The sequence below is a fragment of the Kogia breviceps genome, chromosome 5 (assembly GCF_026419965.1).
Source record: "Kogia breviceps isolate mKogBre1 chromosome 5, mKogBre1 haplotype 1, whole genome shotgun sequence".
Classification (NCBI taxonomy): domain Eukaryota; kingdom Metazoa; phylum Chordata; class Mammalia; order Artiodactyla; family Physeteridae; genus Kogia; species Kogia breviceps.
The window spans coordinates 146,791,110-146,861,528 of NC_081314.1; the positions used below are offsets into that span (position 1 = coordinate 146,791,110).

At 51.7% G+C, this 70,419-nt stretch overlaps 2 protein-coding genes across 6 annotated transcripts; one reads left to right on the forward strand and one right to left on the reverse strand.

Moving 5' to 3' along the window:
* Positions 1–4,650: 4,650 nt before the first annotated feature.
* Positions 4,651–28,634, reverse strand: WDR4 (WD repeat domain 4). 4 transcript variants are annotated; one of them, XM_059064801.2, is made up of 11 exons: positions 28,474–28,634; positions 26,778–26,843; positions 25,626–25,769; positions 18,924–19,080; positions 18,225–18,337; positions 15,521–15,581; positions 9,777–9,875; positions 8,266–8,330; positions 7,320–7,503; positions 6,584–6,653; positions 4,651–5,689 (listed from the first exon to the last, which is right to left on the reverse strand). In XM_059064801.2, the coding sequence occupies exons 1-11, from the start codon at positions 28,560–28,562 to the stop codon at positions 5,493–5,495; spliced, it is 1,245 nt and encodes a 414-aa protein (XP_058920784.1). In that variant the 5' UTR covers positions 28,563–28,634; the 3' UTR covers positions 4,651–5,492. The 4 variants fall into 4 exon arrangements, with proteins under 4 accessions (XP_058920784.1, XP_066891288.1, XP_066891286.1 ...); XM_067035187.1 differs by having other exon boundaries at positions 25,678–25,769; positions 28,474–28,629; XM_067035185.1 differs by lacking the exon at positions 6,584–6,653.
* An 8,667-nt stretch (positions 28,635–37,301) lies between these two features.
* NDUFV3 (NADH:ubiquinone oxidoreductase subunit V3) lies at positions 37,302–48,060 on the forward strand. Of its 2 annotated transcripts, XM_059064786.2 has the most exons (4): positions 37,302–37,477; positions 38,704–38,824; positions 44,443–45,537; positions 47,820–48,060. In XM_059064786.2, exons 1-4 carry the CDS (start codon positions 37,430–37,432, stop codon positions 47,981–47,983), a joined length of 1,428 nt encoding a protein of 475 aa, XP_058920769.1. In that variant the 5' UTR covers positions 37,302–37,429; the 3' UTR covers positions 47,984–48,060. The 2 variants fall into 2 exon arrangements, with proteins under 2 accessions (XP_058920769.1, XP_058920770.1); XM_059064787.2 differs by lacking the exon at positions 44,443–45,537 and having other exon boundaries at positions 37,325–37,477.
* Positions 48,061–70,419: the final 22,359 nt, after the last annotated feature.

Consider the following 70,419-nt stretch of genomic DNA (forward strand, 5'->3'; position numbering starts at 1 on the left):
CCAACCTGCAAAAGAAAAGGCAGAGGGTCCAGCTGCAGGGGCACGAAGCCGGGCACGGGCTTTGTGCACAGACACTGAGGCCACCGGCACAGAGGAAAACAGACACTGGGGAGACCAGGGCGGCCCCGAGACAGAGCGGGAACATCTCCAAAGAAATGAAAATGAAAGAACTACATCCAGTGAAAATATCCTTCTACAACGAAGGCCACCACAGCAATTCAACGGAGGACAGACAGCCTTTCCAGCAAGTGGTGCCAGGGCGGGCAGACGTCCACAGTCAAAGAACAGAACCTCACATCTTACATACAAATTAACTCATGATGGATCGTGGACTTAAATGTAAAACACGAAACTATGAAGCATCTAGAAATATCACAGGAGGAAATCCCGAGGGTCCAGGGCTAGGAAAAGGATTCTTGACACCAAAAGCACCATCCGTCAAAGGAAAAAACCAATCAACTGGAGCCCATCAATATTACCTGTGTTTGCTTTGCAAAAGACCCCGTGTTCAAAGGATGAAAAAAGGAATTGCACCCTGGGAGAAGACGGCTGCAAACCATATCTGGCAAAGAACTTGAATAAAGAACTCTCAACACTCACTTAAGATAAAACAGTGACGACACCCAACGCTGGTGAGCACGCAGAGAAAGTGGGTCAACGTGCAACAGCCACGGGAATGCAAACTGACACCCCCACTCTGGCAAACGGTACGGAGCTTTCTTACAAAGCCGCACGTGTGCTCCACACAACCCGAATTACTTAGAGCGACCCCCAGACGTTTTCCCCACCAAAGCCAAGGTTGTGGCTGGACCAGCCTGTCTGGTTCTTACGGTTGCAGGACACGCTTCAGCAAAAGCCACCAGGGAACTTTGAGAAATGAGGTTTATTACTCAGTCCTAGAGGGCACAGCATGCCCGAGGGCCACACAGCGAGGCCGAGGAGAGAGTGACCGTGCCTGGGGCGCCGCCTCCACTGGGGCCGACGCTGGGGTGCCTAGGGTTTCAAGGGCTCACTGTTGATTGGCTACTTTGAGGCTTAAGCGTGGGAATTAGGTTGTGGGAAGGGCAAAGCAAGGTCATTCGTGCGGTCAGTTTATCTAGGCTACCAGGGCTTTCTGAAAGAGGAACCTTATGCACAGTACACACCATACTTCTGACAACTAAGATTAAAAACAGAATGTAAAATAGCTCATGAATAACTTTTACATAGATTATACGTTGAAACACTATTTTGGCTGTATTCGGTTAAACAGACTATTCTCAAAATTTTATCTGCTTTTTCAAAGTGACTAGTGAACACTTTAAATTACACACGTGGCTCCTCTGAATTCCCACTGAAACCCAAAATTTGGAGGATAAGAAGACACTGTCTACAAAAAACAAACAAAAAAATACTTTAAATATAAATACATAGGTTAGAAGGGATGAAAAAAGAAATTCCATGCTAACACTAACTTTTTACTTGGAGTGGCTGCATATTCACAGGATAACCTACACTTCAGAACGAAGAACAGGACTAGGGACAGAGGGATATTTCAGAAGGATAGGGCATCATTCATTCATCAAGATGACACGCTGCTCCCACGTGTGTACACACCTAATATCAGAATCAAAAACCACTAGGACAATGGAGAAAACTAATTCCACAATTAGACGTTTAAGTACTGCTTTCAGTACATGAGAGAGGTACACGGAAATGAGGAGGATGGCTGTGTTCCTGAAGTCGGTAACAGCCAACAGCATCACCGACGTGACCTGACGGACATTCACAGAACGTTCCTCCAGCCAGCAAGGACGGGACGTGCTCTCTTCAAGGGCCCGTGACACCCCCACCGTATCGTGGAGCATAAAACAAGGCTCCGTAAATCTAAAAACAAAGGAATCAAAGTACATCGAGACCACAGTGGAATTAAAACCAGAAACCAATTTTTAAAATTTGAAGAAAAAAACATCCAACGTTTGGGAATTTAACCACACTTCCAAACAGCCCATGCGGCAAAGAAATCACAGTGGAAATCCGAAAGAAAAATGCACGTCAACACGTACAGAATTCAAGTAACAGTGCTGCAGGGGAAAAAAGCCACGACATTCTCTCTACGTTTAGACTAGAAAGCTCTCTCAAGACAGTCAGTCGCTAGCTGTTGGCAGGAGGCCTCAGTTCCCTGCCACGGTAACCCATCCGCAGGCCTGAATGTCCCCATGACCGTGTGCCGGCGTCCCCCGAGCGGTGATGCACGCTTTGTTAGGGCGACTTTGCTGAGAACAGGGTCAAGGTTAAGTCTCGACACCAAGTGGGCTGCTTCGCTGGCCCGTAACTCCAAGTCTGGCCCTTTGCAAAATCAGACCTCAAAGGCTGAGCAAGAGAATGTACCGGGCCTTACGTTTTCCGTTCACGGCAGGGGTTAAAACAGGCCAGCAAGGGCGCTCCCGACAGAAATGCGGACGCGTGTTCCAGGACAGCGGCCAGAACGCTCCCCGCGGCCAGAACGTGCGAGAACTACTCAGATGCCCCAGTGACGGTGGGGTGAGCGCGCTGTGGCGTTTTCACACGAGGGAGCAGTGAGGGTGAACCCCACGGGCGCACGCAGCAGCACGAGAGACGGCAAAGCGGCGTGGTGGGTCGGCCTGGCCTAGGGGTGCGGTGGGGGGTGGGCGGAGACGGCCAGGGAGGAACCTGGGGACCCCTCTGCTGTCGCTAGGTGTCCTGGCTCTGGCTGGGGCTGTTACACACGTGTCTGCAGTTGGTGATGTTTGTGCACTCCACGCACACTTACCAGCCGTACACTAGGATGAAAATGAAGGAACAAAACCACTTAGGATTCAGAACTGTGGTAACCAGGTTTTTAAAAAATCAGTAAATGAGCTGGAACAAAGCCCAAGGAACCTCCCCAAACGCAAGACGTACAGACACTGAGAAAGGATGGAAAATAGGAGATAAGTAAAGGGGTAAGAAAGCCAAACTCCTCAGTCCCCGTAGCTCGACAGACAAACCAACAGAAACTGCTTTTCTCATCAGATGACGACGGACCAGTCTTCTCAAGGCGAAGCCACGGAGGGAAGCGGGGCTGCTGCGGCCGTGGGTGAAGAGGCAAGAGACGAAAACCCCGGAAATCCAACAGGTGGCTCCCCACGGGTCTGGGTTCCGCCAACCGTAGAAGCAACTTCGGGACAACCGGGGGCACGTGAGCACAGGCGGTTCCTAAGTCAGGGTCCCAGCGAGAATTCGGCCCACACTCACCGGAGATTTGCTAAGGTCCTTTGATGGAGAGACTAATTCCAGAGACGCGGACGGGGGGATGGGGTTTCGGGACCAAGAAGAAGCCACGTCTGCCCCTGGGGCTGGGTGGAGCCAGGGCCCCCGGGAGGCTACACTCCCAGAGGGATGCAGCCCACGGGCATGGGCACTGCAGCAGAAGAGAAGGCCGCTGCCTCCCTCCCCCTCCCCCACCCCCTCCCCCGCCCGACACCTGCCGGGCTCCTAGCGGCTGAAGCCCCGGGAACAGAGGCATGGACCACCCAAGCGGGGAGGGGGTGTGTGGGAGAAGGAACAGACCAGATCACAGTCACAGTCAGCCCGTCAGTACAGTCTGGCACGTGCGTGCGTAGCTGCGATGAGAATGCAAGTAACTTTAAAGCAGTCCCCGGAAAGGCGGGGGATTTTCGTGGCCCCCCTCACCCGTGCTCTGCTCTCCCGGATAGGCTGCCTGGCACTACCGCTATCGTTAAGTCTGAGGCTCCCAATCAGGTGCAAGAGGCCGGCCTCGCACGCCCCTCAGCGCCGCCCCTGCTGCCCGGAGCTGGGACACCGGGGTTCCGGAGGCTCCCCTACCTGCCCTCAGGGACCACGTGGAACGCAATGAAATTAACCAGTTCATTTAAAACACTGCACAGACTTGAGAGGGATCGCAATAGGGACTGACAAGGCTCTCTGTAGAGCCAGAAAACCAAGGCTGTAGACCGTGCGGGCCGTCTGGTCTCCGAGGCAACCATCCCACTCTGCCGCTGCAGCCCCAGAGCCGACGCCGACCACCCCCAATCGAGCAGGCGTGGGCGTGTCCCAGTAAAATTTTATTTATGGACACTCACGTATCTCGAAGTATTTTGCTTTTGACTTTTTTCAACCCTTTAAAAATGTAAAAACTACGCTTAGCTCACAGACCACAGAGAGCTGGTCAACGGACAGCACGTGGCCTGCGAGCCCGTTTGCTGACCCCTATCTTAGACCAAGACACCAACAAGAACAAACCTGAATTGCTCCTAAAACCAAGAATTCAGAGCAGACCACTAACGAGAGCCCTTCCCGTGCCCAATGCAGTGAGTGCTCACGAGGTCAGGCTCCCATTCCAGGACCAGGACCCCATTCCGTCCCAGGCACACCCCCTCTGCTCTCTTTGCCCGAGACAGCCCCCAATCTGGGGAGGTCCTGATGTCCCTCGTGGGCAGTTACCCTGGGCGGTTCACAAACAGCATTGTTTTCAGATCAATGTTTAAAGAAAAATAAGGCACTCAGGAAAAGTTTGAAGCCTTCCAGCTTCTGATCATACACAAAATGACTGTGTCCAAGTACCCTGTGAAACCCCCCACACCAAAGAAATGTTTTTCTTCTAATCAAAAAGCAAATGTTTCCGTCAGAAACAGCACACTCATCAAAAATGGTTCTGCTCAATATATTTTGAGATTAGCTCCACGTGTTGCTGCTAAAATTTCTAGAAGCTGCAAAAAAAACTCATCTTTATTGATCAGTAATTAGAATTCAGCCGACCCTCCCGCTCTGCAGCACGTGCACAAAGTTCAAACCGAAATCAAACGTACACAACGTCACCCGTCACTTCCCTGCGGAGTAGCGTGCAGCCGGGCTTCTCTGTGCTCACGCGTCGCGGACAAGCTCCCGTCTCCACCAGGGCCGGCGACGAGCTCTCCGCACCCCAAGGGGCCTGAGCACCGGAGCCAGCGCTGTCCAGGGAACCGAGGACTAACTCGCCTCGGGTTTACGGCCCCTCAGCGCGCAGCCGCCCGCCGGACAGGGGAGGGTAGTGGACCATCCAGAAGGGCGAGGGGACTGGAGAAAAGCGCAGGTGTGCACCGCGCTCCTGGAGAGACGTCGTCCGCTTCCAGGCTCCCCTAGAGGAAGCCGCGTGGGTGAACAGGAAAGGACAGCAACACGACTGCAGGGTGACGTGCCCTCCCCAGTGTGAAGGGAAGGGGCTTGGAGGCACTTACTGCTCAGGCATAGTGGCCAACGCGCTGCCTGGCCTCCCTCCAGCCAGAGGGCTCTGCTCAGCAACAGAATGTTCTAGAGCCCAGGATCCCGTCCAGCTACGCGGCACGGCCCCAGGTGTCACTGAGTCGGGATGGACCTCGCCGCCCCCCAGCCCAAGTCGGCAACGAGGTCCCCCCCCTTTGCCTTCGCCAGGCGCTGCAGGCAGGAGGGGCGAGCACAGCGTCCCGCCGCCCCGAGGCTGCGAGCACCCCCGCGGAGCCTCCCGAGCTGAGCTAGGACGAGCAGCTCTGCGGTGCGCGCCCCGCCTTCATCTTCTTGGCCTGCCCGCTGGACCCGCGCGACGGACCCCTGCGTCGCTTCTTCTCCAGCTGCTGCTGCAGCCGTTCCTCCTTCTTCTTCAGGTAAGTGGCCATGTTGTCGCAGGTGGCCTTGTAGAGGCTGCTGAAGCCACCGTCCGTGCCAGCAGAGCCTGTGCGGAACAAGAACGGGTGCCAGCGTGCCACAGGAGCGCGGGGGCTCTGCTTCTAGCGGGGGATGTGGTGGGCCGGAGGGACCCTCCTGCGACAGTGGCCACCCGGCTCTCCATGGACCTGTGGCGCCTCCGCAGGCGTGGCCCCAAGGACGCCCACCTCCTCCTGGTGGCCACACCTGGCTGGACCGAGGACTCGCTTCTAACAGGGCATGCAAAGCCCGGGGGTCCCCGGAAGGCCAGGTGCAGAGGCTGTGGCCACGTCCTGTCGGCACCGTGCCCCCTGCTCCTCTGCGCTGGGGACTGGGGTGTCCTCCAGCCAACAGCCAGCGGGGACCTGAAATCTGCCAACCACCGAGTGGCCCGGACGCAGACCCCGCAGGACCCACAGGAACAGTGGGACGTGCGGGCCGCTCTAGCGTCTATACACACTGAAGCTGCGTTTGTGTCCCCAGGGCTCAGAGGACCCAGACCTCCATCCGGACGGTGGTTTTTCTTCCCAAGAAGTCTTCTGAGCGAACATTTCTTTATTCGAGTGAAGGCGCCCGAGTTCCAGGGCTGAGTTAAAAGCACCCCCAGACACAGCCAGAAGCTGCGTCCCGAGAGCCTGCCTTCCGCCAGCGCGAACAGAGGGGCTCTCAGCACCTGAATCCCCTCTAAGGGAACCAAGGGCGCGCGGCCCACCGTGGCCCCGCACCCAACCAGGCCCCGGCTCACAGCAGCTCTGCTGTCCGGACGCGGACGCGCACGCGGACACACACACCGCGCCCACCACAGGCCCTGCACCCTCACCCACACAACGGCTCCCTGCTGCGTTCTACGCCCTGGAACCTGCCTCCGCCCGCGCCCACGGCTGGACATGACCCTGCAGAGCAGGCCAGGGCGGGTCCTCACCTTCCAACATGGCCCAGTTCTCACGAAGGTGAGCACAGACCCTCTTCGACACGGCACTTTCGGGAACAGACTGAGAAGACGAACGGAAAACCTTTGTCGGAAAGAGGCCGGCGGACAGTGGTGACCCCTGTACTCACAGGAGGCGGAGAGGCCGCTCTCCCCGGTTCACCAGGCACGGCAGAGACCGCGGCTCGCCACGCGGGACTCCGTGCAAGGGGTCTGGAACCTGGCAGGCACCGGCTGGCAGCATCGCACTGCTAGTTTTCAGATAAAGACACCTGAGCGAGCTGTCGGGCAGCTCTGAGCACTCGTCAAGGCCGTGCACGTTTGCAAAGGGCTCTGCAGGTGTCACCTGCTTCTCCCCATGGCACCTTAGGCACAGGACAGGCGGGAGGTGACATCCCTGCTTTACGCACAGGCTCACCCAGGCCACCTGCAAGGAGGGGCCCCCTCACCGTCCAGCGGGACCGCTGCCCCAGCGCAAGGCTGTGCTGAGGCTGCCGATGTTAAGGATACACACCCAGGGCTCACCAACTGTGGGCTTTTCTCCTAAAAAGATGTGTCAGCAGAGCAATCACAGGAAATACGTGCCAACGACAGCAATTCACCCCCGAGACAGCCGGCCAGGCCCCCGGTTCCCTGCACCCACGCCGGGAGCCCTGTGGCCGCCGTCCGCCGAGGACACCGCCGCCGGCACAGGAGTGGCCGACGGAAACAGCGGAACCGCCCATCTCACCTGCCACTGGCCGCCCGCAGGCCTGCAGAGCACGAGGGGGGCCTCCCGGCAGTCCTGCAGGACCCACAGCCCCTGGGCCTCCTCGAAGGCGGCGTCCCACACTCTGTGCTGGAAGGTCAGCTGCTGCTGGTAGACCAGCTGCCGCCGGGGGGCATCCAGCCGGAAGAGGCAGACCGCGGGCAGCCTTGCCAGGGAGAGAGGGGACAATCACAACAGCACCCCAGGGGCGCTCAGCACCGGGCCAGCCCCGCCAACACCTCAGCCGCAACCTCGGACGCCCTGAGCCCGGAGCCCCCAGCCAAGCCACTCCCGCTTCCCCGACCCCGGGAACCATGCGCTAACGAATGCTCCAGAGCCGGAGTCCGGGGGCAGCTTAGTAGGCAGCAAAGAAGAAGCCGTGCAGATGAGACAGCCGCCCTGCCCGCCGAGCAGCGGACAGGACCCCGGGCCGCGCCCAGCCCTCCCCAGCAGGCTTTTTACCCTCTAACCCTGCAGCCTCACTTCCAACACAAGCTCAGCCGCCGGCCCCAGACCTGCCGTCAGGACAAGTGACAATGTGGCAGAGCCCCAAACACCCTCCCCGGCATGCAGACAAGGCTCGGGAGGGACAGCTGAGTGGCCCGTGCTCCCCACACCCACCCCGTCGGCACCGCCGGCCCCCGACGGGTCTCTCGTGCCGAACTGGGACTGACTGAGGTGGACTCTACCACGGCCGACCCCTCGCTGGGACTCTATCTGCACAAAAGACCAGCCGGGGGCCACTGCTACCTTTACCCTAGCGGATTGAGATGCAGCGCATAGAAAGGAAGCCACCCGGCCCGCAGCAGCAGGGCTCGTAAAGTGAAGTTCACTGCAGGGAGATGCCAAGCCGACGTCACCGTCCAAGCCTCCCGACCCAGGAGACACAGCCCGCCGCTCCCTCCCATACGGGTCCGCGTGGGCTTACCCGTCACACAAGAGCGCCACGCAGCCCTCCTGGCGCCAGTAAGTGATCCTGGATGCAGCAAACCTCTGAAAGGAAAAGCAGCGGCTTCAGAGGTGTCAGCCTGTCAGGACCCGACGCCGGGCCGCTCTGTTCAAACTGCGAGCTTCGCCGCAGGACAGACGGTCCCCACGTGCGGTCCATGACAGGCAAAGAGAAGACACTGCAGGACTCTCTGGACACCAGTGAGGGCACAGTTCACAGGGAACTCCGACACACGGGGCAGACGGCAGAGGCCGCTGTGTGGCTCTGGCCCTCCCTCCGGAGCTGTGCCACATCTCCAAGGCCAACGGAATTGATCAAAAAGGAGGGAGGACGGAGCACACGGGGAGGAGAGAAAGGCGAGCTCGTGAGCGTCCCCACGTCCCGGCGGAGGAAGCAGCCCGGGGTGGGAGCCAGCAGAGCAGGAGGGGGCACGCAGGCCTGCGCACAGCTCTCGGGGGCCGCCCTGGCTCCTGCAGGGCGCTGCCTGCGCGGACCCCCTCTATGCTCCTCCTCGCCATCCGGGGCGCCGGGCGGGAGGAGGGCGTGGACAGGAAGAAGGCAGAACAAGCAGGCCTCTCTTTGCCGCATCAGCTCCAACAGGGGCACCGTGGCTGCAGAAAGCCAAGGCAGGGCACGCACGGGGGCGGCCAGAGCGGCTGGAGGCCACTGACCCAGAGGGCCCTGCAGCCACTGGGCCGGGTGGCGGCGGCCCTGGGGTCCTGGGGCTCTGACCCACGTCAGGCCTCCCTGCCCACGTGCTACAGAGAGGTCTCGGGGTGTTCGAGAGAACCGAGAAGCCAAGGACGAGGCAGGAGAGCCCTTCAGTTCAGGCCCAGGTCTCGTTCGACACGCGGCAAAGCCCCGTGCCACGGGCTGCCACCCTGGTCATCATGACCCCAGCCCCCAGGCCACCTCTGCAGGCCCGGGAGATGCGTGAGCAGACCCTCCCTCCCCACCAGGCCCACCTGGGCCTCTGGAGGCTGCCAGAACCGTCCACGTGTGACCAGCTGGACCCCAGCCAAACGGGGCACCCGCCCGGGAGCATCACGGCAAAGAACCCCGAGGGCCTGCGAGGCAGCCCACACCTTCTCCCCTGCAGATGCCCTGACAGCTGAAGGCCCAGCTGACCCGACCTGGGGATGCACCGGCCAGTGCGCCATCCTGGGGGAATGAGGTTGACCCACGATGGACAGAGGCAGGGAATCCTGGGCACGCTCAGCTCCCCGCCAGGCATCGCTATTTTTTCCATTTCCAAGCAGGATTAGAGGCCTTTCTGTAAATCAGTGGCTTGAATGTAAACATGGTAAGATATAAAGTTCTTCCCATTTACACGACTAGATGCCTTCAGAATTTGAAATTCAGGATTCCTCTCAAGCTGGAAGAAGTTTGCACTGACAGGAAAAAAAACTTTCCCAACGTAAAACGAATTTTTTCCACAAGATCCATGACTGGAGAGACGCCCTATAAACCAGAGACAAACGTGAGGTTACCTTGTCACTCCAGGGTTCCGTTGGCTCCTGCAGGCTGGGTAGGTGACAACAATGCAACTCGCGGCCGCTTCTGTACTGCCAGAGCCTCAGGGTGCGGTCCTGCACACACCAAGGATGGGTCAGCACCCAGTGAGGCATCCAGGCTTCACCGGGTAGTGGGAATATCTCAGCGATGGCCACTGCGCCTCTCTCCCAACTAAAGGCTCTTTGCTTAGTAACAACTGTGCAAAGAGTCACACTAACCAGTAAGTAAACATGGGTGACCACACACAGCCAAATGGGCAAGGACACAAGACACCCTGTCACGTGTCAGAGGTCAAAGACAACACCTGCTACGCTCGGGCTGGGAGTGAACACACACGCATGCACGCACGTACACACACGGACCCATCAACGAGCGTGCATTCGCACAAGGAGAAACACATGGGGTTAATGAGCATGTGACAACTGTCCACACATCACTGTTTAAGAATGGGTGAGGGCTTCCCTGGTGGCGCAGTGGTTGAGAGTCCGCCTGCTGATGCAGGGGACACAGGTTCGTGCCCTGGTCTGGGAAGATCCCACGTGCCGCGGAGCGGCTGGGCCCGTGAGCCACGGCCGCTGAGCCTGCGTGTCTGGAGCCTGTGCTCCACAACGGGAGAGGCAGCAACAGTGAGAGGCCCGCGTACCGTAAAAAAAAAAAAAAAAAAATTAAAAAAAAAAGAATGGGTGAAAAGAGGACATCCGTTTGTTACCCATGAGAGTGTCAACTGGCATGGCCTTGATGTGTGCTCCAAAAATAACATAAATGCAAAAAAAAGGAGGGTTTATCAGGAACAAGACAAGGATGCCCACTTTGGTCACTTTTATTCAACACAGTAATGGCAGTCCTAGCCACAGCAATCAAGCAAGAAAAAGAAAAGGAATCCAAATGGAAAAGAAGTAAAACTGTTACTGTTTGCAGATGGTGTGATTTTATATATAGAAAAGACTCCACCAACAGACTACTAGAAATAATAAATGAATAAAGTTGCAGGATACACAATCAATGTAGAAAAATCTGTTGTACTTCTACACACTAACAACAGACTAAAAGAAAGAAAAATTAAGAAAGCAACCCCACTTACAATTTATTTAGGAATAAATTTAACCAAGGAGATGAAAGACCTGTACTCAGAAAAGTATAAGACATTGTAGAAAGAAACTGAAAACACAAACGGAAAGATATTCCTGCTCATGGATTAGAAGAATTAACATTGTTAAAATGTACATTATTCACTAAAACAATTGAAGACTCAGTCCAATCACTATCAAAATCCCAACAACATGTTTCAAACTTAAGACAAAAAAATCCTAAAATTTATATGAAACCACAAAACACCCTGAATAGCCAAAGCAATCCTGAGAAAGAATAACAAAGCTAGAGTGTATCACGCTCCCTGATTTCAAACTATACTACAAAACTACAATAATCAAAATGGCCTGGCATTGGCGAAAAAACACACACACACAGATCAATGGAACTGAATTGAGAGCCCAGAAATAAACCCATGCCCATATGGACAATTTACAACAAAGGAGTAAAGAACATACAACAAAGAAAGGACAGTCTCTTCAATAAATGGTGTGGGGTAAACTGAACAGCCGTATGCAAAAAAATAAAACTGGACCACAATCTCAAACCATACACAAAAATGAACTTAAAATGGATTAAAGATTTACACGTAAGACCTGAAACCATAAGACCCCTAGAAGAAAACACAGGCGGTACGCTCTTTGACGCTGGTCTTAGCAATATCTTTCTGAATATATCTCCTCAGGCAAAGGAAATAAAAGCAAAAATAAACAAATGGAACTATTTCGATCTAAAAAGCTTCTACACAGCAAGAGAAATGATCAACAAAAGGACAACCAACTGACTGGGAGAAGACACTTTCCAAATCATATACCTGACAGGTGGTTAACAACCAAAACAGATAAGGAACTCCTACAACTCGACAACAAAAAACCTTACAAAAAAATGGGCAGAGACTATGAACAGACATTTTTCTAAAGACATACAGATGGCCACCAGGCACATGAAAAGCTGCTCAACATCACTCGTCACCAGGGAAATGCAAATCAAAACCACAATGAGATGTCACCTCACATCTGCCAGAATGGCTACTACCAAAAAGGCAACAAATGACAAAGGTTGGCGAGGACGCGGAGAAAAGGGAGCCCCCGTGCACTGCTGGTGGGGATGTAAGCTGGTGCAGCCACTGTGGAAAACAGCATGGAGGTTCCTCAAAAAATTAAAAATAGAGCTACCATATGATCCAGCAATCCCACCCCTGAGAAGAAAACAAAAAACACTAATTTGAAAAGATATACGCACCCTTCTGTTCACTGCCATGTTGTTTGCAATAGCCAAGATCTGGAAGCCACCGAAGTGCCCATCAACAGAAAAATGTGGTACACATACGTGCACACACACAATACATTACTGAGCCATAAAAAAGAATGAAATCTCGCCATTTGCAGCAATATGGATGGACCTGGAGGGTATTACGCTCAGTGAAATAAGTCGGATGGAGAAAGACGAACACCGTATGATTTCACTCACATGTGGAATATAAAAAGTAAACACACAAAACAAAAACAAACATGCAGATACAAAGAACAGAGTGGTGGTTACCAGAGGGGAAGGGGTGGGGGGAGGGCAAGATGAGCGAAGGGGGTCAACTGTGCCGCACCGTGACGCACGGAGACTAAGCTTTTGGTGGTGAGCACACACTGTAATGTATGAACAAGTCAAAATGCAACGGTGTCCACATGCAACTTACACGTTATAGACCAATGTTACCTCGGTAATACAAAAAAGAGAGCGCTGTATTAAGAACCGTTTGTTACAACACTCATTAAGACGGCAGGAAATAGAGCCACACGCCTAAGGAGAAGGAGCGGACAGTGAAACGCAGCAGGGTCCACGCCAGCATCCGCCTCAGGAAAACCCCTCCTGTGAGTGGGATCCCTTTACCAAAACCAGACACGCACAGGCTACATCCACCTGCTGAGCGAACACAAAGTCCGATGAGAGGAACCTCTGTGTGATTTAAATGACCAAGAGAGAAAGAGGAAAATTAACTTCCCCCGAATGGTTAAGGCAGGAATCTCCGGGTGCCGGGATGTGAGTATGACTGTCTTGCCGTGAACATGGCTGATAAACAGGGAGACGAACGCACGTCTACAGGTGTCCCCACTCGCCCCTAGTCCCCCCAGGCAACAAGGGGTGTTTTAGAGCAGAGCCCTCCAGGACAAAGCCAATCACGGGTAGATGCAGACAGGACCCAGCTGCCGGGGACAGACGATGGGAACAAGAGGCCTTGGTCTCGGGGATGCTGGGACACAGGTAGAGAAGAGACACGGGGCCCGTCCCCACAAAGGGTGAGGACAGGAAACCCAACCCCCCGCCATGAGAAAAGGAGGACTGACCGACGCGGGAGGGCTCCCGCAAGGCTGCAGCCGGTGCCCGAGTCTGACACCCAGGCTCGCAAACCCAGCCCCGATGCCGTGAGCGGACAGGCGGACGACCAGACGTCGAGGAAAACCTCCAGCTGGAAAGGTGGGCGACACACGGGGAGGAAAGGAAACACACACAGGAAAATCCCTAAAGATAAACACACGTCACACCACCTCAAGGAGATCCAAAGTCTGCATTCAGGACGCAAGAATGGGGGCTATGAAGAAAGAACATTCCAAGGACGAGAAAGAGCCTTGAAAAGGAGAAATCGCAGCAGAAATTAACATTCCCACAGAAGGCTGGAAAATAAAGTTGAGAAAATCTCCCCCAAATCCGAACAGGGAGCAGGAACATGGGAGAAAAAATATGAAAGGGAAGAGTCAAGAGTCAGACAGCGGGTCCCACATCCAAGTGCACAAATCCCAGGAAGGGTGAGGAGGGGACGGCTCCGGAGGGAGGGGGCCTAAGAAAACTCCAGGTCTGTGGACCTGAAGACTCAGAATGGAAAGAGCCACTGACCGTGCAGCTAATTTCAGGGCCCCCATGACACCCCCACCCTGCTCCATCATTCTTCAGAGCCCGGGTGAGAAGGCCCCCAAAAAACAGCCAGAAAGAAGGGTGATCAGACCCCACATAAAGGACCCAGACTCAATGGCCTCAGACTTCTCAAAAGAAGAAGCGGGCAGAAAACCAAGCAAACTAAAAACCAGGGAAAAGCCTGGAGCGACGGCTTGACAATCTGCAGGGAAACATCTGACTGAGCCTCGTACACCTGCCCGATAACCGAGTGCTGGGGGCGGGCGAAGGGCACCTCCTGAAAGGCAGGCTCCTGACCACCGTCCCCGCACCTTCAGAAAGCTGCCCCATGATGTGTGCCCCAAACAAGGTCGGGGGCACCTTCAGGAGACAAGGAGCCCACCAGCAAAGAGGGAGGGGATGCGGGCAGGAAACTGCTGCTTCCCATGCAGATGGCAGCAGCTGACGCGAAGAAACTGCTCGTGCTTGTTTCTTGATGACTCGTGTCCTTTGGAAACACAGGCCATCAAGAGGACACAGCTGAAGGCCCCCAGGGCCTGCCGTGGAGGCCATGGGGGGTGGAGTGCTAGTTTCCACTCTAAGCCTCACAGCAGCATCTGACTCTTTAAATAAACATACAATCTGCACTTCACGGGGTGCGGGGCACGCAGCACACCACGCCTGGGCCGGGTGGCCCGTGAGGAGGTAGGACAGCGAAGGGATGGGGCACCCAGGACGGCCAGCGCCAGCCCTACTGCTTTTCTGTAAAAAGGAGCGGAAGCAAAAGGCTGGCCTTGACAAAGCTAAGTGGTGAGACCAAAGGTGGTCTCTATGCTTTTCTGTGTGGCTGAGTATTGTTTTTTATTGTAAAAGAGGCTTACAGCAAAACTCACAGCAACTGGCTATCTCTGGGAACTCCAGCATGTTTATGTACTTTCGCAAGTCACTTTCAAGAACAGGACGAGAACCGAAACGTAAAAACCTGTGAGAAACCACACTTGGTGAAGGAAATGGGACGTGGCCACCGCCCGGAAGGCCCGCCTGTCAGGAGTGCCTGAGGCCCCCAGCCCACCCCAGGCCCCTGAGTTGCATAAAAAGCTAAAGGGTGGGAAAGACAAAGGTAAAGGGCTGTGGGCAGAGCTTCTGAAAAGAAAGGAAGAAACAGAGCCAATTAGGAACTCAAAACCTGCACTTCAGCAAAAGTGCTACTTGATGATCCTGCCAAAGAGTGTTCCTTAGAGAAAGGTGCCACCAATCACTCAGCTGTTAAGGCTTCCGGCTCCTGGGACAGAGCCGCTGTACTTACCGATCAAGCTTCCACCAAGGCCAAGGGCCTGGCCCCTCTCCACCCACGCACACAGGGGCGGGTCAGGAAGAGGGCTGAGAGCAGCAGCGGCGACGGGGGTGGGGGGGCCAGGTCCCTCTGGGATTCGGGAAGGGCCGTCCACCCACCGTTTTGCCGAGGTCGTGGTGCTGCAAGGGCCCCTCAGACCGGAGCCCCCGCACACCGGCTCTGGCTCAGCGCCTGCACATGCGCTCACACGCACAGCCCTGAAGCAGGCGGCTCTGCCCTGCGGACCACTAGCACCACCTAGCGGACGGCCACCCAGGAAAGGCACGTGCTGACCTCCCAACCGCCCTGGGAACAAGACAGGCTGCTCGCTGACAGGGCCTCCCCCAGGCAAGCGAGGCTCCGGGCCGCGTCCCCACCCAGGGGCGCCGGGCGCGCGGGCAGCGGAGCACTTACCCCGGAGGAGGACAAGAGCAGCTCGGGGTGGTCCGGCACCACGAAGATGCGACTCACAAACCTACAGGTGGAGAGAAGCAGAGGGTGAGCGCGGCCCCGGCGACCGCCCCGCCCGTGTCACCTCCGACCCTTGACCCCAACAGAAGCCGCGAGGAGCACGCCCCGCCACTCGGCCCCGGAGGCGCTCCCCGGCCGCGCCTGCCAGGAAGGCCCCAGGGGGTCCGCCCTGCTCGGGAGCTGCCCAAGCACGCGCTTCCACGGGGTCTGTGACACCAGGGAGACCTGCGAGCAGGACCGGTGGAAGGGCAGCGGCACCACCGACCGCAGCCAGAGTCACGCCCGCTGCGCCTCACCCGAGCAACCAGCTCCCCCAGCAAGCAGCCTCGGGGCTGCAGGCGTGCACCGGCGTCTCTAACGCGATCACCTGCTCACGGGCGCCCGGGGACCCCTGGGGAGGTGCGGACCCCTGGGAGGGGGACCCCCGCGGCTCCCTCGCCTCCACCGGTTCCCGTCCCAGCCGCCTGGGGCTTCACCCCGGCCTGGGCCCCGTCCCTCCCCAGGACAGCCTTCCCCGAAGGCCCTCAGAAAGGAACAAGTACAGGGCTTCCCTGGTGGCGCAGCGGTTGAGAGTCCGCCTGCCGATGCAGGGGACGCGGGTTCGTGCCCGGGTCCGGGAAGATCCCACGTGCCGCGGAGCGGCTGGGCCCGTGAGCCGTGGCCGCTGAGCCTGCGCGTCCGGAGCCTGTGCTCCGCAACGGGAGAGGCCACAACGGTGAGAGGCCCGCGTACCACAAAAAAAAAAAAAAAAAGCACAGAATCAGGGGCTTCCCCGGTGGCACAGTGGTTGGGAGTCCGCCTGCCGATGCAGGGGACACGGGTTCGTGCCCCGGTCCGGGAAGATCCCACGTGCCGCGGAGCGGCTGGGCCCGTGAGCCGTGGCCGCTGAGCCTGCGTGTCCGGAGCCTGTGCTCCGCAACGGGAGAGGCCACAGAAATGACAGGCCCACGTACCTCAAAAAAAACAAAACAAAAACGAAGAAAAAAAAAAAAAAAGGAACAAGTACACGTTGCAGGATGAATGCAGCCTGTGTCCCCCGCAATGGCACGTCCACGACAGCGGGTACGAGCCACCTCGCTGTCTCTCCAGGAAAGGAGCGGAAACCACAGTTTCCAGGGCCTTCACCAAGACTCTTAAAGAGCAACGACTGGTCATTTATTCGCCGAAATAGCCACCGAGCACCTACTGCATGCCAGGCGCTGTGCTGAGGGCTACAGACAGCAGTGAGCACAGCTGACAAAGACCCCCACACCCAAGTCTGGGACTCGGGGGGAGACAGGCCATAGGAGACCCTGGGTGTCAGCGGAGGCTCAGAACGGCCCGTCCAACAGAAACACGGCCCCAGCCATGATGTGAGCCACCAAGGGCATTTTACGTTTGCTGATAACCACGCCAGAAAGGTCAAAAGACTCAGGTGAGGCTAATTTTGATACTATGTTTTGACTTAATTCAACATACCCTGTTACCATCTCAACCTGCAATCAATATAACAAATTAATGATGAGCTGTTTTTACACTGTTTTTTCACGCTGTCTCTGGAATCAGGTGTTTTACACTACCTACTGGCACATCTCACTTGAGACCTGGGGGCTCGTGGCTCTGAACTGGCCGGCACAGGCTGAGAAGCCCAGCAGGGAGGGGCCGGGGGGAGGGGTGCTGCCTGAGCGGGCCGGTGGCGTCGCGCAGAAAGCCGGGTGCAGCACGGGCAAGAGCTTGCCGGGTGGAGAAAACGGCCCACGCAACGGCCCCAAGGCACAGTGTGCCGGGAGGGGAGCAACAGAGACCCCGAGACGGCCACGGGGCGCGGGGCTGGCAGGTCACAGGAACTCCGCTCGCAGGATTACCGGACAACTGAAGAAAAGCTAAAACAATGCTACCAGGAGCACAAACCCAGCAACCCTCGACCTTTAAGGTCAACGTTTACATTCCACTCAAAAAGCAGGAAATAGGAGCAATCTCAGAATTGAATTAAACCCCTCCAATTCTTCCCCTGCCTCAAATAATGGAGTTGAAAAAGCACTTCAGCCGGTTAAACTAAGTGCTTTTCCTTCCTGCAAACTGTAATCAGCCTTTTGCCTCAGAAGAGCGACATTCTTCAGAAACGCCACCCTCACATAACGTCAACTTCACTTACTAAACGAGCGCTCTTGCCAGAAGACAGATCACGGAGCAACAAGAGCTGCCTGCACGATTTAAATTACTGAGGCACGTTCCTCCTCCCCGACACACCCCCCCGCTGACGGCTGACTGCTGCCAGGCGCTGGTGGGCATCTACGCTGGCCTGCGGTGACCACGAGCTGGGGACTGAGACCTCGGTGCCACCAAGAACACCTCTGGGAAAGAGATTCTGAATAGGGAAGGAGGTTCTGAAGGTTCTGAAGCCCCGGGACCAGGGGGTGAGCTAGACCGGGGCCTCATGAGGAAGCAAACCGATGCAGGCCAGGCCACCCAGGCTGGTCCCCTCCTCCCAGGAGGCACCTCTCTCTTCGCACCAGCTCCCCCGGCTGAAGGGTCCGCCTGCATTTCAAAGCTGGGCCTCCCTCCGTGGAGGGTGAGAGACTCACTAGGTGCGGGGATGGGGACGGGGGACACTCACTGTTGGGGCAACGGGCACAGGGGACACGGAGCAGGGACGGGGGTCACTCACTCGGTGTGCCCAAGGCAGAAGGACTCGATGTTGTGCGGAGCCGCGGCCCAGCTCACTCGGATTTTCTCGTCCCGGTCGGCCGTGAGGACATAGCGGTCATCGGGACTCACGGCCTGTGCACGAGGGTTGGAAGGGGCTGGTCAGCGTGGCCGGCTCTCCCCGCCACGCCAGGCCTCAGCTCAGGTGTCCCCCGAGGGCCACAGCTGCCCCACACCTCCTGCCCCCGCCGCAGCCCGGCCGCGCCCACTGCCGTCTCCGGCACCTGGTCGCCTTCCTCTCCTTCCTTTCACGTGTCCCCATGTCCAGCCCGTCACTGAGTCCTGGCGATCTGTCCTTCACGACCCCCCCGGTTCCTGTGTGCCCCTGCAGGGTCCCACCCCACCCCACCGCCCCTGGCCGCAGCCCGGCCCTCGTGGGCCTCTCGGGACCTCTGGCGGGGGCAGCTCGTGGCTCGGGGGCTCCGAGGACGCCTGCTCTTTCCACACCCCTCCCCCTCATCTCCCTGACCTGGGCCTCCCCCGACGTCTAGACCACCCAGCTGCCCCTAACTGACCGTTGTCCTTCAGCCTGCTGCCAGCTTCACCTCTGAAATTGGGGCTCTGCCCACAGCAGAGCCCAAACCTGCCCACCTGCACACAGGCCGCCCCCTCCTCGTCCCCTGAGCTGGACCGTAGCCAATGAAGCACGTCGCCCACGTACCACATCCAGCAGCATCGACAGGTGTCCCAGTTCAAGCTTGCCGTTCCCGTGCGGCTCCAGCACCGAAAAGGAATAAACGTCCCCAGACTTGTCTGCTACCAGAACCTTCTCCTCAGAGGCCGTGAAGGTCAGGGCTGTGCACCTCCTCACCACAGTCCTACAAGGCCAGAGACGCCCACGGTCGGCCTATGCGGGTCGGCGCCAGGGCCGCCCGCTGACCCGCAAGGCTCCCGCCACGTGGCAGTTACCGAAGACGGTGCGAAAAACATAAAGGATGGAAACAGAGCTGATGCCTCGGACAAAACTGACTTTCGCGATATTTTTTCTCTTAAAAATGTGCTAATGGCAGAATCTGGGTGATGGGTATCTACGTGGCCAACGTGAGACCCGCTCAGCTTGACAGCGTGTTTGGAGGGGCTGCCGTGATAGAGCGCTGGGGGCGGGGCTCCCGGGGCTCCCCGTGCGTCGGGGGGACGGCAGCAGCCAGCGTCCTAAACGCCAACGCGCTCTGGGCCGTGACCACGGCTGCGGAGGGCCCTCCTGCCCCTGCGGCTTCCCATCCAGGACCCCGCCCTCCGCGCCGCCCACCCACCGCCCGCTCTGCCGCCTGGACCGGGATCCCGCACGCGCAGCTCGCGCGCACACGGGAGGGGGGGCCGCGATGCGGAGAGCTCGGGGCACATCACAAATCCAAATCCTTGATCCGGGGCCACAAGAGCTGTCACGTCTGCGAGCTGGTTCAGTAACGACATCAGCCACAAGGAGCAAAACCACAAGTAGCGACATCGGCCCCACCGCCGGCCCGCTCGCCCCGGGTCGGGGTCACGCCGTTTCCTCCTGTTACCATTTTTCATTTTGTTTCTACTGGGACGTCTTCCAGGTAGCAAAACAGGCTCTCCACAAGGCACCCGTATTTTTCATTCCACATTAGAGACAAGCCATAACGCTGCTTTACACACAAACGCCTTCCGTTTATCTACACACATGGCCTCTTCACAGAAGGGCCGGTCTCAGCTTTGCCGTCACCCGAGGGCTGGAAGGGGACCCACTGTCCCCGTAAAGAGCTAACGTCCGTGCAGACGACACCCACAGCTCACGGCAGCCGGGACTCCAGACGTCAGCCTGAAACGGAAGCTGAACGTTACGCCCGGCACGCAGGGCCCCATCAGAGCCCTGCCCGCCTCTCGGGAGGGGAGGCCCTGCTGGGTTCCAGGCGCCGCCACGGGGCTCGGCAGCCGCTGGACGGCCCCCACTCCTCGGTCCGGCGCAGCCCGGCAAGGAGGCGTGATGCCATGCACGTGGGGACAACGAGGAAAGGGAGTCAAACCCCAGAGCAAGACGCTCAGAACTCGCAGCGCGCCCGTCACTTAAACAGACGGCCGGTGCCGCGCCAGCGACGGTCGCACAGCCTAAGGGGCCGAGTGAGCATCTGAGCGGAGCGCGGCCACGGCCCGGGGGAGCGGAGGGGGAGGCACGACCTGCCAGGGGGCCACTGGCCTAGGACAGTCCTCGGGAAGCAACAGGCTTGCACCCCGATGCGCTGGCCCACCCCAGGGGGAAGTGAGCCCTCGAGAGCCGGCCCCCGCCCCTTCCCACTCCGCCTCCCGCCTCTTTGTCCTCTGCCAGCTGGGGGCCTCCAGCTTCTCAGGCTCAACCCGACCTGGCAACGATTCCAGGACGGGTGTAGGAATGGGGACCCGTGTGTATCGGGACACAGGTGGCAGCAGGCCATCGGACAGGACCACCGGCGGCTAGCCATGCCGCCCCAACAGAACGAGCCCCGGGGGCGCCAACCTTCGGCCTCCGCGGGGTCTGGGGCCTCAGCACTTTCCCCTGATCCACGGAGTCACTGGGTTCAAGGCCCAGGCCCATCTCCTCAGGCCCCCCCAGGGTGGGTGTGGCCCCCTCCTCCCTGCCAGGGGCAGAGGAAGGGGCCGCTAGAGAGACCCCCGAGCTGTGAGCAGGTCCCACAGCCGCTCGGGACCCCGGCCGGTCAAACGTGGATGAACTGGACGTCAGATGTACCGAGGTGGATGCTGTTCTGAGGGGGCCCATCAGATCCCAAAGGGGTCTGTGCCCCAAAGGTGAAGAGCTGCTGCACCCCCTCCAGGGTGACGTCCCCTAGACCAGCGTCGGGGGGACCGCCCACTGCATGTCGTCGCCCCGGCGACTTCACCTCACCCTGCTCTCCTGCAAAAGTGTAATCAGAGAGGGAAGGCGCTGGGCTCAGGGTAAAAACGCACCGGAAAAGGCAACGGGAGACACACGACCCCTGCCCTGAGCTCGCCCCAGCCCAGCCCCTTGGCCCCATTTTCCGAAGGCTGCAACATGAGGGAGGCCCTGCAGTTGTAATCTGTTTCCTTAACTTCATCCAATCACATCATGCCTTCCACACCACCTAATGCAAGCATTTCCTACACAAAGCTATTCTGTTGATATCAACTTAAAAGCCAAGAGAGAACGTAGGACTAAAGGGAAAACGCCCAGCACCGAGACCCCTAAGGTCTACGGCCCCGAGTGTTATTGGGTCTCACATGGAAAGAAGCCCTGACACACGACCTTCCAGAGACAACACGGCACCTTCCCTTCAGTCCACACCCACAGGCCTCAGGGTAGAGGGACCCAGGCACGGTCACGGGGACCAGGTGTCTGAACACCCGCCCTGGCCCGTGCCCGAGGAGGCCTCACCTAACCTCTCTCAGAGATATGGGAACATATGTATATGTATAACTGATTCACTTTGTTGTAAAGCAGAAACTAACACACCATTGTAAAGCAATGACACTCCAATAAAGATGTTTAAAAAAAATAATAAAGCCCGACGCCACGCAGACCCCCCCTCCCTGCTCCCTCCTCAGACCCTGCACGAGCCAGGACCCTTCTAGAACAGCCAGAGCCCCCCAGGAGCCCTGGACGCTTGCCGTGCCACCCCGGCAGAAGGGCAGGAGCCCCGGAACCGGGACCCAGGAGTGCGGCAGGCTGCGTGGACACCCCCGTGCCCACGTCCAGAGTGAAATCCCTACCCACCTGCGGAACGCGCACAGAAGTGGCAGTTCACCCGCGTGTCTGCCTTCTAGCAAGTCCGGAGCTGCCACCTACGGAGCGAGAGCAAGCTGGCCGCCAACTCTCCCCACCACCAGCAGGCCCTGCGCCCGCACCCATGCTTCACAGAAGTGGTCAGTGTGACCGCGAGGGACTCAGGGGTCAAGAGCCCTAACAGTGGGCGCGCCCCCTCGGTGAAGAATCACCCTCATCCAAAGAGAGGTCAGGCCCGTGGCCTCACGGCCTGGGAGGAGGCGATCTCTAGGAGGACAAAACAGGTCTCCAGGGGCAGAAACAGATCCTGCGAAGAAAGTGTCGCAGGGGGAAGGCAGGCGCCGGGGAGGCAAACGCCGAGTCGGAGGGCCGCGCGGTGTCTCTCGCTAGGGATCTCTGGTGATGAGATCCAGGGTGATTTGTTTTTGTTCCCACTTTGGCCTTCTCTGAGGTTCCCAAATTTTTACATGAACCAAAAAAATTCAGGGGGGAGGATGGAAAAAATTGCTGTGGTAGAAAACCGCGCTGCTCTAGGGACCAGACAGGACACCTACGAAGCTGCCCTCAGCTGCCCTCCCGCAGACCCCACAGGGGCAGGTCTGCACTCAGGCACCCCCGGGGCAGCTCTGGACGGCGGCCTCGGGGAGCCTGTCGGCCGCGGCTCACCCGCAGTGTGTCTCTCAGCACGCGATGCTCTATGGGACGGCCGGGTGACAGGGCAGCCGCAGTGGATGGCCTTGTTTAACACAAACGGGAAAAACCCAAGTTCCCCAACAGAGGGTCACAGGGAAGAGGAACAGCCACCCCGCGGGAAAGCAAGGGGCGTGAGAAGACAGCTCACAAGATACAAGCAGTCCTTCCCGGTGAGGCTGCTCTCCTCGCGCCTAACAAGGCAAGCACTCAAGGTCCCATTTCTCTTCTCACACGGCCCCAAGTCCAAGGTTAGACGCCACTCAGTGCTGGGGTGTGAGGTGCCACTCCTGCACTCTGTGGGGTAAAGGGAAAACCCCCTGGGAAGGCAGTTTGCGATCATCGACATAATTTACAAATACACATCTTCAGACTTGGCAATTCAGTTTTGACAACTTTTTCAGATAAATGAGAAAAATCACGTCTGTATACGATAATCCACTGAAGCACTTTTTGAAAGGGCAGAACAAGGGAAATGCAGGTAAGAAATGTCCACGAAGAGGGAAGGTCAAGGAAACGACAGGACCGCACACAGCTGCTACTCTTCAAAGTACGGACCAGCACAGACACCTCTGCCATCGGCTCCATCGGGTGTACCTCCAACACGCCCTTCAGTCCTAAAGACCCCAAGGCTCCTCTGACCCAGGCCTGATCCCCTGGGTCCTCTGATCATTGCCCAGGTCCCCTCGTCAACCTGGGGGTCAGTCGCAGATTTACGGATGTCCCTGGAGGGCGATCAGAGCTCGAATACATCACGCTGCAGACAGAATCAGTCTGCATGTCCTCAGGGTACCCCGGTGGGTGTACCAGAAGCACGGCCAGACAGCCTTTACTTTAGCAAAAGAATGACTGCCAGATCCCTTTAGATCGTTTGATTTTCATCTTTGGGGGCAAAGCCCCCTTTGAGAATCTGATGTAAGGTATGGAGACTCCACAGACAAAAGTCAGCAGTCAGGGTCAAGAAAGGAGATTAGCTACTGTGACGGGCTGAACTGTGCCCCCCCCAAAATTCATGTTGGAATCTAAACCCCCCCAGACCTCAGAACGTGGCTGTATCTGGAAAGACAGCCTTCAGAGGTGATTCAGGTGCGGTGCGGCTGTTCGGGTGGACCCCGTCCAGTGTGCAGGGCATCCTGACGAGAGGAAAACAGCACAGAGGGATGTGACCATGCGAAGACAGCAAGAGGGTGGCCATCTACAAGCCACGCCCAGGAGAAACCAACCCTGCCGACACCTTGACCTTGGACCTCAGCCCCCAGAACCGTGAGGGCTAAACACCTGTTGTTTAAGCTGTGGTGTTCGTCACGGCAGCCCTGGCTGCCTCACGAGCTACCATCACCTGCCATCCTGTCGCGGGCCTGCCCTCCCCGCTCCCTACAGGTTGTGGAAGCAAAACCAAGGCTACCTGCAAGGATCTCTGTGGGGGAGCTCAGGGTCAGAAACCCCAACATTCCTGGCGACGTTCAACCTTGAACCCCGAAAATACATGACATCGTCTGTGCTCTAAGTGACCCGCCAATGTTCTGGCTATGTTGGCAGGAGGATGCTGCCTCACAGGCCTCTCCGGTTAAGGGGGATGTGAATTCACATCAGCAGGAAGGAGCAGTTCATCATCAATTATCCTGTGGCTACAGGGCAACACACATTTAAAAGTCACTTTGGGGCTGGAAACTGTAACTGACTGTGGCGGTAGCTGGAGGGCGCGGGTGCAGGGAGATTCTCTGTACATCCTTTTAATGTTTTGTTTTCAGCTTTTAAAACATGAGCGTCTATTGCCCATCTACTACACAAAAACACGTGTAAGGTAAAAACGAAGTAATGTTACTGGACTTTATTTTTAACCTGACTGGAATCAAGGGCAGAGTGCGTACTCCTTGCTTTTGATGCCACCTGGAATCTGGCTTTTTATCCTTCTCTTAGCAAATAAGATGAGATAAAAATCTTAGCAGTGTAGCTGTCCCAACACAGGTGTGAGTCTGCTACAACAGGAAATTCCTTGACCTTGGCCCTTCAGTAGTTAGGACATTATAACGGCACATGTTTGTCTCTGATTAAGAAAGGGCAGTGAAACCCTGCCCCAGCGGACACGCGGAGGAGGGAAAGGGCTCTCTGCTCCCTGGGGGTGTTTCCATCAGTGTCAAAGAACAATCAAAATAAAGCCAGCCTGCACCCTCCTAAGGAAACAGAGAAGGTGCAAGTTAAGAGAGTATCAAAGCCAAAGGAAATTTACATCTGCCCCCAGCCGACAGTCAGCATGACCCACCTCCTCTCCAAAGACAAGGAGGCTCTTGGGAAGCCAGCGCTCAGAAAACCGCAGCGCCCCCTCCCTTGGAGGAAATGAAGGAGAGATGCAGGAGAATAAAAAGTCAGAAGAGCATGCACAGGACTTTGCTGGGTAAGAGGAAACACCTAGGCCCAGTGACAGCTATGTTCTTGCTGAGTTACTGACATCATCTCCCATCAATGCTGAGCTCCCAGCCCTTGAGATACTCAGGTTAAGTGCACCGACTTAAAAACTCACCGAGTTAAAACTGCGGCCCAGGCGCCTTAACTTATACGAAGCCCCCGACACACTCCCAGAGGGCATGCTGGCATTCTCTGTTTCTGCCACCACGAGCCTGGAGGAACGATGTTTGGAAAGCACGACGGCACAGCGGCCAGGCGCACAGACTCTGCAGCCAATGGCCAGGACAGGGCCCAGCTGAGCTGCGTAACTGGAACTGCTTCCAAGTTTCCTGAGCACCGGTGTGGGTGAGAACACGGCCCGGCCCCGCCCCGCCCCGCCCCGCCCCACTCATGGGCCTGTAGTGAGAATTAAATCAGTTAACGCAAGTACAGCACTCGAAACAGCTCCTGGCACAGAACTGGTGCTCTGTGCTAGCTTCTTACACTATCGCTACTGTCACTATTGTTACTGGCATGCAAGCGTAAGCCGTGCGTTCAACATCGTAATGATTCAATGTTAGCATTTCATACCTGACACTCAGACATTGCCATGGTTTTGTACGGAAAAGAATCAGACGCTTACTGTCATCAGTTAAAGCAAAATAGCTGCCAGACGTGGAGAAGGTGGACGCCAGAATCGTGTCACTCCCCTTATCCACGGGCTGTCCGTCCTCCCTGAGAAAGAGAGGGGACAGGTCAGGCCTTACCTCAGCAAGTGAGGCTGCGCCCTCCAGGCCAGCCCTGTGTGTTTATAACGCGATCGGACGTAGAAAATGTGATGAGGTTCATGTAGCCAGAATATAAAACATATTAAGGGGACATGGAGAGGTTAAAGACCACTCTAATTTTTAAGGAGTAAAGCTAATTAAACAGAAAAGTCTCTCAGCATACACACCAGAATCCCAAGGGCTGAGCTGCAAAGACTCTCAGAGGCCCACTCCCTCAAGGACATGAACTGATCTACAACTAGAGGCAGGGATCAAATCATATTAAGAAAAATAAAGTGGGCCCCAAGCTCGATTCTTCTAAAGAAAACCACCATACAGAATGACCATACTCTGAAAACAAACCTATGGTTACGGGGGGTTGGGGGGGAAAGGTGGAGAGGGATAAATAGGGAGATTGGGACTGACATATACACACTACTATGTATAAAATAGACAACTAATAAGGACCTACTGTACAGCACAGGGAACTCTACTCAATACTCTGTAATGACCGATATGGGAAAAGAATCTAAAAATGAGTGGATATATATATAGATGTATAGCTGAGTCACTTTGCTGGACACCTGAAACTAACACAACACTGTAAATCAACTCTACTCCAATAAAAAATTTTTTAAAAACCATACTCTACTTTTATCTTTCAATTAGCTGAAGTTAATTTCATATACCTGTTTTCAATGCATTTAAAATTGCCCTGTTATTTCAAAGTGCCAATAAAATAGTTAATTACTGACAAAAACGAATTTAAAGTATTTTAAAAAGTGCTAATATTCTGAATGCTGAATTTGAAAGGTAGTTCCACGTTTCTCTCCTCAGGTGGTCCCTGGTTTATCCACACAGCTCCGTAACAGAAATGAAGAATTCAGCAAATAAGACAACAGCTTACTCCTTAGACTAAACGGTCCCATTATTCAAACCATGCATCAGCCCTGAAGAGGCTCCCCTACCATCTCACCCTTTATGCTCTTGTGCCTCCTTTTCTGCAGCACTGCAATCATATATGAAGAGGCTGTCATCATCACTAAAGAAAAAAATAACAAAAACATTTTAAAGAAAGCACTTCGTTAATTATAATGCTCATTTCTTTTTTTTTTTTTAACCTGGATCAAAAAAATATTTGCATACTCACTAAGGGTCTTATCCACAAGAAACTGTCTCCATAAGATATTTCAGGGAACAGTTAAGAAGGAGCTTTATTTGCTTAACCTATTTATATTTGCCATACATAACTGATATGGTCTGTCCATAAAAGTCAGTTAAGTGAAGTAAATGAGGACAAAAACTCAACAGGAAGTAATATACCGTTCTTTGATAACCAGAACATCAGTGCAAGATGGCTATGTAAGAAGTTATATTCTGATGTTATTGAGTTTTCAGAGGGTCTTTTGCACCCAAGTTTAAAATCGCCATTACTTGTTTAGAAAAATGTCTCATCTGCCCCAGAAAAGCTCCCGTGGCTGCCAAGCATTTACCAGTATAGAAGCCACCCACCTTCCCTATCAGACCCTGAGCTCCCCCTCCAGTGCCCGGCACAGAGAAGACATCGTGCAAATTTATAGCCTTTAAAGTGACTGCAGCCAAACTCTTTCCACGTGGAACACTGCAGTGCAGGAAGAGAAACAGTCCTCCAAACCAGAAACTGTGCCAGCCAGCCACTAGATTTCCTCAAAAGTATGCAATGAAGCAACCAGATGGAGTCTAATTTAGCCATCTCTCACTGTGGCATGTGTCAGATACCCCGAGGCTCTAAAACAAAATAACCTGGGACAGACAACAGGTTTGTGAATAAATCTGTGAAATCTAAACTTAACATCTTATTGGATCTCTGAAACCAAACACTGAACGAAGAACACAGAGTATCTTTACATTTGACAGACACATTGTTTCAAGTATGGAAGAATCAAAACTACCCTGAGAAAGAAAATAGGGGCCGAAACTGACCACTACTAATATCCAAGAGGCTCCTGGGTCAAGACTATTCGATCAACAAACACTTACTGATTTAAAAATCCCGGGAACGCTAAGGAAGGGGCGTGAAATTAGAGAAAGCAAAAGCAGGACCTTGTAATGGGCCACTAGGGAGGTGCGCGCAGTGGCTCTGGAGTACCCCCTGAGCGAGGAGGTGTCAGATAAAACCCTCTAGCCCCGAAGGGCAAGTAGGGCGGGGTCGAGGGATGTGGGCTGGGAGGAAGAAACAGGCACCTACGCAGGAAGAGGGAGGGGAGAGAGGGAGTGCGCCGAACTTGGTCCCCGGGAGTAAAGACCTCTCCCCAAGGGAAACCAAGGGCTGCCTTCCGCCCCTCTCTCCAGAGACAGTCTGACCAGCGTCTCCCGGACCCCGCAGAGCCCGGAAGTGTCCCGCGCCGAACCCTCAAAGAGCGCCGCAGACCCACCGCGGAGGGCGCGGGGCCCTGGGCAGCTGGCTAGGGGACCCCTGGGCGGGTCTTGGGAGAAAGCCGCGGAGAGAGGACATTCCACAGCGCAGGCACGCGGCCGGGCCCAGGTGGCAACGGAGAGCTCACAGGTAGCAGCGGGACTCCCCGGGGTCACCCCAAGGCGGGTGCAACCCCGTCTGTGCGGGAGAGCCGGGGTCTCAAAGCCCCGATGCGCGACCGCAGCCTTGGATCCTGCTCCAGGCCCAGACCCCTCACCTGCTCGAAGTGGAGGTGGCCAGCAACCGGCTGCCGCCCCGCACCACCAGCGCATGCCCGCACAGCGCCAGCCCTGCAGAACCCGCCATGTGCCAGCCCGCCGCGCAGCCACCCACGTGCGCCGCCTAGCGCCTCTTCCTGCCAGCGCCGAAAAGTGACGTCAGACGTAGACGCCGCGAGGAGACGTCATCCGGGCTGGCCCAGCGAACGCGCCAGCCCCGGGCATGCGCAGAAGGTGCAATCTCCCTTCAACTCGCAAGCTGGCCTTCGCGCCTCTGGTGGCTTGGGGCCCGTTGCTGATAGCGTTCGTCCGGATGGAATACACTTGCTTGTTTAGTGATCGTCTCTTCCTCCAGACTGCATAGGGCCAGTTCTGGATCTTTCTCACGCTGTGGCCGGCCTGGTACACCTACTCGGTCCTTCAAAAAGTGAGAGGGTCTGGGGCTTCCCTGGTGGCGCAGTGGTTGAGAATCCGCCTGCCGATGCAGGGGATACGGGTTCGTGCCCCTGTCCGGGAAGATCCCACATGCCGCGGAGCGGCTGGGCCCGGGAGCCGTGGCCGCTGAGCCATGGCGTCCGGAGCCTGTGCCCCGCAACGGGAGAGGCCACAACAGTGAGAGGCCCGCGTACCGCAAAAAAAAAAAAAAAAAAAAAAGTGAGAGGGTCTGTGTTTGCCTCCAGGTCGAGGACGCGGTGTCTGAGGTGGGCTCAGAGCTGAGGGAAGATAAGCCAGACGCGCCCGAAACGCAAAGCCTCTGAACTGCTATTTTTCAACCCAAGATAGGGCTCTTTTCCTGTGTTCTTATGCTCATGGAGTGGCGTCGCCAGGCACCATTTATGCGGGATGATTTCTTGGGACTCTCCGCCCCCATATTCCACACTGTTCATCTAATCTCAGAAATCCTCCAGGATGCCCCTTCTCTCCCTCTCCGTGGCCTCCGCCACGACACAGCCCACAGGGGTCCAGCTGCTTGCTGGTGTCACATCCGCCCTTGTCTCCCCACCACACACACACACACACCCCCATGCAGTTTCCACACTAAAGCCAGAGGGACCTTTTCAGAACACAGTTCCAATTCCCTGCTTAAAATCAACAAATGGCTTCTCATTGTTCTCAGTACAGAAACCAAATCCTAATCTTCCACTATGAGACCAAGTGTGGTCTGCCTCCTAACGACTCTGCAGTCTCCTTCCCTACCAGGCCCACTTCAGTCTCAGTGCTGTAGCTGTGACTACCCTTCCTTTCACTGGAACAACGGTCTACTAACCACAGGACCTTAGCGTGTGCTGTTCTTTCCACCTGAAATGTTCTCCCCACACCCTGTCTATGTCCCTAGTTAATTCCAGTCACCCAGTTTCATCACAGTGGAGTCATTACTTAATCAGTGAAGCCTCTCCTGACTTTCTATTATTTGCATCCACAGCACCGTGATAACTTGTTTAATGTCTGTCTCCAGACTACAAATGCCATGAAGGCAGGGACTGATGCCTACTAAATTGGCAAGTCACCGATCGATGCCCCAGCTTGCACCACAAAACCTGGCATGAAGTCAGTGCTCAATATTTGCTAAGTAAATAAATGGAACAAGTAATTGGCGGTCTTAAAAGATCAGCTGTTTTTGCATAAGAGGAATTACGATAGGCATGAGGCATGGAAACTCTGCCTGACCCAAACCCCACCTCCGGTGTGATTCAAGGATGAATTTACACCCAGACTTAAAGCAGAATGCTTGGGAGACTTCCCTGCTGGTCCAGTGGTCAAGAATCAGCCTTCCAATGCAGGGGACTCAGGTTCGATCCCTGGTCGGGAAACAAAGATCCCGCATGCCGCGGAGCAGCTAAGCCCGCGCGCCACAATGAGGAGCCCACGCGCTGCAGGAGGATCCAACGTGCCGCCATGGAGGATCCCCCGTGCCGCAACGAAGATCCCAACGAAGAACCCGCGTGCCGCAGCTAAGACCCGATGCAGCCAAAAATAAAATAAATATTTTTTTAAAAAAGCAGAATGCTTGGGAAAAGCTGGGCTTCCTTTAAGGCAATGAGGGAAAAGGGGCTTTCATGGAGGCAGAAGATGGAAGAGAGTCTGTATCACAGAACAGAGAACACAGAGGGCTGGGGGCGGGGGATTGGGGGGTGGGGAGAAGGGGCAGGAGCTAAGCCAGAGACTCCCATGAGATCATTGCAAGGGAGCTTCCGAGGAGGGATTGACGCTGGGCAGTAACCAGAGGAAGCAGGAGGCTCCACAGTGTTTCGAAGATGAATTGGCTATAAACATCATTTCTATTCAGCTAACCTAGCCGGTACAGTGAAAGTCCATACTCATGGTCTGGGGTATTTTTCAGGCCTGCAGGTGAATTTACAGCTTCTCTTCTGGGTGGGATAACATTACCAAGACCACAGAGATCCTAGAAAGGGGCAGCAGTCATCAGCAGGCTTGCAGGCAAATTTAACTTTCTTTACAATCATGGTTTACATCGTTTTAAATGTTCTGCAACACACATTCTAACAGATACAAGTAACTGTAATGTGCGTATTTAAACTGACCTTGAAGCTTCACTACTTTCATCTTATAGGTTACAACCTTGAGAAATAACTACAATTTTTTTGGAGTTGCAGTATTCCTCTTAAGTCTTTATTATTTGTTATTTGGAGGAAAACTAATAAAGACTTCAGAGGAATCCTGCATTGTATCAAAAGACGGAGAGCAGGTATAAATGAAAACTTAAAGATCTGTACTTGACCATCAGATGTAAACAAAACTTAAGCATTTTGAACTTTTTGAGTTGATAAATCACTTGCCTCATACTTTGAATTCTTATAGTACTTGTGCCAAGACTTATTTTCCTCAAGATTTTTTTCATGAAATTTCATGATAACATCTACCTTTTTAATTTTAATCACATCTAGCTGAAGGGGCTTCCCTGGTGGCGCAGGGGTTAAGAATCTGCCTGCCAATACAGGGTACACGGGTTCGAGCCCTGGTCTGGGAAGATCCCACCTGCCGCAGAGCAGCTAAGCCCGTGCGCCACAACTACTGAGCCCACGCACCTAGACCCCGTGCTCCACAACAAAAGAAGCCACCGCAGTGAGAAGCCCACGCGCCACAATGAAGAGAAGCCCCAGCTCGTGGCAACTAGAGAAAGCCCGCGCGCGGCAGCGAAGACCCAATGCAGCCAAAAATAAATAAATTAATTATTTTTTTTAAAAGTTAAGAGAATAGATCTTGGAAGTCCTCATCACAAGAAAAACAAATTGCAACTATGTGTGGTAATGAATGTTACCTAGACTTACTGTGGTCATCATTTCACAATGTATACAAATATTGAATCATTATGTTGTACACCTGGAACTAATACAATGTGATGTGTCAACTATATCTCAATAAAAAATAAAATAAAAATTTTGCGGAAAAGAGAAGAAAAAAGAAAATGTTACATATCTATATACATATATATGTATATATAATTCAGCCATAAAAGAGAAGTAAACCCTGCCACTGCACCAATGCACCAACGTGGATGAACCTACAGGGCATGATTCTGTGTGAAATAAGACAGACAGAAAAAGACGAATACCGTATAATCTTATTTATATGTGGAATAAAAAAACCGAACTCGTAGAAACAGAGCAGATTGGCAGTTGGCAGGGGCAGGGGTTGGAGTGGGGAATCGGGAAAATGGGTGAAGGCGGTCAAAGGCTACAAACCTCCAGTTATAAGATGAATAAATACTGGGCATGTAATGTACAACATGACCATAGTTAGGAATATTGGATTGTATACTGGAAACTTAATAGAGTAGATCTTAAAGGTTCTCACCATACACACAAAAATTATACCTATGTGAGGCGAGGGGAGTGTTAACTAACCTTACTGTGGTAATAATTTGCAATATATGCACTTGACCCTTGACCAACTCAGGGGTTAGGGGCGCCAACCCCCTGTGCAGTCGAAAGGCATGTACTGCTATCTCTGCCTCCAAGGGCAGGAAGCTGACGCAGCTTGTTCCGAATCAGGACTCAAACCCCAGTTCTTTTGATTCCGCATACTGTGATTGCTAATCGAACCCAAACTTTTCCTTACACTTAGTTAACGTATAGATCTGTCAAAGGAAAATACAGGTACTACATTTATTGAAAAAAATACAGGTGTAAGAGTGGACCCATGCAGTTCAAACCCTGTTGTTCAAGGGTCAACTGTACATATGTCAAATCATTACATTATTCACCTTAAACTTACACAATGTTTTGTCAATTATATCTCAATAAAGCTTAAAATTTTTTTCCATTAGAAAAAAATAAAGTCACTCATAATCTCCCATTTGGTGTGGTTTTGACATATGTTATGGGTTGAATTGTGTTTCCTCCAGATATACTGAAGATACATGGAAGCCCTAACCCCCAGGACCTCAGAATATGACCCCATTTGAAGAGAGGGTCTTTACAGAGGTAATCAAGTTATAATGAGGTCAGTAGGGTGGGCCCTAATCCAATATGACTGGTGTCCTTATAATAGGGGGAAATTTAGATACACAGACATGCACAGAAGGAAGACTCAGTGAAGACACACAAGGAGTACACCTTGTGAAGACAGAGGCAGAGACTAGAACGATGCCGCAGAAACCTAGGGACAGCAAGGACTGCTGGCCACCACAGCTCGGAAGAGGCAAGGAAGGATTCTACCCAGGACCTCGGGGGGGGCGTGGTCCTGCTGACACCTTGATTTAGGACTCCAACCTCCAGGAAACACTGTGAGACAATACATTTCTGTTGTTTTAAGCCACCCAGTTTGTGGTCCTTTGTTCCAGAAGACCTCGCAGGCTACTACGACACGTGTTTTCATCTTGAGGACACTGGTATTATAACAACTACGTTCTGAGTGACAGCACTCAGCTTCTCGCTTAGTTGGTAGCGACCTTTGTCCATCAGAGGGTTGGAAAGTCTCCAGTAACAGCCACTTGGGGAGGTGGGAGAAACGTGAAAGCAGATCTTCCAAGCTGCATGCAAGTTTTATCCCGGTTGGTCCATCTAGAATGAGTTAGAGCATGGTTATATATGCAGGATTCATATACACGGGACCTTGCTGGATAAGCCTCGTCATCATGTCAGTGTACAAGAAGACAGACTTTCTAGTAGTCTCATTGGAATCTACATCTTTTCCCTGAAACAGTGGGCATCTAAAACGATCATATCAGGACTTCCCTGGTGGCCCAGTGGTTAAGACTCTGTGCTTCCACTGCAGGGGGCACGGGTTGGATCCCTGATTCGGGAACTAAGGTCCCACATGATTCATGGCATGGCCAAAAGGTAAAAAAATAAAAAGGAAAAGAAAACGATCATATAACTTTGAAGTACCAAATGAAACAAAACATTTGTGGGTTTTTTTGACTCATCAAAATGCGTTATGAAATATTTCTTACAAATCAAAACCATGCACATAAGAGAGCAAACGCTCATGTACCCCCAACATACCTTAAGAACTAACCATTACAAATAGAACTGAAGCCCCAAGGCTCCCTTCCATGTAGACCTCACTCCAGTCTCCCAAATCCCCTCCAGAGGGAGCCCCTATCTGATTCTTTTGGGTGACTTGTCCTTCTTGTTAATAAGTAGGAAACACCTTATGTATTTTAGATACCAATTCCTCACGAGTTAAATGATTTCCTGGTTTGTGGCTTGTCATTTCACTTTTTATAGTATCTTTTGCTAAAGAGAAATTTTAATTTTAGACCTTGGCATGTCCTGAACCATGGGAGGTATGTGTATGTTTTAACCCCAGACTCAAGAGAGAATAGGCCTTGAGATATTTATCCCCACCTGAGATAGACACATTTCCTGTGGACTTTCTTTGCAGATTTTTTGCTAGTGGGTGGCTTTGCCCAGGTTCACCCTGTCACTGAGGGGAGCTCTGCAAGGGCTCCCTCTGGTGCTCTCCGGCCCACTCCCAAGTGCCCTCAGGGCCAAAGTCTTGTCTCCTCTTCTGATGTCAGTTAAACCAACGCTTTGGCTTACTGAGATCAGCAAGTGCTCCCAGGGCAGTGCTGGCTTCTTGTAGTTTCTGGCTTCTGTTTTTTGGCCCCTGGAGACACACACTTCCTGCGGTCCAGGACACTCTAGACTGTGAAAAACATGATCACACTAGACCAAGACAGGCAGCACTAAGAAGGGTATGGCAAAACCCAAATCCACTCTGGAGGAACGCACATTCAACCCAGAACTTGGGAATTCCCACAGAGAAGCGCCCAGAAGCACGAGCTGCCAGTACATCCCTGCACAGCAATCATGAATAGGAGCCAGCGGAGACCACGGAAAACAGAACTGGCGTGAGAACGGAACTGGTCATTTGAAATTATGCTTGTAATATTGTACCCAGCATTGCTACATGTTTTGTAACCGGAGGGTTTTTCGTTACGTCTCGTGGCCACATACTGCCAGAAATAGAAGTCATTACATATGTTTTAAAACACAGTTTTATGTACATCCAGTATAACTTCAACTTTATCTTCTTATTTTTTCTTTATTTAAAAGCTTTTAAATTTACTTTTCCTGTTTGCTGAGCAATCTGTTTTTTTTATTCTATTATTAAAAAGAAAATTATCTTACTTAGTAAGGCATACTATGTATGGTCATTCTAAACAATAGTTTAAAACTACACTGTTATTATATACACACTACTATATATAAAATAAACAACAAGGACCTACTGTATAGCACAGGGAACTATACTCAATATTTTGTAATAATCTATATGGGAAAAGACTGAAAAAATATATATATATAACTGAATCATTTTGCTGTACACCTGAGACTAACACAACAGTGTAAATCAACTCGACTCCAATAAAAATAAATTTAAAAACTACACTGTTATTGAAAGCTTTGTTTTTTAAAAAATCTTAATTTAAGACATAATTAAATCATACTTATTTACATAGGATAATGCCATAATACATTTCCTTTGGGGCTTACAAAGTATGTACATATTAGCCCAGGATGCAGAGTGAGGTCATGCGTATGGAAGGTGTGATAGCTGAGTATGTTTATTTTCCTCTTTGGCCCAAACACCTTTGAGTTCAGGACCCATCACTGAGTCCAAGTGATGCCCAAGTTATCTAGTTATCTTAAAAAGAAGTTTAATTCACCCTTGGTTGAGTGGGTGGTGGATTCCTAATAGTTTAGACAGAATTTTATGTGATTCATTAAGGAATATAAACACAAGTTTTTGAGGTTTTGCCTAAAAACGCTGGATCGGCACTTGCTAGAACCTCAGGCAGAGGTGAAGGTGCCTGCAGAACAACTAGGGCAGAGAATTAACAACTGAGGAACAACCCCCGCTGTCAGCAAAATCTAGCCCACACTTTTCCAGCTGATTGTGAAATAAAATATAATCCCCTCTCCACAAATACTTGTGAAACCACTGGCCCTTTCTCTGGCCTCTGCTTGATTTTTCTATTTCCTATTTGCCTCTTGCACTTGGCTCTGTTGCTTCTGTTCCTTGGGGCCAAATGTCGTGTAGGCCTGCCTTAACCTCCGCACCTGACTGCAGCAGCTTCCAAGGAGGTCCTGCTCCCCCCAGGCTTAGGTGCTGGTGCCAACTACAAATTGTCACTTGCCACCTGCCTCCACAAAGATGAGGTCACCCACCACTGCAGCCACTGACCTTCAACCCCCCCTGAAAGGAGCTCAGGCTGGAGATCAGGAATGAGGCCCTCTGTACTCTGGGAAAAACTGGCAGAACAGGCCTTCAGATAGTTAGAGATTTTCAGGAGAAGATTTTATGAGCCCAATATCTAGAAAAGCACTAAAATCACTCACGGTGACATCTGCTTCTCCTGATTAGCATGATCTGAAGGTGGAGTTTTCCACCCTCTGATCTCAAAAGGTCATTCGTCCGACGCCTGGCACGGGCCCAGTTTTAGGGTCGGTGATCCCAACCAGTCTTAGTCGGCTTGAACTGGACAGGAGCCCACCCCAAGTTCCTGCAAAACCACTAAAGCCTCCATTACTATAGTGACCCATAGGTCAGAGGTACTATCTATAGGGGTGACTAAGGAGTCAAAAGTAATTAAGGTGAGCTTGGTAAGTGAAGGCAGGTTAAAAGCAGTTTTTAGCAACCTGTTTCTTTAGCTGCTATTCTGTCAGACAAGCTCAAGTATTTCTGTTAGTCACCAGTTTCTGTTAATCCTATGGGGATGCTTTTTTTTTTTAACCCTATGGGGCACGGTTTCATGGGGTATCTGTTTTGCCCATTCATCTGGCACTTGAATGGGTCTCCAGCCTTAGCCAAGGTGGGGGGCCTCTCCCGGGTGGAGTTGAGGCGTGGGTATGCTCCTCTTGGTTGGAATGCTTCCCCGCACCAGGCATGGGCAGGAGTGGGCAGTGAAGGCACGATCAACGCGGGAGAAGGAAGCCAATAACTAACTACACCTACTCCATGTCTATGTCTAACCTGGGGGGAGTCTGCACCGCAAGTTACAAACTCAAGTAAATTAAAGCTTGCACTTCTGATCTGCTTGGCTCCGGGACTAGTGCGGTCACAGGCTAAAAGAGCGCCCACGGTACCACCTGAGGCTGCCCTGCAGGGTGACCACAGGTGACCACTCCGCTCGGAGGACAGGAAACGGCACCCACAAGGACCACTTCTGTGACCCAGCGCCCAGGCCTCCGGGCCGTCCGGGTCCGCAGGCCCCACCCGCCAGTGATTGGTGGCTCTTCCCGGGGGCGTGGCCTCGAGGCACAGCGTAGGAAAGCTAGAGGCCGCCAGGGTGCGCGCGCACGACCTCGGCGGTAGTGCGCGCGCAGCAGCCGGAGCCCCGCCTCTCCCCGTCCCTGCCTGTGATTGGCGTCTTCATCCTAGGGGGCGGGCCCTCAGGTAGCAGAGAGCGCGCCGCGGCCGCGTCTGTTAGGTGTGACCTTCTCCCGCCCGGCCTGTCCCCCGGCCCGCGCCCCCGTCACGGCCATGGCGGCCTCGCTTCTGCTGCGGCAAGGACTAGCCGGGGGGCTGAAGGTAAAGGGGGGCCGGGCCGGCGCCCGGGATCCCGCGGAGGGCGGGGCGAGGGCCGCGGTCCTGACGGTCACCTCCAGCCGTCCGGGGACGCCGCTAACCCCACTTCCCGGGCCGAGGAGAGGACGCCAGGTCGGGGGCCGGGCCTGGGGAGCGGCAAGGGTCCCGGCGATCCCGGCCACCGCTCCCTCTGGTCCTGGATCACCGGGAGCCTCCGGTGTGCGGTCCGGGCCTCCGACAGGCGTGGGGGCCGCTGGTGCCCCGCGCCGAGCCCTGTCCGAACCCTTGAGGATAGTGTCTCTACTGCTTATTTAACCCGCGAGGAAATGAGGGCACTTTCAGGCACCTGGTTGACTCGGTAACTTACGAGGCAGCCATGTGAAGCCAGCTTAGGTTACCTCATCTGTGAAAAAAAAAAAAAGGAAGAAAGAAGGGCTTTCGTTCTCCATATAGGAAAAGCGAAGTCACCTTCACTACCTTTAAAATTAAAAGGGGCTCTTATTACAAAAGCAGGAACTATTCGTGGCAAAATAAAGTACAGATGGTTGGAGGGGAGATCTGTTGTCAGAGAGGCCACTATTTACCTCTGCATATCTAGTCCCAGTTCATTTTTTTTTAGCTTTCATGTATACATATACACACGTGCTGACGTCTTAACCATAAGAAGCAAATGTTTCACTCTCATATGTGGACTGTAGGCACCTCTGTTCTGTGTCCAGCATCTGAAACAGTGCCCAGCACATAGCAGGCCTTAGTAAGTGTATGCTGAGTGAATTAACGCTCTATAAAATGTTTTCCACTTATGATATATGGTAGGCAGTTTTGAAGCAACTATTATTCATCTGCATTATTTTTCATGGCTAGATAGTGCTTCTCCTTTATATTCTAAGTACAGGAAAATATTTTATGAAAAGAATCAGTATTTTGTAGGTTGATAGGTAATTGGAGAGTACAAAACAGTATGCTCAGGAGAAAGTCTGGTTGGAGAAATACCCAAACGTTAATAGTGACTGTCCTTGAACTCAGGTGTTTTTTTCTTGCAGCTTTTTTTGTATTTTTCCAAATTTCCATAATACACACAGATTAAGAGAATTGTAATAACCGTTAGAAATACGCTATATGTATGCAAAGCATTTATGTGTCATAATAATACATAGTATTCATGTCGTAATAGCTGTTAAAAACGGTATTACTCTAAACTATTCGTATTTGTGTCATTCTTTTGTCAGACTGTGCTCCTAGAAGCAGGAGTGTTTCGAGGACTTGCTTCTACAGTTCCTCTCTCTGCAGAATCAGGAAAGAATGAAAAGGGATTGCCACCGCATCCCAAGAAGCAAAGTCCACCAAAAAGTAAGATCTTAGTGGTCATCCTAAGGGAGACAGAATACAGAGTAAATCTGTCTGCTTCCCAAGCAGGAAAAGGCGTTTACTAGCTACATAATTGGACTCTTCGTTTCTAGCAGTGTCCCCGTTATAAGGAGACACAGGATCTGTAACAGGCTTTAGACCAAACACATCAGTAACATAACAGTTCACTCTGTTAAGGCTGAGCTCAGCGATTAGCCCTGAACTTATCTGTCTGTATTTTCTAAATGCCAGACTCCACGGATAGCAGTGGATGCCGAGTATGCATGCTCTGTGGCATTTAGGTGGCCCTAATACCAATCCCGTACTCCCGTGAAGTAGCTGTGAACCCCACCTTTTTTTTCTTCCCTGATTGTGACTTTTCAGTGTCTCTGGGACTTATCTGTAGTCTCCCGGGCTTTGCTTGGTCATAGCCCAGGATTGCAGGCATCCTTTTATGACTGTGGAGAGAGACTTAGGAGCAGGCACCGTTTTCCATTATGACTCACTTTGGTGAAGCATGATTCTAATCTGCTTCCAGCTCTTTGCACAGTCATTTTGACTTTTATCACCAGTTTTGACTTTTTCCTCTGAATCCAATGTAGTATATCCTCATAGGAGGAAAACAGGAAATGCAGCAGTATAAACCTGATTATAATCCAGGTCCATTGCGTTTAGTCTCCACTGATGAAACCCTAGTTAACTCTTAATATATACATATGATATATACAGTCTCTTTATAAATCTTTGACTGTATGGGGTTTAGAATGATAATTTGAGTTTGTCTTATTTTCATTAAAATATCATTTCCTCAGTTTGCGTGCTTGAAAAGTGTGTAGACACTTTTGTTTAGTCCCCCTTCATCTGCCCATGGAGACACGGGCAGCTTATAAAACGTCCGCGCGCTGTTGAGAGAGCCAGCCACCCACTACCTTTCACGCGCCGCCCGTCCACGCCGAGATGTGCCCTCCCTGTGGTGTCTGTGGGCCCCCGTCCGAATTCAACAGGAACGTTGTTGTTTTCTGGCCTGTACCTGCTGTGTTTGTTTTTACAAATTGATTTACTTATTTATTTGTGGCTGTGTTGGGTCTTCGTTGCTGTGCGCAGGCCCTCTCCAGCTGCAGCGAGTGGGGGCCACTCTTTGTTGTGGTGCGCGGGCCTCTGACCGCGGCGGCCTCTCCTGTTGGGGAGCACGGGCTCTAGGCGTGCAGGCTCGGTAGTTGTGGCGCGCGGGTTCTAGAGCGCAGGCTCGGTAGTTGTGGCGCACGGGCTTAATTGCTCCGCAGCATGTGGGCTCCTTCCCTACCAGGGCTCGAACCCGTGTCCCCTGCACTGGCAGGCGGATTCTCAACCACTGCGCCACCAGGGAAGCCCCCTGCTGTGTTTTTAAAGCCAGTATTCCGTTTTCATTTTAATCTGTACGTTTTTAAACAGGTATCTTAAACATAAGGACTCTTCTTTTTTCCAAAGATCCCCCTTTTTACAAACGTGCTTCTATATATGAGTAGAAATGGAATACTTCATCCTGTGGCGGTTTGGGGGTGCGGTTACAAGAAGGGAACACTGAGCTGGGGGTTGGCCTTGGCTCATGTAGCTTCTGCCTCTGGGCGTGGCAGGCTCTGTCGCCCTCGGAGCTCCTCCGTGCTGAGCGGGACCAGCGCGCCGGTCTTGGCCTGCTCGATGTGAGACTGATGACCTGACGGGCGTGTCGTGTGTATGTGCTGTCAGGTGGGAGGACAGTTTTTAGAGCTACACCGCCTTTAATGCACGTTATGTTTGTATCTCAGAATTTTTTAAAAAATTACAATCCCGCCATGAAGAAAAAGAGATGATGCTTCTAAGTCAACATGTGCAGGCCTCAGTATTTCTCCCGAAGTGTCAGTGATTGGTGAGTGGAAGGTACAGAAATGCTTTGGCCCGCCAGTGGCGCATTGCCACTGTGGGTGGTTTTGGAAGCTCTTGGGAAAGTTTCCTGCGTGCAGGCGGGGCCCTGAGCGCTCACCCTTGGGTTCACATCTAGTCTGGGGATCTGCATCTGGGGTGAACACGCTCTCCATTGTTCCACCTGGGGCGCCGGCTCATCGTAGCCCACGCTTCCTTCCTGAGGGGAGCTGCCAGCACGGCGAGCACAGACATCAGAATCCAGGTCTTCAAGTGGGTGCCTCCCCTGCACAGCTTCCTGGCTTGCCAGCTTTGATGTTCTGGTGAATTCCATCACTAGGCTGAATTTTGCAATAATCAGTAATAAACCATTGACTGGATAACGCCTATGTCGCTTTTTAAAGACTCTGTCAAGAAGCCAAAGTTAATTATCTACTTCAAGTCCCTATTCCAGTTTGAGAAATGAGGAATCTCCGGAAATAGGGGTTTGATGTATTTAATTCTAACCAGCATTGCTAGGCACTGTTTTAAGCACTCTGTATCTCCCCTCCACACCCTGTGAGAAGGTACCATTAGTATCCCTGGGTTATAGATGAGAAAGTGGGCGGGGGACTCCTGAGCTGCCCAAGGTCACACAGATGTCAGTAGTGGAGCCCAGTCTGAGCCCAGGCAGTAAGGCCCCACAGCCCATATTTATAAGCAATGTGCTGTCTTGCCTCTGAAAAAAGTCTCAGTACTCACATGTTCATTAAAACCAAAACCAAAAAAACACTTTTTTTAACAGTAAAAAACATGTAAAAAGAGGTTTTAGTTACCATATAGAATTTGAATAACTGTATTCTTTCTCATCGTGTTGAAATGCACCTTTGTTTCTGAACGTGCTTTGTTTCCGAAATTAGTTTTGTGACCCACTGACAAGATGTGGCGTTACCGTAAGGCTGCGGATCTGTTTCCAGCACAAAAGTCATTTTTACTCTCGGTAGGGGACTACTAAGAAGTTGCACGTCATGCCCTCGCTCGCTTTGCAATGAGCAGAAAAGAAATTCAGGAAAGTCAAATTGAGAAGAGATGGAGAAGCAATAAGAGAACTCCTGTCTCTGCGCTGTCACTAGTGTTTGTAGACCTTTACTTACGTGGGTTGTGATGGTCTCTGAGGGTTCGAAACCGTCCCCGAAAGCCCCCCCTGTTGTGCTGGGAGTGGTGTCTCCATGGCTAGTCTTATTTAAGTAGCTTTGTGTTTTTGTACATTTATCTTTCAAGGAAAGTCACACTGAAACTAAAACGTTTTCAGAGTATGCAGGCATCCAGCCTCTAGAAACAAGAGGTTTCATGAAAACAAACAGGTAAAGTCATACTTATATTCAAAGTGAGAGCCATTGTTCCTGTACCCAATGGTTGTGTCTCCAGGTGACATCCTGCACTGTTGAAGGCAGGCGTGGTGTCCACACTGGCACTTGGGCACAGAGGTCACTGGTGGCAGCTACAGATCGTCGTGGCAGGCGTCCTGCTGAGTCACAGAGGACGCTGGGCCTGTGCTGCAGCAGGTCAGAGGTTGGCTCTTAATAAAAAGCAAATGTGCTACTGTGGTTTATTCTATTAGCCTTTCCATGGAATTGTCCCAATAACTAAGCCTGAATAAAAGATATTTTAAAACGTTACGTTCTTATTAACATTATATGTTAATGTTAATAAGAACATTAATGTTCTTATAACATTAAATAAGACAGAAGCTTCCTTTTTCAAACAAAATATATCATTTGAAATTTTCTTTCTGTTTTCAGTAGGTGATAAGTCAAACTCTAACATTTTAATAACTTACTAACATTTTTAAAAATCTCCACAATAAATTTTAGAAGATTGAGGCATAATAATTAGATAGCAGCCTATCTAAAATAAGCCTTATTTTAAGTTAATTTTTCACCCTTGGAAAATTCATGCTCAGCATAAAAGTGGATTAATGATACAAGTGAGCAGGCCGGCAGGGTTTGCAGACCAGCCTATGTTACCCATCGCTTATAGGAATTTCTGGGCCATATCAGGTATGGTTTAGGAAGACAGAGAGAGAGAGAGTTCAAGTGCAGGTGCCTGCCTTTGCCGTGGTTTTATGCTTAACACGATCCGGGAGCTCTGTTCTGCTCCTGCAGTCAGAATGCAGATTCTGGGGTGGCACACGGCCACAGGATCAGACAGGGCGTGGCGGAGGGGGTGGGAGGGGTGGAGGTGACGCGGTGATGGTTTTTAAACAGTAACCCACTGCTCCAGCTGTTCAGTCATATCCTCTTACACAGCCCATTAACCTCGCTCTGGCCCATTTCCGATTATTTCTGGTTATTCCTCAGTCTTCTTTGACCGTTTTCTATCATTCTGTTTTTTATATATATATATATATATATATATAGAGAGAGAGAGAGAGAGAGAGAGAGAGAGAGAGAGTTCCTGAGCTCAGAAAACAATTCGCTTTTTGGGATACCAGTAAGATGGTAAAGTTAGAAATACATTATTTTTTTCCACTTTAAAGAAGTGATATACTTTTTAGTGTAAAGTAGACTCCTAGACTTGGAAGTAAGGAATGCATTTAGAGTTTGCTCATCTGAAATATATTTTTTAAAGTTTTGCTTTAGATTTGAAAAGTAATTTTAATTTATAAAAACTTGTCCTGTATTTTTCTTCTAATCTGTATGGTTAAAAAAGATTTAGCACCTGAGAAAATTGAATGAAATGAGCTCTCATGAATGTACTGTGGTGGGCTTTCATTTTCTTTTGTAACTGCCTCTACAGAGTCGAAGACTTTTATATCAGCACCTTTTTGTAACAGCTTAAAACTCATTGTTTCCAATGATATATATGATACTAAATTATTTTAGACTTTTCTGGTCTGGTAATACTTTTCCTTGGCAGAAGAAATCCCCAAATGATATGATTTTGCAGGACTTTTCATCCTCTCAGGGCACCTTCATTTGAATCACATTATCCCCTCCGTCTGATGTCCCACTGTTAAACTCATGCATATGCTCACCCCAGACCCAAACCAGGCTACTGTCTCTACTTCTGCTTTGCTGTTGTGTTCAGAAAATTCAAGTTCAAGGCTTCCCTGGGTGGCTCAGTGGTTGAGAGTCCGCCTGCCCATGCAGGGGACGCGGGTTCGTGCCCCGGTCCGGGAAGATCCCACATGCCGTGGAGCGGCTGGGCCCCGTGAGCCATGGCTGCTGAGCCTGTGCAACGCAACGGGAGAGGCCACAATAGGGAGAGGCCCGCGTACCGCAAAAAAAAAAAAGGAAAGTTCAAGTTCATACAGTACGGGTAATTTTTTAAAATATTTGAGGTGCACCAATTTTTTTAGGGATTTAAGAAATGATACATTTCTACAACTTCATCATCTGAAAATATCTTTATATTATAGTTTATCTTAAATTTAGATGAAATAGTAGCTTAAAAAATAATTACCATCCAGAAGCTCTCGCTGCGAAAACTGGAGACAAGATTGTCACTTCTATTGGGAAAAATACCATCTTAAAAAGTTTCAGCTACCAAGAAAAACATCTACTTTTTTTTACTGTTCTCTGACTTGTGTGGCTTGCCTTTTTCACTTAAGAGTGGGTTTCGACGGAACAGTTCCTAAGATGATTATGTTGAAGATATTATCAATAACAAGGTGATATGTAATGAAATGTCTGTGGCCTTGGTGAATTTTCACTGTTTTACTAAATATTAAAAATGATCTTCCCCTTTATGCCATTTCCTAGATGTAGTGGAACCAAAGGAGAGGGGCCAGCAGCTAGCCACCCCAACAGCAGATGAACTGTCTGAAAACGTACCTTCACCCACTTCTTCCCCACCAGCTGTGAACCGAGGCAGGGTGCTAGCTGGCCCTAAGCATGATGCCAGCATGTCGCTCACAGACCAAGGGGTTCTGAGGTTTGTGCCAAGAAAGACTTTGGTAGAGTTTCCTCAGAAAGTTGCACCTCCATTCAGAAAACAGGGTTCTGATTCAGAAGGAACCCAGCAGAGCAGGAAAGGGACAGATGATTCATCTTCGTCTTCATCTTCGTCCAGCTCTGATTCGGAGTCTGACGAGGAGGGTGACAGCTCAGAAGCGGGTCCTCAGGCAAAAAGCAAACGCAGAAGAGGGTTTCCCGCAGCAGAGGCCTCCCATTCCTCTGCAGATGGGGCCCCCCCAGTGGAAATATCTGCACAAGAGAAGACTGTATCACAGCGGCCGCATCCGGACCTCGTCTCTGCACAGAGGCCCCGCCAGGCAAAGAAGAAAGGGGCCTCCGGTCAACCATCACAGGACAGAAAAGACCCCAAACCAAAAGCCACAGCACCCAAGTCACACGCAGGTGAAAAGTTTATGGAGCAAGATGTAAAGGAAAAACAATGGCAGAAAGTATCTACATCAAATGAAATAGATAAAGAAAGCCGGAAGCAACTTGAAGTTAAAAAACCCTTATCTGACCGGAAATCAGGATTATCCACGCAACCGCGACAAAAGGGCAGCCCAGCGCCCACTCAGTCTGCAGAAACCAGAGCCGGAAGACGGCTGCCAGTGACTCCTGAGACCAGAGAAAGGCTTTTGGAAAAACAAGTACCAGAACCTGATGGGGAGGTGGCTCTTTCCCTGTTCAAAAAAGAAAATCTGGGAAAGCAAGTAGCAGAAGGGATCTCGAAGGCTAAGGAAGAGATTTTGGAAGATCAGTTACCAGTGAAAAATGTGAAGCCAGTCCCTGTTCACAGTAAAGACGTTTTTGATGGAAAGACAGCAGTACTAAAGCTTGAGGAGAAGGGCGGAATCATCGAAGGCTCCGCAACTCCGGTGGAAGGCCAGGACGGCACACAGGGTACACCTTGACTTGGGGCTGGGAGCCCTTCTTGTCCCGTGGTGGTGGGTGAGACTCTGAAGAGCTGTGTGATCTGAAGGAGCATTACGCTTGATCAGATTCTGTAATAGGAATATGGCCTATAGCACTGTCTCAGATAAGCTGAGGGGTATATGTTAATTATGGATAAAAATTCCTGAAACATTTAAAATTTATATCACAGTGGAAGAGTATGCCCTTGGCACTCTTGGACTGTCCCTTAACCAGTATAACTTATGAAAATAGGCAATTTAACATCATCGCCCTTAACTTTTGAGGGTGTTTAACTGTTCATTTCTTGAACCTGCAGAGCATGTCACTGAGTGGAGGGGGGCTGTCCTATTAACTCCCACAGGTGAGGAGCGATAGTTACACTTGTAGGGATGGTGTTCAGGTGAGCCAGACAGGCTGTTGCTCTCAGCATGCCTAAGGGAAAATCGCATTTTAGGGAGAAAGCCGTGACATGAAGGCAGCCATGAAACGCACGAGTCTAATTTACACTAGACAGTTCCTGCTCCTAAAAGCACAGCGGGCCGCTTGGTTTTTCTATATTGAATTTTTGTGAAGGGCTTTTTTGCTACCCTAAATTTTTAAAGGGAAACTTTATTCCTATTATTTTACCATTTTCTTGCTCTTTGAACTTCATAAAATGCAGTGAGCTTTAGGTGGATCGTGGCAAGGTGGTAAAGCAGGTCTCCCGTTTTAGGATCTGTGGCTCTTGAAAACGCATCACTGACAAGCCCCACTCCTTCCTGTTTGCTCTCTTCTTTTCAAAGCCTCCCCCTTGCCTAATTTACATTACCTGGAATTTTATACTTACTGGTTGCACCATGTTGACAGGGTTTATGTGTTTTCTTCCCTCTCCATCTTCTCCCTCTTTCATAAATATGCGAGGTGCCGGTGCCTGCCAGACTTCTCCAGACGTCAAGAACCACTTTCCCGATGCTGCTGTGTCAGTCATTCTGCTGTAAATTTGTAAAACCTTCGGGACGATAACATAGAGAGTTGGGGGTTTTCAGACTGCAATCTTTTTGAAAACAATTTGACCCTACTTTTTCATGGTTGTGTTATTTTTCCGATATTCTCTTTGCCCTTCAGAGGCTAAAGACGCTGCCCAGGAGTGCAGCTCACTTGCAGGGGCAGCGTCTACAGGGGTGCCGACTTCGTAGCTCTCCCAGCCCAGCTGCCTGGCTCCTTGCCCCCCAGGGGGATTGGTGTTGGATAGGAGTGCTCCAGACCCCCGTTTCCTCCAGTCAGCGCCTTCCCCACCTGGGCTGTGAGAGTGCATCCGCTCGGGATGGCCCTGCATCACATGGAAGATACTCTGCCTGTTGAGATTGGAAGGATGTCACGTCTTTAAATAAGACATCACTTATTTTAGTGCAACCAGAAAATGAAAACCAGAACTTTGGGTATGAATCCAGATAGTGGAAAACTGTAGTTATTTTTTGTGCCGCATGAGCAGGAGTGGCGAGGGTCCCGACGGCAGTGGTTTAGGGTCAGTAAGAACTTAAGCAGCCTGAGCCGTCACCCCACGCCAGCTGCGCTGCGCCTCCATCGTGTCACGTGTCACATCGCAGCGGAGCCAGATGTCTTTTCCTTCGTCCACACTCTTAGCTTTAAGATCGCCAGTTGTGTAGGTGTGTGGATTTTAATTCTTTTTTCCACTTAGAGAAATAAGGCTAAGTATTTCTTAGTCTGTGAATCTAAAGTACACCAACAACTTCTTCAGAAACAGTTAAAACAACAGAAACTACACATCTCATTTCCAGTTCCCCTTAACTGTGTCATTATTATTAAAACCACTGGGCTTTATCTAATTTTCTTGCGTTTAGAGACTTTTAAGGCTCCCTTAGTTTCTGCTTTTAAATTTCTCTTCTGTGAATGGTTTATTTCTGTTAGAGACAAATTTTTAATAGATCTGCTTTCTTTCTGCATCTTTAAATGACCTGAAAGTCCCTCCATAACCGTTCTTGGCATTTTCAAGTCTAGAGGTATACAAAGTTAAGATGTTAAGACACATTGTAAAAACGATTCCATTTCTTACATTATTGAGGCTATATGTTTTAGTATAAATTTTCAGCTAATTTCTTTACTTTGCTTTTGAAGACACTGTTGCTTTATGGGCTTTTCTAAGTAGACAGTGCATTCAGGAAGGGTTCGTGTACAGTGCTTGGTATGCGAGTGTGTGTGAGTGTGTGTTGACTCACTCAGAAGCTCCCTCCCTGTCGGAGGTCCTCACCGGTGCTGTGTTTCCCCCGCAGAGTCCCCTCCGGCCGCCACCCTCGCTGAGCCATTTGACAACACCACCTACAAGAATCTCCAGCATCATGACTATAACATGTACACCTTCTTGGACCTAGACCTGGAGCTCTCGAAGTTCAGGATGCCTCAGCCCTCTTCAGGACGAGAGTCACCTCGCCACTGAGAGCTCAGTTTAAAGATTCACATTTCGGTGTCTCCGCATTCTTGCGTTCGAAAATAAAATCCGCTCAGTGGTCATGAGGCCTGGTGTGTAGGATTGCTTTCCCTTCCACACCTTTCATAGTGAGTTGTGAATTGGCAGCAGTCCTGCTGATGATTTATTCACCGTGTGTTTAGATGCATCTGTGCGCAGGGAATTTTTCTTTTCTTTTTTTTTAATTAAAAATTTTTTAATTAATTAATTTATTTATTTCCGGCTGTGTTGGGTCTTCGTTGCTGTGAGCAGTCTTTCTGTAGTTGCAGTGAGCAGGGGCTACTCTTTGTTGTGGTACGCGGGCTTCTCTTGTTGTGGAGCGCAGGCTCTAGGCGCGCAGGCTTCAGTAGTTGTGGCTCGTGGGTTCTAGGGCTCAGGCTCACTAGTTGTGGTGCATGGGCTTCGTTACTCCGTGGCATGTGGGATCTTCCCGGACCAGGGTTTGAACCTGTGTCCCCTGCACTGGCAGGCAGATTCTTCACCGCTGTGCCACCAGAGAAGTCCGGGAATTTTTCCTTAATTATAAAGTATGGGTCACTGGACAAATCCACACAATTAGAGAATTGTAGGTGCGTTCCCTCAGTGTGATTCTGCTGTGTTGGGCCCCTGGTCAGTTTAGCATTTTCTGGTTCACCAGCAAGGTGTTGATAAAAGGGCAGCAGGGCCTTCTGATTTGGTAGACCTGGTTCTTGATGAATTGGAAATTGGAGTTCTGCACATTTTAACTGCTGCATTGCAAAGAAACTATTAAATTATGGCATTTTATTATCAAAAGGATCGGAATTCTTTTGCTCACTTGAATTAGGCACGGGACGTAAACTCGGGGAAGTTTCGAGCTGTGTCATGACAGACAGGTGGAGGTTGTGTGGGGCCCAGCGGCAGCTGGGTTCCCAGGCGGCCCGGCAGACGGAGTTCATTTAGCCGCGGAGGGTTTCTGGGTTGGCCGCATAACCCCGTCCGTCGCGGGAACATGACCCAGGCTTGGGCACGTGCGCCGCGTGGGCAGGCTCCCGTGTGTCACTCGGTGCCTGCACCAGGCCCCTGTGAGGCCGGAACAGACAGTCCGCTCTGAGAGGCAACAGATCCAGGTGAGGCGTTGCCGGGATGAGAGACTAAAGCCATCTGTTGGGGCCTCGCGTCCCCCCCCCCGAAGCAGAATGTCCGTCTGCACACCGGGGCCGTTCCCTGTTTTGCCTGTTCTCACACGTCCCTGATGTTTATGTGCCTGAACTCGTGGGCCTTATTTCATTTCAATTCTGGTTCTTGGCTTCTAGTCAATTTATAGCAAACAGTGCAGTGTATTATAACTTCTGACTCACATTTCTGTAATCCCGCGTTTCTTAAAATGCGTCCAAGTAAGGGCACCAGGGCTGAAAGCATGGCGTTGAGAGCTAATACTGTGATCACACGTCTCAGAGTTTGTTGCCACCCCAGAGGCTCAGCAGCTGCGCACGGTGCTTCTAATCACAGGTTTTGTTACAGTAGCACTAAAACCCCATTACCAAAAGAAAGAAAGTGGAAAACCCTACGATTACCTAAAACCCCCTCTGCTGACCCCGCCGTTATTAACACTGAACAGGCCTTCCTGGTGGCGGTTGGTTTGTTTAGATTCGGCCACATAATGTATGTACGGTTTTCTATCCTTCTGGGGTGGTTTTTCATTGGACGGCTTGCTTCTCACACTGGCCCTGTGCTCTGTGGTGGGGGCGGGGGGGGGGGGCGGCGTGGACTCGGATGCCACGGGGTGTGTCTCCCTCGGCTGTTAACACCACGGAGAGTTGAAGTTCTCTTTACATAAAAACCAGTGCGAATATATTGTAAGTTGCGTGAAGTTTTCCCTCGGAACCAGTGCCGTTGGGCTCATCTTTCAGTCTCTCTGGGTGTTCGGTTCCGTCTGCCTCGCCCCCTGAAAAGGCTTCGTGCGGCCACGGGGCAAACAGCGCCGGGCGCGGCTCTGCGTTTAGACCCCCCGTCCTCCACGTGGGGGCGACGCCGTGGTTGCCCGCCACGCGCAGCTTTGGGGATTTGTATAACTTCCCATGTTCTCCTTTAAAGAGCGCTACCAGAAACATCTTTGTGAAGGGAACTCATTCTGTATTTTGTATTGTTTCTTGGAGATGAATTTCCAGAAACCGAGCTGATGAATCATAAGTGATTCATGAACACACGTATTGCTCTCATTTCTGTGAGATTTTTAAACCGGCTTAATATGTTTTTGAGTTCAATAAGGTAATGATTCTACCTCCTTTTATATTTTTCCCATCACGTCACCTGAACCCTGACATCTTCCTAGATGTTGGTTCTCTTACACCTGTTACAACACGTACCCTGGGACTGCAGGAGGCTGTACAGAGACCCTAAGTCCAGGCCCTGCTTATTGTGGACCCTGGTTCTAATGCTTTCCGGCAGCTGCTTAACCTGAAACTCAGCAGGTTCTCGTGTGGCTTTTCTGACGCTGCTTCCAAGCCCGAGGTTTGCGTTTTGATAGTCTCTGCGTTCTCCTATTTGTCTCCCAACCCAAGAAAGCGCTCGGCGGCTCCCTCGCTCACCCCCAGCGCTGTGTGACCGCGGCCCCGTACGTCGCGTGTAGGATGCAGGCAAAGGTTTGTAAACTGAGTTCGCCATCAGCGCCAAGTGCTACACCCCGCGGGGAGGCTGCACGAGATAAAAATGATGCACACCTATTCCGTCTGTTAAAGCAGGGGGTGGCAGGCTTTTCCAGAAATGGGCCGGATGGTATAAGTATTTTTGGCTTTGACACGTACAGTCAGTGCGGCTCAGTCATTCTTTTTTTTTTCAACCCTTTAAAGATGTTAAAAACCACTCTTGCTGTGGGCCTTACAGAAAGAGGCAGAGAGCAGGCTTTGTCTGAGGGCTGCAGTTTTAAGTATTAATACCCCAGTATTATGCGGCGGCCACAGATCATCTGATTGAATGAAAGGCCAGCTAAGTGGTGTGCTCCAGGCACCCAGCACCCCAGTTCTACTGCCTTCTCCCCCGCCCTCCTTCCCCCTGCCCTCCTCTGGCCTTTATTCTAGAAGGGATCTGAAACAAAGACTGAGATGTAAAACAGTAACCACCAACGTGATGCTCCTTTCGGAGTAGTTTTCACTCTTGCCTGTCATCGACGTCAGTCGCCACGTCTCCTCCACGCCGGGCTCGGGTCTGGGCCTCGCGTTCACAAACGGTAAAGGCCGCTGGCCTCTCCCGAGTTCACAGCCTGAGAAAGAAAGGAGGCGAGTGAGGCACGTTGGAGGCCACGTGCGGAGTCTCACGACATGAGTCAGCTGTCTGCAGAAGAGGTGGGGGCGGGCGTTCATCAGAGAAGGCTCTGTGGGGCGTGATGTCTCACCTGAACGCTGGAAGGGGGCCGGGGGACGGGGGGTGGGATGCACGGGCCTGGATGCTGGAAGAGCGTTGTGTTTGGGGGAAGCTCTAAGTCCTTTGGCACTGCTAACGTGGTCGGTACTGGCGCTGAACCACGCAGCCAGGGCTCCGCCTGCCATGGCGAAGTGCAGCAGGTTCAGTGGCTAAACCACACCCATTTACTGTCTCACAGTTCTGGAGGCTGGACATCCAAGATCAAGGTGCCGGCTGATTCAACATCTGCTGAGAGTCCTCCTCCTGGCTGGCGCGTGTCTGCCTTCTCACTGTGTCCTCACATGGCAGAGTCAGAGCAAGATTTCTGATGTCTCTTTTTATAAGGGCACTAATCCCATCTTGGGCCCCCTACCCTCCTGGCCTCTCTAACCCTAATTCCTGCCATCACGTCGGGGGTTAGGGCTTCAACATACGAATTTGAGGGGGACACAACATGGAGTCCACAACAGGCTCCGTCCTGTAGGAGAAGAATTTCACTGTCTGGTTTTCTTTCTTTTGTAACTGGTAATTTGTTTGAAATATTCTAACAAAAAGTATGGGAAGGGCTGAGCTGCAGAGATGATAAAAGAATGGGTAAATGATCATTGCTGAGCCTGGGTGATGGGCACATGGCAGTTGAAGATTCTATTCTCTGCAACTTATTAAGTCCTTGGCAACTTTCATAATAGAAAGACTTTTACAGGGCTTCCCTGGTGGCGCGGTGGTTAAGAATCCACCTGCTGATGCAGGGGACACGGACTCGAGCGCTGGTCCGGGAAGATCCCACGTGCCGAGGAGCAACTAAGCCCGTGTGTCACAACTACTGAAGCCCACGCGCCTAGGGCCCGCGCTCCACGACAAGAGAAGCCCCCGCAATGAGAAGCCCGCGCACCACAGTGAAGAGTAGCCCCCGCTCAGCGCAATTAGAGAAAGCCCCGCACGCAGCAACGAAGACCCAACACAGCCACAGGTAAATAAATAGGTTTATTTAAAAATAAATAAATACATTTCCTTTTCTCTCTTTTCCATGTGTTTGGACATGTAGCCTTCGGGGATAGCATTTCTGTCTGTCCCCACATCTACCGTCTTCTAACTCCTTCCTCCAGAGAGTGTGTCACCCCGCGCCCTTGGTGGGAAAAAAACTAGGCAGTGAAATCCAGCTGCTGGGAGGTGCGTGAGCTCGTTTCCCACCCAGGGATTGGAGAGCGTGCAGGGGGCCGGGCTGACCACACAGCCCCTCTGCACGAAGCTGGGGCAGAGCGCGGGGTCAGGGTGGCAAGACAACGGAACTGTCACAAACCCCGACTCAGGAAGGATCAAACAAGCCAAGGGGTCTGGAGGAGGCAGGGCCATTGGGGGAAAGCCTGAGAGGGTGACTCAGCTGGACCTTCAGAGCAAGTTAGCCAGGACCTAGAGCAGAAACTCGGAGAACAGCCACCAGGCTCTGCAGGGCTCACACGGGCTGTTTCTTGATTCAGTGGGATTTTTAGGAACCAGTGTATCTTGAAAAGTGTTTCTGACATTTAGGAACTCCTTCTTTTTTACTTGAATTTCTTTCCATCTGTTAAAATTTAATAATTTAATGCTTTTTATTTTTGCAAGTGTCAGGTGAGTTATTTTATGTCTGACAGATTCTTGTACAGAAGAGACTTTTTAAATTAATATTAAATTTTTTAAAAAATATTTTAAAATTTAAACAAATTTTTTAATTTTTTGAAAACATTAAAGTTTTTAAAATACAGTATTCTTAATAAAAACCTAATTTTTCGGGCTTCCCTGGTGGCGCAGTGGTTGAGAGTCCGCCTGCCGATGCAGGGGACACGGGTTCGTGCCCCGGTCGGGGAAGATCCCACATGCTGCGGAGCGGCTGGGCCCGTGAGCCGTGGCCACTGAGCCTGCGCGTCCGGAGCCTGTGCTCCGCGACGGGAGAGGCCACAGCAGTGAGAGGCCCACGTAAAAAAAAAAAAAAAAAAAAAAAACCTAATTTTTCTTAAAGCATTTTTTTTACAAGTCTCAGTAACCTACTCATAGAGTCCAATTTTAACAAACACTTCTAAACTTATAAAGTAAATTTTTACTGGATACGTATTTCTTAGTGATTTGTATTGAAACTGTTTTTTTCAATTAGTTCCTATATCCATGAATGACTAGTACTTAAGGCTAGAAGAGGTTCAATGAAAATTAACAGAAAAAAAAAAAAGGAGAGAAAGTATAGCGCACTCTTGAGGATTGATTCAGGTTTTGTGGGGCCTGAATCTGACAGAATCTGGAGAGCTCTTAAATAAAAATAATGCACAATTACGAATTCAAAATTAGGTATGAAAGTGATATTATTTAGAATGAGAAAAAATAGCTTACAAATTTTAAAATTTGGTAGATACCATAAACCTTGCAAAATCCAGAAAAATAACATGATATTTTGATTAATGGCTTGACATACCTCTATGTGTCAAACAGTTAATAAAAAAAATAATTTTTGGTTGCATACTTTTTGACTGCTTCTTCACAAGGCATTTTTATAGTACTATTTTGATAGAATAGAAAGATAATTCAGTCTTCCCATCTGCAGCGTTGATCAAAATTTGTCTTTGGATAGTCTGGATACATAAAAATTGTGACCGCACACAGACATCCTTGCTGTTTGTAGCACTGCTTCAAGCACAGGGATTCTGATAAATATAATTTCCCATGATTCCCATCAAAAAAGAGAAAGCAAGGCCTATGTTTAACTGCATGTACTGTATTATAGAGTTTGTTCCCCGCGGAGAGAAGTTCTGTTCGTCTGGGTACAGAGGGGAATCAAATCTGATACCATATTTCATGATTTAAAGAATTTTCCATGACTAGTTTCTGGCTCCCTGCATTTCAAAATTTGCTTCTCGGGACTTCCCTGGTGGTCCAGTGGCTGAGGCTCTGCCTTCCAATGCAGGGGACTCGGGTTCAATCCCTGATCCGGGAACTGGGATCCCACATGCCCGCGGGGCAACTAACCTGTGCGCTGCAATCCCTGAGCCCACGCGTTCTGGAGCCCACGGGCCGCAACTGGAGAGAAGCCTGTGCACCGCAAGGAGAGATCCTGTGTGCCGCAACTAAGACCCCATTCAGCCCCAAATCAGTCAACCAATCAATAAACATTTACAAAGACAAAAACAAAACCTTGCTTCTCCTCCTTCCCCACCTGCTGCTGCTGCCAAACCTCTCAGGATGTGGTCACAGCTCACGTTCACGTCACGTGTTTGTAAGCGTGCTACATGTCACGGTCATGGGACACGGTCACAGCACACGCTCATACTGCAATCTCCCCTCTGGCCACCACCTTCACGTCCGCGTGCCTGGCGGGTCGGCTCGGCGGGAAGCAGGAACGTCCCTGGAGGCCGTGCCCACGGCCGACAGCTCTCAGCAGCTCGGCCACACAGGAAGTCGGTGTGAACCCACAGACATGTCTCTAAACCCGGACAAAGTGTGCCCCGCCAGGCCCTCCAAGCCGGCCGGGGGGGGGAAGGTGATGGAGGACCCTGGAGTGGAAAGAGGCTGTGGGTTGGTTTTGGTTTTTTGGCACATGGGATCTTAGTTCCCTGACCAGGGATCGAACCCGTGCCCCGTGCAGTGTGAGCGCAGAGCCCTAACCACTGGACCTCCAGGGAAATCCCAAGAGACCGTGGTCTTAAGTGATTGTGGTCAAATACCCTCCTTTTGCAAGTCTGACGCCACCTGACTGTGTGAAGCCTCAGCCGGTCCCTCCACCGCTCCCGGCAGGGGCCTGAGGCTTGTCTCCTTAGCCACGGGGGAGCCGCCTCTGGGCTGGGGTCAGCGTCCAGCTTGCACATGGCCGCGTGCACCTTCACACAAAAGCCTCAGCACTTCCCATCAAGCTCATTTAAATACAACACCTACGTGCGGGCAGGAGTGAGTGAGAGCAGGGAAGGCTGCCCCATGTCAATAAGAGAAAAAAAAAAAAGAGTATGGATTTATAGTAACCAATTATCTTTTGGCAAAAATCAGTGACTGTTTTCCCAAGTCTGGAGAACACATGAAACATTCCATTTTCTCCAGTATCTGTTTCTTTTACTTGAGGATGTTACCTTGATCTGTCAGAAGTGAGGACTTCTCCCCGCCTCCTTGAAATCATGAAAACTGTGCAGCTGAAGCCCAGTCAGTGAGAGCACTCACCACGTACTTCCTCGTGGGAGGCGCGCAGCCGGCGCCCCCGCGTCTTGCAAATACTGAGTGTACCCCAGCTCCGTGATGGACACACGGCTAGGTGGGCTCTCCGGCCTGCTAAAGGGTATCGCCTGGATGAAGCCGGGAGTCGTACCCTTGAGCCAGGGGAGGGGGTCTGACTTGGAGTCTGCTCTGCTGTCTGAGGACCCTCGTCCCTCTTCCCTGATCGGAGGTGGAAGGGGCACAGCTACATGGGACCGCTGTTCTCAAGCCCCCCCCCCCAAATACCCGCCATCGTGACACAGGCCAAAATGTGTCTAAAGCTACATTTTGTTCATAACAGAAATACACATATAAGCCCGGGGAAGATGGGAGCCCCACTGTGCGGTCCTGGGGCCGGGATTAGCGGGGCGTCCTCCGACATTGCGAGTTGTGTCTTTGCGGGGTGCCCCGGAGATTTCTTTCTTTTTTTTTACCATCCCCCGGATGATGTATCTGAGCTGTCTCCCAGATGAGTGAGAAGCCAGCCTTTCTTCTGTGCGGGGAGCAGGGTGCTGGGGAAAGGGCAGATGGACAGGGCAGGCACCCACTACAGGCTTCTCCAGACATCAGGGCACAGGAAGAGCCGGGGGAAGGTGAGGGGTGCAGACTCTGCCCTCCAAACCACCCGTGCCCTGAGCCCTGAGCAGTCCCTGCTGCCCGGCGCATATTAAAATACCTTCCATTTATACCGGGTTCGACACTTACAAATCGAGTATTAACCTAAGTACTATTGGGAGTGAAACAGTAAAACCGAATCAGCTCCTCGGCCACTGCGGGGCTGGGTGGTGGGGTACCTCGGCCGGGCGGAGCGTGAAGACGGAAATGGGTGTCCCAGAAAGTGGGCTGCTAGGGACCGGGTTAAGCAAGGTCTACCCGCACTCAAGGAGGGGACCTTCCACAAAACAGATACTAGGGCAGCATGAATGATTAGGTCCGTATTAGAATTACGCCTGTGACAGATGGAGACGTGGGTTGGAACACAAATTCTCCATGTATGTTCCTTTTATCCATTTGGATTTTTTTTTTTTTTTTTTTTTTTTTTTTTTGTGGTACGCGGGCCTCTCATCGCTGTGGCCTCTCCCTTTGCGGGGCACAGGCTCCGGATGCGCAGGCCCAGCGGCCATGGCTCACGGGCCCAGCTGCTCCGCGGCATGTGGGATCTTCCCGGACCGGGGCACGAACCCGCGTCCCCTGCATCGGCAGGCGGACTCCCGACCACCGCGCCACCAGGGAAGCCTGGAAAAAAATTTTTGAAGAAAGAAAGAAAGAAGCAACTCTTTTTACTGGATGAGGTTGAAGCTATTTCTTCTGTTGACCCTGCCTGCTGAATCCCCAGCTGAGCAGGGGTGTAACGGGTGGAACAAATGAGGGATAGAATATGGCCAGTCGTGCCAGTCTAACGTCTAAAACAGGCAACCAGGCAAACACGTTAAAGGGGCAAACTTGGGCAGCCTGGAGAGAAGCTTCTTTGTGCTTTCTTCGGTGGTCGAGGCCAACCTGCATCCCCTTGGCAAGAGCTGCCTCCAGGCTCTGAGAGCCACGGAGCGGCTTCCTGGACCACCACGCTCTGTCCTGGGATGCCAGCCCTGCCCCGGAGCGGGACCAGCCCTCGAGGGATGGAGTCCGTCCGACCTGTCACCTGGGCTCCCCCAGTCCTTTTTTCTCTCTTTTCAGCACTGGTGTTAAAACCTTACAAAATCCAAACTAATCAGAGCCCAGGTTACAAGTATATCTTGATGTTTTTAGTTCATCAGAAGCCTTGCCAAGGTTTTTAAAGTGTGGGGCTTAAAATACATCATCCTCTGCTCCGAGCCAGCTGGGGGAAGCCAAAGGAAAACACCGTCTCCCTCGGAACATATGGCAAGTCGCTGCTGCCGGAATAGGGAGAAATCAGAAAAGAAAGGATGCTCTGGTACGAAATTAAAATGTGGGTTTATGGCATGGAAATAGACAAAGCTTCATGCCACCAAATGCTGTTTTCAGAGCGAATTTTTTTTAAGCTGAGATTTCTTTTTTAAAAATTTATTTATTTTTGTATACACTGGGTCTTCGTTGCTGCGTGCGGGCTTTCTCTAGTTGCGGCAAGCGGGGGCTACTCTTCATTGCGGTGCACGGGCCTCTCATTGAGGTGGCTTCTCTTGCTGCGGAGCATGGGCTCTAGGCACGCGGGCTTCAGTAGTTGTGGCGCACGGGCTTAGTTGCTCCTCGGCATGTGGGATCTTCCTGGATCAGGGCTCGAACCCGTGTCCCCTGCATTGGCACGTGGATTCTTAACCACTGCGCCCCCAGGGAAGCCCTTCAGAGCGAATTGTTAAATGACAGAGTTGATGAAAAAAAGAAAGGGGGAAAGGCATTGCTGAAACCTCACGTCCTACCTGAGACGGTGACCGGAAAGGGAAGGAGACGAATCTGGATAGAGTTAACATGTGCATGCTGCACAGCGAGATTTGTGGGCAGGAGGGGCTCCAGCCTGGGCCTCATGGTCCTCCAAGCAGATCCTTTTCTTTCTTTTTTAAAAAAAAATTATTTATTGAAGTATAGTTGATTTACAGTGTTGTGTTAATTTCTGCTGTACAGCAAAGTGACTCAGTTACACTTATGTACACATCCTTTTTCATGTTCTTTTCCATGATGGTTGATCCCAGGAGACTGGATATAGTTCCCTGTGCTCTACAGCAGGACCTTGTTGTTTATCCATTTGAAATGTAATAGTTCAGCAGGTCCTTTCCTGGCTCATGGCTTTCGGTTCCCACCTCCCCCCTTCTCACTGTGCCACCGGGTCCTTTAAAGCATCGTGATGGCATCACCAGGTGTACTGTTGCAAACGAAGGTCACCTGCACGCAGGGGACAGCTTAAAGAGCTTGTGCTGCTTGAACCGTATTTAAGGTTTATTTTTCAGCATCTTTTGACCCTGTATTTCTGCTCAGTCTTTTGGTTATTTAATCTAAAACGCACAATTCTCTTTTCCACACTTTTAGCATTCCTGGGGTTTCCATCTCCCTCTCCTCCATTCACTGAATGTTGGACTTGTTATTGTTATGAAGGATTTGACAAACACGGAAGGAGGGCATTTTACGTAGTGTCACTGGAGAGTCAACGTTTTACTATTGGAGTTGGAGCGTCCTTAGGAAAATATGTGTGCAACAAAAGACTGCTGCTGGTGTAATTGTAGAGGTATTAGGTTAATATATAATGCATAAGTCTGTGTCATGGATCGTTTTTATTCATCATAAAATTTTCAAATGACTCGAGGAGGTGTGGCCCTCCCAGCTGTTGCCCCGCGCTAACGGCCCCGGGCTCTGACTCAGAGAGGAATTCTGTGCCAAAGCACCCGGCGGCCACCGCAGTTCCCCGGATACTCCCAGGGAGAGAGCACTCGTTGTCGGCAGGGGTGATGATGACAAACCAATAAAAGGCTGCGTGGGGAGGACCTGGTGAGGATAGAAGTCTGGGTCCCTGGGGTGTGAAGAGGCCGTTTTGACCCCAAAATGCTTACCGTTGATTTACTTAAATCAGTTTCTATCTACACAGTCTAATTTTTGCCCCCTGGAGCAGGTCAGAGAGGCCTGTGAACCAGAGTCCGAGGACAGACCTGCATCTGTCGAGCGGCTCCCCCAACCGGACGCCCGCGTGCCCCTCACCTGGCTGTGCACAGTGTCTGTGTGAGGGTGGACCGCGCAGCCCCCGAGATGCCCTGATGCTGCAGCCTCCAGGGCCAAGCTGCTCAAACCTGACCCCGTGGGAGTCGCCCAAGGGCGCCGGTGACTCCTGGGCCCGGGGTGGGAGCTGCGGGGACAAAACAGACGAGAGTGGCGATCGATTTTCTCCAGGCTGCTAAGGGAAGGAGATGCCCAAGATCAGAGCGTCTCAGCGGAGGGGGCCTGCCTTGGGCTTTACAGGCAGGGCCATCGAGAGACGGCTCAGTTCGCTGAACGGAAACGTCTGTCTCTGCGTCCAGCTGGTTTCACAGGGACAATTCGAATCTCAGCTCACCCTTCACAAGACAGAGAACGGGACATTGGAGGGCCTGTGTGTAAAAGGGCATCTTCTGCGAGTCCTGCGCGGGTCGTGAGGAAGCGCGGACTCATCTCAGTCGGGTGGGGCAGGGGGCTTTCCTGGGGCTCAGCACCAATAATCTGCACTTTAGACAAACGCTCAGTGACCGAGAGGCAGGTGGGACTGGACCGGACGTTGAGAAGGTCCGCTCCGGAGCGTCTGAGAGAGGCGGGAGGGCCCGTGTTGCCCTGGTAACACCTTCGACATCCCCTGGTCCTGCGATAACCCGAGACACCGGGGTGCAGGTATCGCGGCCTCTCCAGCGTTTTTGCTGCTGTCGGCCCATGAGGCGGGTCTCCCACGTCTGACACTGGGGAGACCCCAGGCCCACGATGGAGGGGGGGCCTCCCCGTCCCCGCCGCACAGAGGGTCTGCCAGCCTAGGGTACCTGCCCTCTGCCCTCTGTCCTCAGTGACCTTTGCGGGCCCGTCCCCTCTCACCCCGACCTGGCCGGACCAGAACCACCGGGCTTTCCCACCATGAGCCTCAGCGCTGGGCGGATGGCGGCCACCCCCGCGGGGTGTAGGCTGCTTTCTGCTGCCCCCTCCCTGTTCCTGGCGGGACACAGTCCCAGTCATCTGAGGACACTTCCTGCGGGCACTGGCTGCGAGCTGGCGCCAAGGGACGCGGCACCGCTGGTTCCTCGCGTGGGGTGATCGAGAGCTGAGAGCCCCCAGAGGGGGGGCAGGGGAGGCAGGCGGATGCCCGGGGCCATGACAGCGGGCGGGGACCCTGCACCCGCGGCGACCCAGGCACGACCCCTCGCTTTCCACCGACCCTCTGCCTTCTGAAGGTGCCGGCCCACCCGGAGCCAGAGGAGGGTCCTGGGGGCAGCCAGTGCGATGGCCCCTCAGGGCACAGAGCAGGAGGGGGCAGGGGGAGGGCTGGCGGCGAGTGCAGCATCCCCGCCTTCCCTGCGGGAACCGGGCCGGCCTTCCTCCTCCTCCCCTGACGTGGGCACCCCTTCCAGGGCACAGCGAGAGCCCATGGGGACACTGGGGGTATTTTCATTTATCGGCGTCTATATTTTTGTCTCCTTCCGTATTTGAGCTTTCAACGATGTGTGCTATTCGATTACAAAATCTACTGCAACCGGTCCGTTCCCAGACATACACGAAGCGGCGACAGGGGGAAACCGGGGGAAACGTTAGGGCAGCTGGCCCATCCCTGACCCATCCCCGGGCTTGCGGTGGGGCTGGAGGTACTGCCTCCTCTTAGGGGGTGGCCCCCAGGCCCCCGGGGGGCCACGTTGGGACCTGGGGGTTGTCGCAGGGCTGATCTGGACCAGGCCCCTGGGCCCAAGGCGAGTGCGCTGCGGTGAGCGGTGCGACTCTGACGCCAACTCCGGGGTCAGTGCAGACCCTGCAGGTTGAGGACACGGTCCCCCCACAAGACCGTCCTCACTCCGGACACCAGCTGCACTTCGGGGTTTCCAGGCGTCTCCTGCTTCTGACCAACTGGCTACAAATGTGGGGGTTCCCGGCACCCCCTCCAGTTCCATCGTTTGCCAGAGTGAGTCACGGAACTCAGGACAGCAGGTCCCGATGAGTACAGGTGAGGTCCGGGAGGGCCCTCGGGTGTGCCGGCCACCCATCAGCACAGCTGCCCATTCAGACTCCCACCTGAGTTCCCAGCCTGGAGGTAATATTAGGGGTTTGTTACATACGCATGGTTGAACCACTGATCTTGTGATTGAATCCAGTTTCCAGCCGCCCCCTGCCCTCCCTGGAGGTCGGAGGTCAGCCTGATGTCACTGGACACCAGGTCCCCACCCTCTAAACCCATGTCTTTCTGGCACGATCGGCCCCCCCAACCTGAAGCTCTCAAGGGGCCACGGTTAGTCACCTCATTAGCATAAACTCAGGTGTGGTCTGAGGGGTGGAGCCGGAACCGGAGACAAAGGCGGCCAAATTCTTGCTGAACAACAGCTGCCCAGGGTGTGCCTGGAGGCGCCAGGGAAACTCCTGAACCGGCCTTCTGCCTCTGGGAGCTGCCCCGGAAGCCCCACCCCCGTGGGGAGGCCGGAGCGGGGGACGCGTCTGGCAATGTTTCCTCGACGCCTCGCCATCCAAAGCTCAACAGAAAACCCCAGACACTCAAGATGTCTTGGCGGGAGATGGTGTTTGCTGTCATTCTCCTCGCAGGAACCTTGGAGCTGCCAGTGCAACAACAAAAATAAGTACTTTTAGGGTTGCAGTTAAACGAAAGGTCACACATTGATTCTTTATGACTCCATATGTTTGGATCTTAAATAACATTCTTCTGAGTAAATGTAATTTGGGGCACTTAGCTTCCTAGTTATTCTTTAGAGGGACTCTGATTTTTACTTTCAGGAAGTAAGCCCTTAATTTATTTAAGTAGTTGTGGGCTGAGATAAATCTATCCACGTGACGGATCTGGTTGAAGACCTCTGTCCCAGCTGACACTGTGTCGCGGGTGACGTGCTCTCTACGTGCCCGAGTCAATCTGTGTGTGGGACGGCTGCGTCAGTTTGCAGGAGCACAGTTAGGATGGGGGGAAGTTGGCTTCTGGTACCTACCTTCCCCCACAGACTCAGTGTATCTTTCTGGGTGAAGCACTTTTCAGTGCTTCTATTTTCCCATAAAGTGGTATTATTAACACTCACATCCTACTGCAGTGAAATAGCATGATGTCTGGGATTTGCTTTAAACTGTGCAAGGGGAAAAAAGGATGGGAAATAGATGAAACAAGATTGGCAAAATATCGACAGATGAATGAATAAAGAAGATGTGGTGCATATACACAATGGAATACTACTCAGCCATGAAAAAGAATGAAATACTGCCATTGGCAGCAACATGGATGGACCTAGAGATGATCATACTAAGTGAAGTAAGTCGGGAAAAGGACAAATACCATATGTTATCACTTATACGTGGAATCTAAAAAAATGATACAAGTGAACTTATTTACAAAACAGAAATAGACTCACAGGCATAGAAAACAAACTTATGGTTACCAAAGGGGAAAGGGTGGGGAAGGGATAAATTAGGAGGTTGGGATTAACATATACACACTATATATATAAAATAGATAAACAACAAGGACCTGCTGTACAGCACAGGGAGGTATATTCAATAACCTGTGATAAATCATAATGGAAAAGAATCTGAAAGAGAATATATATATATATATATGTATAACTGACTCACTTTGCTGTACACCAGAAACTAAAACAACATCGTAAATCCACTATACTTTAGGGAATTCCCTGGTGGTTGGTCCAGTGGTTAACACTCCACGCTTCCACTGCAGGGGGCATGGGTTCGATCCCTGGTCGGGGAACTAAGATCCTGCAAGATGCATGGAGCGGCCAGAAGAAAAGACAAGAAAAAAACCTGCAATAAAGAGTTGTTTGTTTGGGGGGAAAAAAAGAAAGTCGTAAAAAAAGATTGGCAAAATGTTGATAATCTTAGAGCTGAATGATGAGTCCACACAGGTTCATGACACTCTTCCCTCTACTTTTGTGCATGCAAAAAATTTTGTGAAAATTTCCAAAATGGAAAGGTTAAAAAGATAACAGTAATACCTGCCCCCTGTGTACTGCACATGAGCTGTCCTTAGAGCACCTTGCTTCCCTTGGAGAAGGATGCTTCATCAATACAAGACCAAGTTACTACTCCGTGGCCCTCAAATTATTGCATCACACCTTGAGGTATTGTTGTCAAGGAGACAGAAAATAGATTAGACCCCACGGGAAGCATGGCCATGAAAGAGGAAGATAAAACTTTCAAAGCATCGGATGCTACGAGGGAAGAGCTCATCCTCAAACTGACAAACTGAAAGGCCATCTGGGCGAATCGTTGATGTGGGAAGTACATTTGCAATACATCAAAAATATGTTCCCTGGTCGCTGACAGTTTATTTCTGGAGTTCCATAAATGTAACATTTCTGATCTCGTAAATGATAAATAATAAACGTTTATTTATAAATCACCGGTTCCCAGAGGCAGATGAGCACACAGAATAAAAACAAGCTGCAGCAGCTGGTTAATCCCCACCAGCCTGACTCACGGTGGGGATTCATGAGCCTGCGGGAGAGGCCAGTACATCCAGGGAACTGTGCCCATCAAAACACCAGGGCTGGGCTTCCCTGGTGGCGCAGTGGTTGAGAATCCGCCTGCCGATGCAGGAGACACGGGTTCGTGCCCTGGTCCGGGAAGATCCCACATGCCGCGGAGCTGCTGGGCCCGTGAGCCATGGCCGCTGAGCCTGCGCGTCCGGAGCCTGTGCTCCGCAACGGGAGAGGCCACAACAGTGAGAGGCCCGCGTACCGCAAAACAAACAAAAAAACAAAACACCAGGGCTACCAAGCGTGGTCGGCGACGCACGGAAGCATCGGCGTGCGTGCAGCGGAGGAAGGCCCGTCCTTGCAGATCAACAAACCTGCCCCTGCTTGGAAAGATGCGTGTTGGAGAAGATGTCGTTGGCTTCTTACAAACCCCTGAGCTTTCTGTGATAGGAGACAGAGCATCGGCTAAAGATTGGTGCAAAAAAAAAAAAAAAAAAAAACAACCCTGAAAGGAAAAGAACACCTCATGGTTCTATCAAGAGTACCCCTCGGGCTTCCCTGGTGGCGCAGTGGTTGAGAGTCCACCTGCCGATGCAGGGGACGCGGGTTCGTGCCCCGGTCCGGGAAGATCCCACGTGCCGCGGAGCGACTGGGCCCGTGAGCCGTGGCCGCTGCGCCTGCGCGTCCGGAGCGTGTGCTCCGCAACGGGAGAGGCCCCAACAGTGAGAGGCCCGCGTACCGCAAAAAAAAAAAAAAAAAAAAAAAAAAGCGTACCCCTCCTAGGTCAGGGTGTGCGTTAGTCTGTGTGAGCTGCCGAACTGGCTGATGGAGGGGGAAGCAGTTTATTCTTCCAGGCCTGGGTGACAGGGACCCACAGCTGTTTCGAGAAATGATAATCGTGGAGAAAGGTGATGTAGCTCTTGCTGAAAATGAGCCAAAAACGTACCCCAAATTACTCTGTAACTCAAGGCCTCCCTAAGTTTTAAAAACAGCTAACGTGTCTTTGGGAATGCGGGACAGCTGAGGATTGGAGCAAGTTAGGAGTGGAAGCTTATCTTAGTGAGCAAACCCTTTGGCCATGAGCTAATAAGATGGTGTAGATAAGCTTATAGCGGAATCAGAATAAGTAAGACATGCTTTATTCAAGGCTTTGAAAACTTTTACATACAATTGGCAAAAGCTTAGCTAATTTTAAGTGATTCCACCGCATTGTTAAACAAGCCTTCTGAATCCTTACTAGGGAAGCATTTGTGTTCTTTGTTCACTCTGGAGGCAGTAAAAGAGGACACTCGGTTAAGCCGTGAAGAGCACTGGCCAGGATGAGGGCCCGGCCCCCAGCTTCATGGCCCTTTGGGGCTGCTGAGAGCCCTCCACTTGTCCAGACAGTTTTCTTGCCATAAAAGGACCCAGGGTTTCCTTCCAGGTCTCTAATTACATGAGCACTTTCTGTTTTCGGGTAACAAATCTATTCTTTCATCTTTCCACTGTTCCTGACTAATATTTGCACCTAAGAAAAGTGCACTGATTTGCATGATCTAAAAGTGCATTTACATAGCACAGGGAGATCAGCTCGGTGCTTTGTGACCACCTAGAGGGGTGGGATAGGGAGGGTGGGAGGGAGGGAGACGCAAGAGGGAGGGGATATGGGGACATGTGTATATGTATAACTGATTCACTTTGTTATAAAGCAGAACTAACACACCGTTGTAAAGCAATTATACTCCAACAAAGATGTTAAAAAAATAAAGTAAAAAAAAAAAAAGTGCATTTAGATAATGTCATACATGGTGACGCAGCCAAACAAGAGGCCGCCCCGCCCGACGGGCAGCGAGAGGGCGGCACAGCCCACCACCCAGCCAGGCTTGGTTCTTTCTTTTCTTCCCATTGAAAATATGTTGTAGAAGCAGCAGCTCTGTTCTCTGATGTCTCAAGAGATGGTAAACATTCATTTCAGCAAGATCAGGAAAAGAGCCAAGAATGAGGGGGCAAGAAGAAAAAGAAACGTTTTTTCATTTTAACGCTCCTTTCTGTGCTAATTTCGTGCCGTCCGGAGGGCAGGAGGACAGCGTGCCAGCTCCGCCTCCCTCTCCCCTTGGGCCTCCGTCATCGGCCTCCCCGATGAGCCGCAGAGACCCCGGGCCCTGCAAAGGCCAGTGCAGCCGGCCGGCGGGCAGGGGTGGGAGAGGGGCCCACCGCCAGGCCACCATCTCTCTGTCCCCCCTCATCCTCTCTACCCCACCGCCAGCCCTCCACTCCTCCTCAGCCAGGTGGGCATCCAGAGCCCCTCCAGGCAGGAGGGCACCCTTCCCGAGGACACTGATGGCTGTGGGCAGAGAGGAAGCAGGACTTGAAAGCGCGTCTTCTGAGGCTGAGCCTCAGCTGTATCATCCGTGTAGGAAGAGCCTGGACCTGAGCCTTCCCGGGTCCTCCCACGGCCGCCTCGCCATCCACGGCAGGGAAGGACGGAACGGTGCAGCAAGTAACCGAAGCCTGCCTGTTCTCGTGGTGGCCTCAACGTGCCATTCTAAGGGCCTAAAGAGAGACAGAAAGGGGTACTGTCTTACTCAGGGGTCTCCAGAGAATCAGAGCCAATAGGATGGAGAGATAGATAGATAGAGACACACAGACACGCACATAGAGACAGACACAGAGACAGAGGGAGATTGATTTTAAGGAAGTGGCTCATGCCACGTGGGTACCGGCAAGCCTGAAGTCTGCAGGCAGGTTGGCAGGCTGGGAATTCTGGTAAGCAGCCGGCTGGGAGAATGCCTTCCTCCTCCGGGAAGCTCAGGCTTCTCTCTCAAGGCCTTCAGCTGGTCGGATGAGGCTCACCGAATTACGAGGGCGCTCGGCTTTACTCCAAGTCAGCTGATTCAAACGTTAATCACATCTGAAAAATACCTTCACAGCAACATCTAGACGGGTGTCTGACCACACAGCTGGGCACCCCAGCACAGCCACGCTGACACAGGAAACTAACCATCCCAGGCGCCGAAGCCCAGGGAGTCCCGTCCCGACCCAGTGCAGCTGAGCCCACGCCCAGTGCCAGCTGCACACACTGGGTCATCTCACAGCTCTTGCCTCTGTCTTCCTCCGGCCTGAGTGTGTTGTCTCTCTTTCTTTTAAAATGAAGCGCAATTGGGCTTCCCTGGCGGCGCGGTGGTTAAGAATCCGCCTGCCAAGGAAGGGGACGCGGGTTCGTGCCCCGGTCCGGGAGGATCCCGCATGCCGCGGAGCGGCTGAGCCCGTGGGCCGTGGCTGCTGGGCCTGCGCGTCCGGAGCCTCTGCTCCGCGGCGGGAGAGGCCGCGGCAGTGGGAGGCCCGCGTACTGCAAAAAAATAAATAAATAAATAAATAAAATAAAATAAAATAAAATAAAATGAAGCACAATTGGGCTTCCCTGGTGGCGCGGCGGTTAAGAATCCGCCTGCCAAGGAAGGGGACACGGGTTCGAGCCCTGGTCTGGGAAGATCCCACGCGCCGCGGAGCGGCTGGGCCCGTGAGCCACAACTGCTGAGCCTGCGCTCTAGAGCCCGTGCTCTGCAACGAGAGAAGCCACCGCAATGAGAAGCCCACGCACCGCAACGAAGAGTAGCCCCGGCTCGCCACAGCTAGAGAAAGCCCGCGCGTAGCAACGAAGACCCAACGCAGCTAAAAATAAATTAAAAAGAAATAAAAAATAAAGCAAAAGTATTATTCAGCCCTTAAAAGGGAGGGAAATTCTGACCCCACAACACAGATGAACCCTGAAGACACCATGCCCAGCGACATAAACCAGTCGCCAAAAGATGAGTCCACTCCGATGAGGCCCCCGAGAGGCAGAGACAGAAGGCAGAACTGTGACCCCCAGGGGCTGGGGGGTGTGCGGGGAGCTGCCCTTCCAGGGCCCAGAGCCTCAGCTTTGCAAGACGACGGAGCGCTCTGGACGGGCGGGGATGGCAGGACTACAGCCCGAGCGCGCCAGGCCACTGACCTGGACGCCTGCGAACAGTCGGAAAGGCAGACCTTGCGTTACGCGTGTTCTACCCGAGTGTGTAATACGGTTTCCAAATGTTGGGGGTTTCCCATTATCTCTGTTACTGATCCGTAGTGGAGTTCCATTGCGGTGGGAGGACGGGCCTTGTACGTCTGGAATCCTTTTAAATTCCCGGACACCTGAGCGCACGTGCTGGCTTGCTCCGTGCTGCTGCTGTGGCCATGTTTCCACGGCTCAGTGACCTCCTCAGCAAAGGGTCTCTTACGGGATTACAGAATCGAGTGGTTTGCAGAACGATTGGAGCGGACACGATATGACGGTATTTGTACGGTTCCCGGCGTGTGGAGGGAGAGGGCCTGGAGGGGTGTATGAAACGTGGGCTCCGCTCACAATATAAAGAGGGAGCGTCACAGCGGCCACGGAACACCCGCGGGACCTCGCACCCCGTGGGCTCTCAATTACAGGACAATAGCAGGTGAACGATGGAAAGGAGGAAAAGACAATACTGAAGAGGTCCTGTGGGGAACTAACTAGACATCAATTTCAAGGACGTCACTCTTCCATGCGGCACGCACGTCTAACCAGCTTCTCTCAATGTGTGGCCCATGGGCCCCAAGGGCCCCCAGACCCGTTCAGGGTTCAGCAGTTCAGGGTCAAAGCCTCTGTTAAAAATTAGGAGTTTGGGATTAACAGATACACACTACTGTATATAAAATAGGTAAACAAGGACCTACTGTATAGCACAAGGGAGTATAAATAACTTATAATGGAAAAGAATCTGAGACAGAGTAGATATTTGTATGAGTGAGTCACTTTGCTGTGCAGCAGAAATTAACAACATTGTAAGTCAACTATACTTCGGTAAATTTTTTAAAAACTGAAAAAGAATATATATATGTATAACTGAATCCCTTTGCTGTACACCTGCAACTAACACAACAGTGTAAATCAACTATACTTCAATTAAAAGATAACTGATATTAAAAAAAACTACTTTTCTAATAATACTAAGATGGTCCTTGCCTTTTTGCGGGGACATAATGGTACATATATATATATCACCATCTTTATCCATTCATCTGTTGATGGATACCTAGGTTGTTTTCATATCTTGGCTATCATAAATTATGCTGCTACGAACATTGAGGTGCATCTATCTTTTCAAATTAGTGTTTTTGTATTCCTTGGATAAATACTCAGATATGGAATAGCTGGATCATATATGGTAGTTCTAGTCTTAATTTTTTGAGGAGTCTCCTTACAGTTTTCCATACTGGCTGCTCCAATTTACATTCCGCACAACTGTGATTTTTATACTGTCTAGTGAAAAGGTCAACATTTGAAATAACTGCATAATTCAGTGAATTAATATTTTCCAAATGACCAAATGGCCATGTTACAAAATAATGTGTGGGTGATAGATCCATCCAAAGTGCCAGCGAGACCAATGGGTTTTAGTCTAACAGCAGGAAGGGTACATTGCAGGGCTGCTGGAGTCCACACTGCAATGAACCTGTAAGGAACATCCACATGTCAGCTTTGGTGGAGAACCTATATAAACGCTCCTCCATTTTCCTGCTACACATCCCTGCGAGGTCAAATTTTCTTCACAGACATCAACTAAAACAATATATTACAGGAGACTGAACACAGAAGCAGCTATGAGAATCCAGCTGTCTTCTATCAAGCTAGACATTAAAGAGATCTGCAAAAATATGAAACAAGTCCCTTGTTCTCACTAATCATTTTTTGAAAATAATGATTTTTCATAAAATGTTATTTATTGTTGAGTAACGTGGAATCGGTTTCTTATTGTAAGTTTAAATAAATGAATAAAAATCTTTTAAAAACAATCTTTTAGTGTTAATTTCTAATATTGTATATCTTTTTTGTTTTTTTGCGGTACGCAGGCCTCTCACTGCCGTGGCCTCTCCCGTTGCGGAGCACAGGCTCCGGACGCGCAGGCTCAGCGGCCACGGCTCACGGGCCCAGCCGCTCCGCAGCACGTGGGATCCTCCCGGACCGGGGCACGAACCCGCGTCCCCTGCGTCGGCAGGCGGACTCTCCACCGCTGCGCCACCAGGGAAGCCCTTAAGTGTCTTTTTAAAATAGTACTTTTATTAAACTGCTCTTGAAATCGTCCTGATTGATACAACCCCCAAATTTGTATCTCCACCTATAACCTCTCTCACAAACTCCAGATTTGTTTACAAAACACTCACTTGTTATTCTCAGAAGTCATTTTGAAAATACCTCAAAATCAGCATGCACAAAACTGAACTTTTGAATTTTCCCCAAATACCATCTCTGCCAGAGCCTTCCCCATGTTATTTAATGGCAACTTCATCTGGGAGTTGTTTTATCCACTCATTATATCTTATGATCCAACAATTCTTTATTAGATGCACACCCCTGAGAAATTCTTGCCCGTGTACCCCAGGAGACATGCAAAAGAATATTAATATCATGTCTATAATCCTTGCAAAGAAAGACCAGTCTAAATCTCATTAAGAGTAGATTGGATAAAATGCTGGAGAGGGTGTAGAGAAAAGGGAACCCTCTTGCACTGCTGGTGGGAATGTAAATTTGTACAGCCACTATGGAGAACAGTACGGAGGTTCCTTAAAAAACTAAAAATAGAACTACCATATGACCCAGCAATCCCACTACTGGACGTATACCCTGAGAAAACCATAATTCAAAAAGAGTCATGTACCACAATGTTCACTGCAGCACTATTTACAATAACCAGGACATGGAAGCAACCTAAGTGTCCA

Coding starts and splice junctions, on each gene's coding strand:
- WDR4 (XM_059064801.2), bottom strand. CDS start 28,562: ATGGCGGGTTCTGCAGGGCTGGCGCTGTGCGGGCATGCGCTGGTGGTG. Junction 19,081..25,625: donor TGGCAATGTCTGAGTGTCAG/GTATGAAATGCT, acceptor CTGGCCTTGTAG/GACTGTGGTGAGGAGGTGCA. Junction 5,690..6,583: donor GAACTGGGCCATGTTGGAAG/GTGAGGACCCGC, acceptor TGTTCCGCACAG/GCTCTGCTGGCACGGACGGT.
- NDUFV3 (XM_059064786.2), top strand. CDS start 37,430: ATGGCGGCCTCGCTTCTGCTGCGGCAAGGACTAGCCGGGGGGCTGAAG. Junction 37,478..38,703: donor GACTAGCCGGGGGGCTGAAG/GTAAAGGGGGGC, acceptor TTCTTTTGTCAG/ACTGTGCTCCTAGAAGCAGG. Junction 38,825..44,442: donor GAAGCAAAGTCCACCAAAAA/GTAAGATCTTAG, acceptor GCCATTTCCTAG/ATGTAGTGGAACCAAAGGAG.